This window comes from Cibotium barometz, chromosome 61, assembly GCF_041138505.1.
Source record: "Cibotium barometz isolate CiBa-2024 chromosome 61, ASM4113850v1, whole genome shotgun sequence".
Classification (NCBI taxonomy): domain Eukaryota; kingdom Viridiplantae; phylum Streptophyta; class Polypodiopsida; order Cyatheales; family Cibotiaceae; genus Cibotium; species Cibotium barometz.
Genome location: NC_141106.1, coordinates 29,178,913 through 29,239,860, shown reverse-complemented (window position 1 = coordinate 29,239,860; position 60,948 = coordinate 29,178,913). Strand labels below are relative to the sequence as shown.

The 60,948-nt window shown below is 43.8% G+C and overlaps 2 protein-coding genes across 2 annotated transcripts; both read right to left on the bottom strand.

Moving 5' to 3' along the window:
- Positions 1-207: 207 nt before the first annotated feature.
- Positions 208-50,716, bottom strand: LOC147604735 (uncharacterized). Its single transcript, XM_086794474.1, has 2 exons — positions 49,189-50,716; positions 208-639 (listed from the first exon to the last, which is right to left on the bottom strand). Exons 1-2 carry the CDS (start codon positions 50,629-50,631, stop codon positions 421-423), a joined length of 1,662 nt encoding a protein of 553 aa, XP_086650600.1. The 5' UTR covers positions 50,632-50,716; the 3' UTR covers positions 208-420.
- On the bottom strand, positions 12,510-15,157 carry LOC147604736 (uncharacterized). The gene is made up of 3 exons (XM_086794727.1): positions 13,743-15,157; positions 13,332-13,647; positions 12,510-13,201 (listed from the first exon to the last, which is right to left on the bottom strand). The coding sequence occupies exons 1-3, from the start codon at positions 15,155-15,157 to the stop codon at positions 12,776-12,778; spliced, it is 2,157 nt and encodes a 718-aa protein (XP_086650853.1). The 3' UTR covers positions 12,510-12,775.
- Positions 50,717-60,948: the final 10,232 nt, after the last annotated feature.

The following is a 60,948-nucleotide window of genomic DNA, read 5'->3' as shown; positions in this document are numbered from 1 at the left end:
CATACACACAAACATATAAATATATGTATATATACATAGAGAGAGAGAGAGAGAGAGAGAGAGAGAGAGAGAGAGAGAGTTCTAGGCTATAATACAATATTTTTAGTGCAAAAACAAAAAATCACCCACCTACCAAAACATTACGGCCCTAAAAGCATACAATACACAAGCCTTGGAAACATTCAAAGTTATCATAAATTCCAATGCTGATCAAGATAAACTATCAAGTATCTTAGAAATAAGAAATGTAATATATATTACACCAGCGTTGCTTGTTTTAAAAAAAACGTGGTGGCAATGCAGAGCCTGTAAGGCTCTTCAAACATGACCTCAACAGTCTAAGAATCACACCTTCAAACTGGTTATTCTTAATGTACAAAGCATTGCTATGGATATCACATCAGAGGTACAGACACATCACTAGCCAACACTTCCTTCTAGCTTCAAGCTCATCAACTGGTTGACCTCCGCTGCAAACTCCAGAGGAAGCTCATTGAAAACTTCTCTACAAAATCCACCAATGATGGCTGCAACAGCCTTCTCCTGATCGATACCTCTCTGTTGGAAATAAAAAAGTTGATCTTCACCAATTTTGGAAGTGCTTGCTTCATGCTCAATCCGAGCAGAGGGATCCTTTACCTGTCATGCAAAAATCATGTGGGAAAAGATATTTAGTACTGTGGGAGTGATGCATTGAACACAATCTCTTTTACAAGGACCATTTTTTGCACATTATTACCAACAATGCCTATCATAGTCTCTCAAATATGCGCTGCCCCAAACTCTCAGCCTTAAAAGCACAGATTCCGTTACATGTATTACTGTGAAGTGGCAGCCATCTTTTGGTTAGGAAATGTACTACTACTGTAACGTGCGGAAGCTCTGGGAGTCTTCTTTCAGCCCTAAACACTCTTGGAACCCATCTGATGCAAAAATGCAGATATAGAGAGAGTGTATAGAGAGAGAGATGTGCTGGAAATTCAGTATATTCATATGGTACAAAAAGGTACTTCTACTACAGCCATAGGCTGCCTTGTACAAAAGGTAGTGAACACCCAAAATCCTGTCCTAGACTAGGACCCTAATGATCCACTCCATTAAGGAATGAATGCCTAAAACCATGAGCACACTTGGCTATTTATATGGTTCTTGGACACTTGGTTTACTGGCCGACTGCTGGTCGGCCAGTCATATAAATGCATTAAATGCTCTTTAACGCAGCCCGACTGGACCTCTTCACTTTGTGATGCGCCTGCAGCCCGCCCCTTGTCCTCTGGTTCAGCCGACCACACTCTGTGAGCAGCCGACAACATCCCTTTTCTTCTAACGCACTGACAGGACATGCCCTCCAGGCCTTGCTCCAAGTCCATACTGTCCACTTCTGTATCTTGTGCTCCAAACCCTGACTCTTATCTGGTTCATACTCTTTATCTGGCTGCCTCTTCTAGACCAGCACCTGAGAATGTCCATGGCATTTATCATGCACATGACAACTACTATCACCAAGGAGCAGCCACCATTTGGGTAGCCTGTTGTTGTAGCAATGGAAGAACTTTGCCCAACTGAAACCCAAGGTTGCTAGCATTCTCCAAAAGCTACGTCAGAATGGGTGATTAACAAAGGCTGATTAATGTATTACATTAAAAAACACAAAAGCAAGGCTGCAACAAAAGATTCCCGCACCCGTATATGCATTGTCAAAAAAGCAGTGGAAGACCATGGAAGACCAAGGGAACGTAAAAGTTGAGCCACCCTTGCTGGTACACTTGGTTGAGTGGCATCGTCTTTACAACAAGCACTAATGGAAGCGTGCTTTTTTGAAATACTTTGAAGCACAACACTGAAAATGAATTTTACTAGAATTACTGAAAACTTAACTCCTCTCAAAATCTAAGCCATGACTGATTTGCGTTAATGGCTTCTGTTTGGTCTGAGCTATTACTCTTCTTCACTTGATTCTCTCTCTCTCTCTCTCTCTCTCTCTCTCTCTCTCTCGTTCTTCGAACCTGTCGCCTCCCTCCCTCCCGCCGCCCTCCCTCTCTGTTAGCTCCCGCCGCCCTCCCTCCCGCCTACTGTTCGCCCTGCTCGCCGCCCTCTCTCCAGCCTCTCTCTCTCTCTCTCTTCGAACCTCTCGCCTCACTCCCTCCCACCGCCCTCCCTCTCTGTTCGCTTCCGCCGCCCTCCCTCCCGCCTACTGACCTGTCGCCTCCCTCTCTCTCTTCGAACCTGTCGCCTCCCTCCCAACTTTCTCTCTCTTCGAACCTGCTGCCCTCCCTCCCGCCTGCTGCCCTGTTCGCTGTTCGCCGCTTTCTCTCTCGTAGCCGCCCTCTCTATTCGCCGCACAGTACTGCTGGCAATATGCTGGCCCGCCTCTCTCTCCGCTAGGGTGTGCGCCCCCCTTTCCCCACCAACCAATTTGATTTGGAGCAGCTCCAATGTCAAATTTTCTCCAAAAAAAAAACGCGCTGAAGAAAAACGCGATTTCTCTCAACTCCGCCGGCGGTTTGCGCTTCTGTTTCGACTGGTTGGAGTAGCAATGGGTTAGCTAACTTGGGCTAGAAGGGTTTGGGCAATGGTTGAGTGTGCAAAGAGCTAGAGCTCCTCCACCAGTTGGGGGTACAGAGGTGAGTTAAAAAATAACTAAAAATTTGATTAATTTCTAATCATCTACTAATCCTAATTAATTAGATAATGGGCTCATAAACCTGATGGATTCTAGGCATGGCTCTGATACCATGTTGAAATTAGAGCAATGTGATGAGCTATGGTGAATCAAATACTAGAATCAACATCATTAACAAAGTGATTAGCAAATAATTAAGACGTAATTAGTGAGTAATTAACAAATAGCTTAATGTAGGCATGGATAATAAAAAACCAACAAATTCTCATTAGGCCAATGCCTCAATTTATAGAGTTTACATCCGAGCATCAAATCCCACTGATTTCTCCTTGATTCACTCCACCTCTCCCAGAATATCTCCACCTCTTTTGCTTGATTCTCTCCACCTCTCCCAGAATATCTCCACACTTCCTAAATCTTCTCATGCTACCCTTTATTCTCTCCCAATAGATTCTTCTCACCTTTTCACAGGTTCTTTCACATTTACATATCCTCTTTTACAACCTCTAACCAAGGGCTTGTTCCCGCACACACCCTATTCACTTGTATATTTCAACATGTGTAAAACTGCTCCCCATTAAATTTGGCTATTTCTTGTGCTGTACTCATGATGATGTGAAGGGAGTCTTACCTCTTGATTCAATTTCAAGATTCAAGGACAGTGTCTATCCTTTTACAACTCAATCTGGTGTTTAAGAGATGATTACAATAAATTATCAGCATAAAATCACCAGAAATTACATTAAATCAAGGGTAACCAATTTGTACGGAATGGTTGGAGTATTAAACCAACTCCGAATTGCAATCTGAAGTTATAGAGATCTGTATCAGATACCTAATGGTTAATTTGAACCCTCAATTGCTCAGGCTCCCAAGGCAGCAACATAACTCTCTCTCTCTCGCAGCTCGCTTCCTCCATGGCTTCCCCCTTGCGCAACCCGACGAAGGCGACCTTTATGGTCACAAACAAGAGGATAACAAATGTGGAAAAGGAGATGAAGGAATGGAAGGCGGAGATGAAGGGATGGTGGAAGGAGAAAGCCAACTTTCTCCAAATGGTATTCAATGAGGGTAAGCGGTGGAAAGAGGAGAAGGAGGACCTCATAGCAGAAGTCAAAGACCTTCACAGGGAAGTCAACACGCTCAAAGGCGTAATTTCAGCTCTTCAGAGGGAGCTTGCAGAGGCTAAGGCAAATGGTGGACTTGAAGAAGGTGAAATTCAGCCATCCATGATAGAAGAGCTCAAGGTTATCAAGGAACAAGTACGGGCAATTAAGGAAGAAGAGAAGCAACACGAAGCAAAGACTTTCTCATGGATGGAAGTCATCACCAAGACTCAAAAGAAGATAGATGAAGCGCAGAAGTGGATAGAGGTCGCCAAGAAGGGTAAAGGTAAGGAGATAACAACCCCTACACCTACAATCATTAACATGACTTTGGAAGAGGAACAACGAAGACGTACACGTGCTTTGCATGTGAGGATTACCAGCCTTAAAGACGGGGATAAAGTTGAAGAGGAGGTGAAAGAGCTTATGGTGTTGATGGGGATTGACAGTCCGGCACACGCTAAAGCCTGGAGAGTGGGCAAAACAAGCGGAGGCAACGGGGAAACATCAAAGGAAAGAGCTCTCATACTTCGCTTCCCCTCTATTGAGGCGAAGAAGGAGTTCTTGAAGAGGCGACCCACTTTAATGAATACAAGCATTTTTCTTAGTGACGATCTTACTCTTTCACAGCTTGCACATATGAAGGAAGTCATGCCAGAGATTAGGGCGGCAAGAGAAAAGGGAAAGATAGCATTTTATAGAGAAGGGAGGGTGGTCATCGTGGAGCGACGCTCTACATGACGGTGCGAGACCTATGGGACCAAATTAAAGCTGGCAGCCTGGAACTGCAATGGATCCCTCAGACTTGATGTAGGTGCCTTTGAGGACAGCTTTAGAGATAGAGATATAGTCTTCTACTCGGAGATTCACCAGGCCCCTGGTCAGATGATGCCACAGGTGACAGGATACAGATGGGAGACAGCTTGCAGAGTAGGGAAGAGATCGATACACAGTAGTAGAGGATCAGGGAGGGTGGCAGTTCTTTTCAGGGAGGAGCTGCAACCGCTTCTACACATCATTCGGAGAGATGATCATGCCAGATATATGTGGTTGAGACTGAGGGCCGACACAGGCAGATTCCTGTATATTGCCATATGCTATTTTTCTCCTAGTACATCGACATATGCAGCACCTAGAGGGGAGTCTCCTTTCTCTGTTCTAGATGATGATATATGGGAGTTCTCTAGGGATGGAGACATCATCCTATTAGGGGACTTTAATGCCCGGACGGGCAGCCGCCAGACAACCTTTTATGATACCTCAAAGTAGATGCTGAGAGAGCTAGACACTCTGGATATGGGATTAGACAGACGCTCACAGGATGTGGAGTGCACAGAGTATGGGAGATATTTGGTAGATATGGGGACTGCACATGGGTTGGCCATACTTAATGGCTTGCAGAGGTTTCCGTCAACAGCTGGACTTACTTGCTTTCCACATAGACATGGTGCTAGCACAGTGGATTATGTTATGGCTATGCCGAGCTTTGTTTCATGCACTGAGGACTTCACATTTGGATCTCGGCCCATTGGGGTAGTAGTGGATCATGCATTGTTGACATTGACCATCTCTTTTCACTTTACCATAGCTCAGAGGACACGAGAGGCAGATCACACTCGATATACTTTTACTTCAGAGACTGATGCTGTCTACAGAGATGGGATTTATAGACGTCTGTACACAGAGGAGCCAGGGAGACCTTTGGAGGAGCTGACCCATATACTGACAGAGACTTTACAGGATGCAGCGAGAGAGACATATCCACATACTCAGCCTGGACAGAGACAGCGTTTTGGGTGTATGCCCCAGAACAACTGGTATGATGAGGAGTGCAGAGAGACGAGAGCCCGACTGCAGCGAGAGGTTGCTTTGGGAGTCACTACTCACCGACAGTCACATATTGCCTTCCGGCGCCTTGTGCGAAGGAAGAAGCGGGCCTTCCTTGCTCAGCTAGAGCAGGAATTATACCAGCTATTCTTGAGCCAGGATTCGAGCGAGGCTTGGCGTTTGTTTCATGAGTCCTCCCTTGCTTTGGCCATCACTTCTACAGAGGTCTGGGGTAGTTATGCAACATCTCTATATACAGTTCCTAGACAGACACCTTTTTCTGACCCGCCAGCACCATGCCCACAGACATGTACTTTCTTTACCACAGAGATGGTAAGGAAGGCCATTGATAGGATGAAGACTAGGAGAGCATATGATCATGATGGATTGGTCGCTGAGCACTTTATTCATGTGAGAGACATGCTGGCAGAGCTTCTAGCAGTGATATTCAATCGTGCTATGTGCGAAGGCTTACCCGAGACTTGGAGTATGTCCACCATAGTGCCTATCTTCAAGTCAGGGGACCCTATGGAGCCAGGGAATTATCGCACTATTATGATTGGTCACACACTAGCACGATTGTATGCATCCATTCTTGAGCAGCAGTTGAGTAGATGGGCAAAGAGAGAGGGCATTCGAGCAGAGGGACAGGCAGGGTTCAGGAGAGGTTTCTCTACTCTTGACCACATCTTGACTCTGCGGGCCATTATTGAGGAGGGCAGGTCGCATGGGCGACGGATTTATTGTAGCTTTGTGGACTTCCGCAAAGCATTTGATACAGTGCCCAGAGCCAGATTGATGAGGCGATTACAGGAGATGGGGGTACCCACAGAGCTCATATGGGAGATTATGGCTTTATATAGATCAGTTGTTGCAGGACAGGTACGCACCCCAGAGGGGGTCTCTACTTTGGTTCACTCCACTATAGGAGTGAAGCAAGGTTGCCCGTTATCTCCTTCATTGTTTGGTATGTATGTGGATGAGGCTTCTGACTACATTGAGAGATTGGGGGACAGAGGAGCCCAGCTAGCAGGTACATGAATCCCACTATTGTTATATGCTGATGATATTGTGTTGATCTCTGACTCCCCTGAGGGTATGCAGCGTCATCTGGATGCTTTACATGAGTTTGCACATGATAGTGGATTGTCTGTCAACCTTGGCAAAACCAAGGTTATGGTGTTTAACACCACGCCACAGTGGGTTAGGCGATCAGCTCCCACATTTACATATGGGCAGGAGATTGTGGAGTATACAGATGCATATACATATCTTGGGGTAGTATTCCGTGGGCCAGTGTTTTCGATGAGGAGAGCAGCAGAGACTAGATTGACTAGAGCACATGCAGCCCTAGGTGGTTTGGAGAGGATGTGTTCGCAGGTCCAGTTTCAGGAACCTCGAACGAAACTTTGGCTTTTTGACACTCTAGTGACATCAGCTATGCTTTATGGAGGGCAAATATGGGGACCTTCAATGGGCCATCACAGCGCAGGCGGGTGGAGAGGTATGGAGAGGCCTTTGGCATCTATGATTGCTAGGATTATTAGAGCCAAGGCCGTGGTACCTCATGAGATTATTCGCGCAGAGCTGGCGGCTGCCCCTCTGGTGATTGAGGCTCTTACGAGATCAGTCTCCTACATACATGGCTTGTGGGATCTCCCCCGAGACAGATATGCACGCCTCGCCCTGGAGTCCTCCCGATAGTTAGCTTTACAGGGAGACACGGCTTGTTGGTATGGACAGATGACATCTTGGTTCCAGGCACATGGTTTTAGCACGGACAGACTGCCTCCCTTCCAGTATTCTCTGGATGATACCGATCCCGTCAAGTGGGAAAGACTCCGTTGGACACCCACACGCTTAATAGCACAACTTTAAAACCACAAATTTGAAATGGACAACTTAATACAACTTGAAATTGAAATGAAATGAAATGGAAAGATGGACACCAGCACTGGGGCCGGAACGGGCCGACCCCCCCCTCAATATATGATATATTTATTGGGAGTATTTAATAAATACAATGCTCCATGGGTTCCAAGAACCAGATGATGTCCATGTACATATGAAAACAGTACCAAACAAATAGGCTCGAAGTCGAAATTCGATGTAGAAGCTCGAAGCAAAACGACCACTAGCGTGGTCCAATCTCTACGGTCCTATGCTTTCAGTGGACGAGCGCCTCACTGGTGTTCCGAGACCACGCACAAACAGGGGCTCTCGTACTAACGCCTGGCTCTCCCGATCTCAGCACCTTTGGACCGAGGTTCGCCAATATAGCTTGGACTACCCCGCACCGAACGGGTGTTGGCCGTATAGGGAGTCGGGAATTCCTTATCAGATTTAAACACAAAATACTTTTACTTAAATCTAAAATTCACTACTTGTGGATGGCTGATAGAAAACCAATACCCGTGGTATTTGTGTGGAAGATGAAGCCACCGAGGAGATGTGAACTCTTCTTGTAGTCGCCGGTGGAGAAGATGAGTTACCTCTTTCAACGTAGGAAATAGTGAGGCAGCCTTAGAATATATAACACTTTGTTGAAGAAACAGTCGCCTCGTGGTGAACCACCAAGACAAGTACCACCGCAAAAGACCCCAGCCGCCTGCTGTGAGGGAAGGAGTACCCGCTAGCAAGGGAGAGGATACCTACTTGGCTGTAGCGTGGGAAGAAGATGGCTTGGAGGAGCAGCCTGTTATGAAGGGAGTGGGCACACACACAGCTGCCAGCTAGAGAAAAGGGGCAGCCTGCTAGAGTGTCACCAATTGGCCGACCATTTGGTCCATTCCTAGCTTTTGCGTCTCGTTCACTTGAGGCCAGGCCGGTGTCTCATGTGAAGAGGCCAGTATTTTGCTGACATGGACGGGAGCCAGACTGGTGCCACCCGTGTGTTAGCAGGATGGTGTCGTATGGACGGGAGCCAGATCAGTGCCACCCGTGTATGACCTGGACTGTGTTCGATCCATGGGACTGTCACGCCATGGAAGAGCCAGTATTCGTGCCGTGTTTTACCTATGGGACTGTCACACCTAGGGAAACTCGTGCCTGGAACTGTGTCTTACCTATGGGACTGTCACTCCATAGGAAGACCAGGTTTTTATGTTTTATGTCGTGCCAGTTTTGTGCCGACAGATATTTTGTACATGTTCCATGAACGGGAGATATGTCCATGTTACTATTTGCACATGCACACATATTTTGCATGTTTGAAACTGTTTTCGCATGACATGTATTCGTGTGTTTGCCTGCTTGACGTGTTACTTACTGAGCGGGGACGCCTGCCAGTGAGTCGTGAAGTCTGCCCTGTATTCTGACAAGTTTCAGTGCATGTGAACAGGTGGTAAGTATATGGTACATGTTGTTTTAATATTTTATCTCTAACCCCTTTGTTTTATAAGGTGAAGTGTTCACATTCATTTAAATGTGGGCACCACTTTGGGCACCCACTTTGGGGCCAAGGTGGGGAGCCCCATTTAAGTGAGTGTGGGGGTGGGCAAGGGCACCTACCCAAACTCCCCCACCCTCATGCATGCGTGGGTATTATCAATAGTTAACTCCACCTTAATTTATTAAAAGAAATCTCTCCCTTCTAGCGTAGAAAACCATCGCTTCTCTTTGGCGTGGATTTTCACCAACCGGCGACTCTCCCCCTGTACGCTGGCGCATGTTCTCCCCAAGGCGGCTGCTGAATTTGCTGTGCTTAGGCGGCTACTGGTTGCAGCCGGCTGCCATCACCTGAAGGTTACCTGCCACTGTGCTCCAACAGGCTGCGCTGCTTCCTCTACGCCATCTCCTACAGGCTGCTTCCCCCAGGCGGCTGCCATATTCTCTACTGTACGGCTGCAGCCAGGCGCCTGTGTACAGCAGCCAGGAGCCTGTAAACAGCAGCCAGGTGCCCTTCCTCCCACAGGCTGGCTGCAACCACTCCAGCAGGTGGCTGCCTTCTCTTTACCTCTATTGCTGGCGACTGAATCTCTGGATGCTGGCTGCGTTTCTGTACAGCCAGGCGCCCATTACATAGTTTGCCTACACAGAGTTGGCTGCCATCACATGAAGGCCACGTATTATCTCTGAATTGTTTTCCCCAGGCGGCTGTGTATCCATCACTATCAGGCTGTGCTCCAGCAGGCGGCTGTCTACAGCTATCTCTTGGTTTGTCTACTTTGATTGTGGTGGTACATAGTGACTGTGCACTCCTTCTCCAATCAGGCAAGAGCAGGCTGCTGTGTCCTTTGTGGCGGTACATCATCTCCACGGGTGTTCTACAAGGAAGACTTCGCATCACCTGAGTGGCTTCATCATCCCGCAAGTTTTGGTCTTTTATCAACCAACTACAAGTAAGTGATTTTCAGATTTGAATAAAGTATTATATGTTTAAATCTGGTAAAAGATTCGTCCCGCTCGGCCTACACCCGTTCGGTGCCGGGTTGTCCAAGCTATATGGGCGAACCTCGGTCCAAAGGTGCTGAGATCGGGAGAGCCAGGCGTTAGTACGAGAGCGCCTGTCTGTGCGTGGTCTCGGAACACCAGTGTGGTGCTCTCCGCGGAGTCCAGTGAAAGCACAGGACCGTAGCGATTGGACCACACCAGTGGTCGATCTGCTTCGAGCTTCTACATCGAAATTCAAGCTATTTGTTTGGTACTGTTTTCATATGTACATGGACATTATCTGGTTCTCAGAACCCGTGGAGCATTGTATTCATTAAATACTCCCAATAAATATATCATATATTGAGGGGGGGGTCGGCCCGTTCCGGCCCCAGTGCTGGTGTCCATCTTTCCATTTCTGTTCATTTACTTTTCAAGTTGTTTTAAAGTTGTCCATTTCATATTTGTGGTTTTAAAGTTGTGCTATTAAGCGTGTGGGTGTCCAACGGAGTCCTTCCCACTTGACGGGATCGGTTTCATAGAGAGCAAGTGCAGCCACCTTGTATGGAGAAAGGATACTTGGCTGCAGCCACCTGTGGGGAGGAGAAGCAACCGCCTGCAGAATAGGTGCTGTTGCCTGTATGGGAGTAGAAGCAGCCGCCTGCAGGAGAGGAGGCAGCGCAGCAGTGCAGCCTTTTGGAGGTGACAGTCGCCTGCTGAAGGGGCTGAGGTGCAGCCGGAGAATAGATGGTACCTGCAGTCAGCGCTGGCTGGAGGTACAGCCGCCTGTAGTAGAGCAGGCGCAGCCAGCAGCAGCGTAAACAGTCGCTAGTGGAAAAAGCATGCGCAAGGAAGATGGTCGCCGGGTGATCTTACGTAAAAGGGTGGAAGCGAATCATGCCCACGCTTGAAAGGGAAGGTTTTCTTTTATAAAAATTAAAGGTGGAGTTACACTACGCTTGCATGTGGGTGAGGAGTGTGGGTAGGTGACCATGCCCACCCCCACACTCACTTAAGTGGGGCTCCCCACCTTGGCCCCTAAGTGGGTGCCCACTTTTAAATGAATGTGAACACTTTAACCTTATAAAACAAAAGGTTAAGAATAAAATATTAAAAACAACATGTGCGACATACTTACCACCTGTTCACATGCACCAAAACTCGTCAGAATACAGAGCAGACTTCACGACTCACTGGCAGGCGTCCCCGCTCAATAAGTAACACGTCAAGCAGACAAACACAAAAATACAAGTCATGCGAAAACAGTTTCAAACATGCAAAATATGTGTGCATGTGCAAATAGTAACATGGACATATCTCCCGTTCATGGAACAAGTACAATATATCTGTCAGCACAAAACTGGCACGACATAAAAACATAAAAACCTAGTCTTCCTATGGAGTGACAGTCCCATAGGTAAGACACAGTTCCAGGCACGAGTCTCCCTATGGTGTGACAGCCCCATAGGCAAAACACGGCACGAATACTGACTCTTCCATGGCGTGACAATCCCATGGGTCGAGCACAGTCCAGGTCATACACGGGTGGCACCAGTCTGGCTCCCGTCTATACGACACCATCTTGCTAACACACGGGTGGCACCAGTCTGGCTCCAATCCATGTCAGCAAAATACTGGCCTCTTCACATGAGACACTGGCCTGGCCTCAAGTGAACGAGACACAAAATCTGGAGATGGACCAAATGGTCGGCCAATTGGTGACATCCCCCGGGCTTCTAAAGAGTTGACCTCAACTAAAAAGCCTCAAGATATGCCTGCAACAACTGCGGGTAATCAACAAAATAATCCTCATTTACCCACTTGGCATGAATAGGCAAATAATTCTTAAACTTCACAAGGTATCTCCTAGAAAGCTTTCCTGCAGGTAGCTTTCTCTCCTTGTGAAAAACAATCTGTTCTGGCTGTGGAGGATCTCCTCAAGCTCTTCAATTTCTGACGGATCTTCTGTGACAGGCTCATCAGGATCTGGCCCCACATATTTCCGAAATAGACTCACATGAAAAGCATTGTGAATCTTCCAATGACTAGGTAAAGCAAGCCTGTAGGACACTTCATTGATCTTCTGAATCACCTTGAAGGGTCCATAATAGCAAGGAGAAAGCTTAGGATATGATCCTTCTCGTCCTGGCCTCTTCCGAAGCCTAGCCTTCTCAAATTTCAGCAATACCCAATCACCTTCTTTGCATAGTTGCCACACGTTTTTTGAAACGCGTTTTTGAAACGTGTTTGAAACGTTTCAAAAACGTTTCAAACAAATTTCCAAAAGTTTTTTAAAAGTTTTTTTCAAATTTTTTTTCAGGTGTTTTTTCCAGGTTTTTTTTAGGGGGGTGTCCATAAATTTATGTTTGGTACAGTTTAATGCTAAAATCTACATTCAACTTTCATATACATGAATCATGATACATCATGAATGATGAATCCATGATTCAAATTTCATACTGAATCCTGATTCTTAATACATCATACATGATTACAATTTACATCATACAATGATCATACATGTAACATGAATCATGATACATCATACATGATACATGGCAGTCTTCAGGAATCAGGAATTAGATCATAGATGGCAAAAACCCATATAATTATTAATAGCATAACCAGTTTGAAGTTACAAGTTACAACTTACAACATACTAAGCAACATACTAAGCACTAGTGAATAGTGTCAAATGATAAATCTGAAATCTGAAATACAGATGTCTGTACCGAAAGACCAAATACAAAAACTCTGAAAAAACAAATGGTCTCCAATGTCTGGAGTCTGGACTCTCAACTCTAGACTCAAGTGTCAAGAGTCAAGAGTCACTAGTAGTAACTAGTAACTACTCAGCATCATCCTCCTCTGAGGAATGTGAGTCTGTGTCGTAAGAAGATGAAGCCTCAGCCTCAGCCTCAGCACTCGTAGATGCATGATCTGCTGATGTCGGTGCCCGTGATCGTGTCATAGTAGCTGGTGCCATCATCTCCTCGTATAGCATGGCATAGATGTCGCGCTCCTCAGCAGGGATCTCTGGTACGTCCTTCACTTTCTCTATGTCGATCTTGTCGACATTCACTTGGCGCGGCTCAATGGGATTGCCTTGCTGCTCAATTAAACGGAGGTTGCAATGACAATACACCAACCGTTCTAATTGAGCAGTGGACAATTTGTTCCTCTTCTTTGTATGGAAGAGGGCCCATGTGCTCCAGTTTCTCTCACATGGACCAGAGCTGCAATCCTGTGAGAGGACTCGTAATGCAAGGCGTTTCTGTCAAAAGATAACAGAAAACTTTATAAATAATAAGAAGAAACAACTTATATAAGTTGTAAGTACTAAGTTGTTACTTCAAAGTGCAAACTTATTACATGTAAGTTGTAACTTGTCAGTGGGCACTTACCAGAACTGGAGTACCGATGCCATATTTCTCCCACCAAGAGACTGGCTGAAGCTGAGTCTCTCTCAAAACTGCAGTGGCTCTCCCAAAGGCATGACTCCCATTCCGAAATACTAGGAGCTCATCCTCTAACTTCCTGAGGAGCTGAACATCACCTCCAGTCCAGGTCTGGATGTAAGACTGCCATCCCTCTTCTAGCTCCTCATTGTTGAACTGCTCCTCATTCCGCCATAGTGGGTGTAGTATATGGGCAACCGCATGGATTGGCCTATGAAACCAATCCCATCTACGGTTCCACACCTCCCTGATGTCCTGGATCCTGTTCAACGACACTTGGAAGCATGGAATTAATATCAATGTATAATGTGGCCACTGGCAACTAAAAGAACAACAATGACATACAATGATACATACCTCTCAGCTGATAGTATAGTGCATCGATCTAGGGCCTCTCCAATGCGGTCCATGAACTCATATAAGAGTCCAAGGGTGCTGCCCTCCATGTCCGTAATGCGAAGCACACTATATATAGGCTGAGTGGCCGTGACAAGTGCAAGGGCCTCAGCCCACCAAGTGTCTCGCATTACCGCGCGCACAAATGCTACTGCCTTGGGATGCTCTCTATCATCCCATGCCATCCACTCCTGAGAGACAACAGTGCGGAGTAAACCTGTACGGACCCGCACAAGCCTCTCAACCACAATGAGCATGTAAGCAAACCTGGTGTTTGAGGGCTTCAACAACTCCAAATCACTGTGTGCACGAAACATAGCTAAAACCTTTGGCCTCTTGGTGACAAACTTCACCATGCTCCGAGAAGTACTAAAGAGGTCGGCAATCCACCCAATTTTGGCCACATCCTCTATCAAGAGGTCCAAGCTGTGTGATGCACATGGAGTCCACACTATCTTTGGAAACTCATCCTCTAACATCCTGCCCATAGATACACAATTTGACCCATTATCTGTAACTACCTGCACTATGTTCTCTGGGCCAATCTCTAGCACTGCCTCACGCAAATGTCTCCATATGAATGCTCCAGTAACAACTGTACCTGGAACCGAGGCATCAATGGCACGCAAAAACATTGTGCCCTTACAACAGGACACCAAAATGTTATATACATTTCTCTTTCTCATGTCTGTCCAGCCATCACAAAGCAATGTGCATCCATATTTCTGCCAGGTTGCCTTCAAAGGCTCCATCTCAAGCTCCACTGCCTTCTTCTCCTTCCTTAAGTGGGTTTTGCGAAGGGACTCATAAGATGGACCCTCCCACTCATACCCAATGCGGCTGATAGCTTTAATGGCCTTCTTCCAACGAGGAGTACGCACGACGTGAAATGACAAAGCGCATTGTATAAACAACTTTGTCAATTCACGTGTGGCCTCCTTGACAGCTTGCTTTTGTATGCCTGCTTTAATGCCTGCCCTCTTTAGAGAAGGCACGGTGGGCAATGAAGATCTGTGGGCTACAGGAATGGAGCTAGACCCACCTGCTTGACTCTGCAAATCATCCTCTGTCCTAGCTCTTTTGGACACATCACCTACAGAATCTGTATCCTGTACATCATCATCAATAGGCTGAATTCCCTTTGCTGCTTCATGTTCTCTCTTCCATTGCTGAAGAGACGCTACAACCTCTCTTGGTACTTGACTGCAAGGGCCAATGCCTTCCCCTCTTACTCCTGTAAAATGGGCCTTTACCCTAATAATAGACCCACCTGACACTTTGGCACAAAAATTGCATTTCCACCTTTCTGTGCCTGAACCCCCATATCTGCTCACAGGAGTTACGTGGTTCCACATGGCATCCTTAGCCCGAGGCATGATGAATGAATGAAGAAATTTGGGCAACCTGGCAAGAAATGCCCAAATTTCAAATCTGAAATTTGGTCCAAAATCAGAAAAAATCAGCATTTAGGGTTATTAAAAACCTGAGAAGCAGGGTGCGTAGGGGCCGGAGGAGTAGGCTTGGTGCGTAGGCAAGGTGTGCATGCACCAATGTAGGCAACCTGGCAAAAAATGCCCAAATTTCAAATCTGAAATTTGGTCCAAAATCAGAAAAAATCAGGATTTAGGGTTAGTACAAACCTGTTACCTACGGTGCGTAGGGGCCGGGGGAGAAGGACTGGTGCGTAGGTAGGGGTGCAAGCAAACCTGGAAGACTTCAAAGGCTGGAAACGTCTCTTTCAAGCGTCACTTTCAAAACTGAAATGCCAGGAGATACTGCATCGTACGTTTTCTATCATAAAAAAAAACTGGCCCAGCAAAAAAACGCGTTTCAAACGTTTGAAACGTTTGCACGTTTCAAACGAGTAGCCTAAAGTTTGAAACGCGTTTTTTTGCAACTATGCTTCTTTGACTTCCATGTCCCTTCTGTGCTTGTCAGCAACCATTTTATGCTTATCCTGAGATCTTGCAATGGCTGTCCGCACCTGACCAAAGGCAACATCCAAGTCACGAACATATTCATCAGCTGCAAATATCTCATCCTTTGTTCGAAGGATGGGTGGCAATACCACTTTGCCATGGATAATCTCAAACGGAGCCTTTCCCGTGGAAGCATGGATCGTATTGTTGTAGGCAAACTCAACAAGTGGAAGATACTTCTCCCATGCACTCTTTTGATCTGCCACATAACACTTCAATAAATCCAATACGGCTGAATTTGCAGCTTCACTTTGGCCATCCGTTTGGGGATGATAAGCTGATGAAAACTCAAGCTTAGTACCCATGTTATCAAATAAAGCCCTCCAAAAGAGGCTTGTAGTCCTGGAATCTCTATCCCCAACAATGGATTTAGGCATACCATGATGCTTGAAAATATTAGCAAGAAAAAGCTTTACCATATGATCAGCTTTGATGGTTTTCTTGACGGGCAAGAAATGAGCTTGCTTGCTAAACCTGTCCACAATAGTCCAAATAGCATCATTCCCATGCTGGGATCTAGGCAAGTCCATAATAAAATCCATAGTAATGCTTTCCCAAGGTTGCGAAAGAATAGGCAATGGCTGAAGCAAACCTGGAGGTTTTTGCCTGTCAAATTTCACCTTTTGGCAAGTAATACATGCACGCACATAAGTCTCAATGTCTTTACGCATGCTCGGCCAAAAGAAATAACTCTGAATCATGCGAGTAGTAGGCATAATACCTCTATGACCAGCATAAGGTGGAGCGTGACATTCGTCCATAACCTTTGGACACAAATCCTTTACCACACATAGACAATTATCCTTCATGAGATAACCCTCATTGATAGCATAAGAGGCATGTGAATGACCAACCATCAAATCAATCCATATATGGCAAAAATCAGCATCCAAATGGTACAAATCTCTCATAGCAGATAAATCTCCATGAGAGGCCACTGAGACTGCAGCAACATAAGACCTCCTAGATAGTGCATCGGCCACCACATTTTTCTTTCCTGGAGTATGCACAATCTGAAAATGAAACATAGAAAGAAAGTTTGCCATTCTCATCTGCTTCTCTGAAAGCTTGGTTTGAGATAGAAAGTATCTCAAGCTTTGATGATCTGTCTTGACTACAAATTCAGCCCCAAGAAGGTAATGTTTCCAAATCTTTAAGGCGTGAATTACAGCCAAGAGCTCTTTCTCATAGATATCCATATGAAGCTCAGCATCATGCAAACGACGGCTCTCGTATGCAACTGCATGCCTCACATTACCAATCCCAAGTTGTTTCTTTGAGATCCCACAATCCCCTCCGCACACCGGATTCCCAGTAGCTGGCACAGCGAAAGCAACTCCCTCATGCGCACGGCAGGGTTTCCCACTCGGGGCCTCGCCCTTGAATGTCTGGGCACAAGACTAAGCTGGTGGTCATTCCGAAAACCGAAACCGAGAAAATTTCCCATGCTCGAAAAACAGGGACGATTCCACCATTTTTATTTTCTTAACAAATTTTTCTAACGAAGTCAAGATACTGAACTAACCTTCATTTGAATAAACCAGATAGAAGGGAAACTATTACAGACTTAACTTGAAGGGATCAATGCTTTCTTCGTAATTGAATCAGGCACAACCGTTGATCTATTCATTAGAGAAGTCTTCAGGCTTTTATTTAACTACTTGAGTTCTAAACGTATTCCTATTAATCAATTTTATTATTAAAACTCTACTGATCTAGCCTAACCCCATCCGGCCCATGGGTTAGCCACCGCCCAACCACTGATTGATAGAACCAGACAAGTACTCACCCACCCATAATTGAATGCCTTTCTCAACTTTTGCATTAGAATACAGATACGCACACACTCCTCTTTAAACTTATAAAACAATCCATTGACAAACAATTATTGATTACAGATGTCATAACTCAAAATTTCCATTCAATCCTTGTTTCTCACAAAAGAAACAATATCACTCTGGACTCTCCGTTGAGACCACCTGGTCAAGCATCCTGTTCCTTCGAAGTCCATTTGAAAGCAGTTTTCTTCTTCGTGAGATCATGTAGAGGAGTGGCAATCATAGCAAAATGCCTTATGAAACGCCTGTAGTACGAACATAATCCCAGAAAACTACGTACTTGATGTACGTTTTGCAATTCGGGCCAATTCCGAATGGTCTCCATCTTTGCAGGATCCATTGTAACTCCATCTTTGGATAGAATATGACCTAGATAATGAATCTCTGAAAGGAAAAACTCACTTTTCTTGGCATTGACGAAAAGTTTATACTTCCGCAACTCTTCGAACACTGTGACCAAATGAGTTCTGTGTTCCTGTTCATTCTTGGAGAAAACCAAGATATCATCAAAGAAGACTCCTGTAAACTTGCGATGGGGTCGGAATATCCTATCCATCATACGATTAAAAGTAGCAGGAGCATTGGTTAGACCAAAAGGCATTACCAAGAATTCATATAATCCGAAGGCTATCCTGAATACAGTCTTATGGACATCTTGTGGCACCACGCGTATCTGGTGATAACCACTCTTCAAATCAAGTCTGCTAAAGCAAGCTGAGCCATCAAGCTTATCCAAGATATCATCAATACGTGGAATTGGGAATCTGTTCCTGATGGTAAGCTTGTTCAAAGCTCTATAGTCCACACACATACGGAATGATCCGTCCTTCTTTTGAACAAGAAGCACAGGAGAGCAGTAAGGTGAGGAACTGGACTGAACCAAACCTTTCTCTAACAGCTCGTTTACCTGCTTCATGATTTCTTCTTGTTGTGCAGCACTCACTCGGTATGCGGGTTTGTTAGGTGGAGAACTACCTGGCACAAGATCTATGCGATGATCTTCGCGCCTTTGGGGAGGTAATTCACCTGGCAACGAGTCAGCAAAACAGTCGTTGAATGCATTAAGAAAATTCAGCCTATCATTAATGATTAGACATAGCATCCACATTTTGATGATTTGGCACAAGACTATCACGCACAAAAACCAAGTACGCTGAAAGACTCTTTTTCATTGCTTTATTAATTTGGATGTGTGATACAAGTGGAATGGAATCCCCTTCTTTGCCAGCATGCGACCTTTATGCATAAAAGAAATCATATTAGACTTGTAGTCTTTGCGGGGCTCAAGCCTATGGTGCCACGGCTTGCCCAACAATACATCACATCCATTCAGTGGAGCAACTAAGAAATGCTCATTATCAAGGTAGCCCTGGATATGGATGCACAACTTCCCTATCAAAGGGGTAACCTGCACCTCTTTTCCAATAAATGCAACTTCGGCTTCAATCTGAGGTCCCATGTTTTCAACCTCAATACCCAATGCAACTGCCATTTGCATAGAGATGAAGTTGTCAGTTGCACAGTCATCAAACATGAATAGTGCGGGCTGATCCTTGATTTGCTCCCAAGCCTTGCAAACCATACGCTCTTTTGCGTCATGACCTGTATTTCCTTGCACATCAGGAACTGCATGTACATTAGCTTTGGGGTGCTTGTCCTCGTGCTTTGGTTTGCGATCTGGGCATTGTCGAAACATGTGGCCTTTGCTACCACAAGAAAAGCATTTTCCATCCTTGGCATATTACTCTCTTTGCTCCGGGGTTAAGCCGAATTTGTTCTTCCTTGGGCCCTGTTCTTTAGATGTGTTATTTTCAGCTTTACCACCCTTGTAGGGCTCCCGAAAGTTCTTTTTAGGTGGCTGTCCACCCTTTTGCTGATTTGGGACAGCCTTGTCCTTCCCCTTTGAACCTCCTTGATCCTGTTTAATCTTGAGCACCAATTGCTCCGTAGCAAGAGCAGAAGCTGTGAGCTGTTGCAACGTATGTTTTGGGTGCAATTCAATGCCCGATCAATATGCTGATTGCAGTCCAGAACGAAATTTCCTCTTTCTTTCATCCTCAGTGATTTGCATAAAGGGAGTCACTTCCAGCAACACTGATGGGAGAAGGAAGAATTAGGGTTAGGTCATGTGGGAGACATACACAGAGAAGCAAGGGAGAGAGAGAGAGAGAGTTGTGGGGACAAGTCAACTAATGAGGCATGAGTGTGTGACTCCCCTATCACACATGTATATTGCACTAGTACACATAGTGCACTTAGTACATTAAAAGTACTAAGTGTACTATGTACTATAACTTATGGGCTTGTACACACTAAGGGTGGGCATAACGCCTTTACCCCAACAACCTCCCACTTAAAGGCAAAGTGCCCTTAAGTAAAGGAAAAGAAAAAATCAGCATGTACATGATAATATACAAGGCCATATCAAGGCTGAAAATGGCCTCATCCAATGCCCATCAAGTGTCTGCAATGAGCAAACCGCTCCGGAGGCAAACTCTTCGTCAACAGATCAGCCGGGTTGTCATCCGTATGAATCTTAACAAGCTGCATTTGCTTGTTCTCTATCACCTCTCTGATGAAGTGATACTTCACATCCACATGCTTCGTCTTTGCATGAAAGACAGGGTTCTTTGCCAACTGGATGGCACTCTGACTGTCACAATGCAATAATGGAATATCCCCTGTATAACCCAAATCAACCACTAACCGAGATAGCCATAATGCCTCCTTGCAAGCCTCTGTGGCTGCAATATACTCGGCCTCTGTAGTAGATAAGGCTGTGCACTTCTGCATCCTGGATATCCATGACACAGCACCTCCTGTGAATGTAAATACATAACCGGTAGTAGACTTCCGGTTATCTGGATGATCGGCATAATCCGAATCCGTGTAACCATGCACTAATGCATCCTGTTTGCCAAAGCAAATGCACAAATCCTGTGTGCCCTTCAGGTATCTCATGACACCTTTCACTGCTTCCCAATGCTTCTTGCCAGGGTTGGCCATGTATCTAGAAACCACTCCCACTGCAAATGCAATGTCCGGCCTAGTAGCAACCATGGCATACATGAGACTGCCACAAGCTGAAGCATACGGAACCTTGGCCATATCAGCCCTGTCTCTATCCGACTGTGGGCTGTCCATAGCACTGAGTTTCACATATGGAGGCAAAGGAGTACTAGTCTTCTTCCCCCCGTCCATATTGAACCTCTGCAAGACTTTGCCAATGTATTCCTTCTCAGACAAATACAACACATGCTGATTTCTGTCCCGAAGTATCCGCATACCCAAGATGTGATTTGCATCACCCAAATCCTTCATATCAAAGGTTTCATGCAGCCTCTTCTTCAAAGCATCCATCTCTTTACGAGATTTCCCGGCAATCAACATATCATCAACATACAAGATGAGGATCAATAGACTGCCATCCAAAGCTTTCTTGGTGTACAAGCAGTGATCTATGTCACTTCTCCTGAATTTTTGTGATTTCATGAATGTATCAAATTTATGATACCATTCCCTTGGTGCCTGTTTGAGCCCATAAAGACTCTTTTTCAGCTTGCATACAAGCTTCTCCTTTCCACTTACTGCATAACCCTCTGGTTGCTGCATATATATCTCCTCATGGAGATCACCGTGAAGAAAAGCAGTCTTCACATCCATCTGAATCAAGTCCAGATCATCATGCGCAACCAAAGCCAACACAGCTCTAAGTGTGGTCATTTTGACCACTGGAGAGAAGATCTCCTCAAAGTCCACACCATATTCCTGCTTGAAGCCCTTAGCCACTAACCTGGCTTTGTATCTTGGCTTTGCATCATGTGTAACTTTGAGCCTGTATACCCACTTGCATGGCAAAACCTTCTTGCCTGTAGGCAAATGCATTAATTTCCATGTTCCATTTTTGTGCAGAGAATCCATCTCTGACTTCATGGCACGCTCCCATAGAGCCTTGTCTGCCCTCTGTAAAGCCTCCTTATAACATGAGGGCTCCCCACAGTCAGTGAGCATCAAGTAGTCAACCCCTGGAACAAACCTGTCAGGGGCTCTGGAGGGTCTAGTGGACCTCCGTACCCAATGACCATCATTTGCAGGTTGCTGTCCAGCCTGCATATCACCCATTGGTGGCTCCTGTTCCATGCCATAAGGCTGAAAAATCATGCCCGGTATCTCCTCTAACTGTGGTATATCCATAGGGATATCTTCTGCCATCTCTGGCTGTCCATTTGGACCATTTTCAGCACCATTTAAGGGCTGGTTTTCCTGCTGTAATGGCTGATTTACAGCCCTTTGTTGTTGTCCATGATGTCCATCATCATCAAAGATGACTCTGCCAGGCTCCTGTTGCCTTGCAGGCTCCTTATACATGCATGTTTCATCAAAAATGACATCATTGCTGCGTATGATCTTTCTATTCATGGGATCCCAAAGTCTATACCCCATTTCACCTCTGTCACCATATCCTAGGAATATGCATTTGTGAGACTTAGGATCAAGTTTGGTGCGCATTTCCCTGCGTATGTGCACGTACGCAACGCAACCAAACACTCTCAAGTGCTTGTATGACGGAGGCTTCCCTGTCCATACTTCTTCTGGCACTTTCCCACCAAGCCTCGTGTTAGGTGACCTGTTTATAAGGTGAACGGCTGTCATAACAGTTTCAGCCCAAAAACCATGAGGTAATGCAGCATGTGACAACATAGAACGGACCTTCTCCTGAATGGTCATGTTCATCCTCTCTGCTGTCCCGTTTTGTGGAGGATCATAAGGAGTAGAGAGCTCCCTCTTGATGCCTTTAGCATCACAAAAGTCCTGAAACTGTTTGGACATATACTCTCCACCATTGTCGGAACGCAAAGCCTTCAGTGTTTTACCAGTTTGATTCTCAACAAGAGCAACAAACTTCTGAAACACTGAGAATGTATCACTCTTCAAACGAAGAGCATAAACCCACACCTTGCGTGTGGCATCATCAATAAAAGACACAAAGTATTTTGCCCCTCCCAAAGAAAGCTGAGGCATCTCACATACATCTGTATGCACAAGCTCTAACTGAGCATCTTTCTGTCCAAGAGCTTTCTTGTGGGGGCACTGTAGTTGCCTACCATATATACAATGCTCACAAAACTGAAAACTTGAAAACTTTAGAGAAGGCAAGTAACCCAAACGAGACAATTGCTCCATTCCCTTGACACTCATGTGTCCCAACCGGCTATGCCACATAGAGATTTCCGGCAGCTCGGTTGCATTTACATTAGCATGGTGACAAACACCTGCATGCATGAAATAAAGAGTGTCCACCTTAGAGCCTCTGGCAACAACCAGTGAGCCCTTACTAATCTTCCACTTTCCACTACCAAATGTGGTAACATAATCAGCATCATCAAGCTGTCCAGTAGAAAGCAGATTCTTCTTGATCTCAGGCACATGCCTGACATCATGGAGCATAAGCTGTGAGCCATCTGAAAACACAAGCCTCACATCACCTCTGCCAAGAATCTTGCATGCATGGTTATCACCCAAATAAACCACTCCTTCATTGCCAGCAATATACCTGACAAACAAGTCTCTGCAACCTGTGACATGAAAGGAGGCACCTGAATCAATGATCCATGAGTGCATACCATGACCACCTGTAAGAAGTGAATGGGCATCAAGTGAAGACGTAAATAGGACCTCATCCTCACTGCCACCTGCATGTGACACATTGATTTCTTCAATCTTGACTCCACTTTTGCCCTTTGGCTTTACATCTTTGGCTTCATCCTTCTCTTTGTCTTTGCCTTTTCCCTTTTCCTTTTGATCATTTTTCCATTTGTAGCATTGCTTTTTAATGTGTCCCTTCTTGCCACAATAATGGCATTCCAAATCCTTTTTGGAGCGAGACTTGCTCCTTCCCCTTTCTTGGCTTTTCCCCCTTTGCTGGGATCTCCCACGTGCATTCATTGCATTGGACTTTCCAACAGAGTTGTTTTTCCTGTTCATCTCTTCTTGAAGAAGAGCACCCTCAACATCTGCATATGACAGCATAGCATGCGAATTGCTAGTGGCTGTCCTGAATGTGTCCCAACTCTCTGGCAAAGTGCATAACAAAAAAGTGGCTTTGAACTCATCGTCCATTGCCAACTTTTGATTAATGACCTGGCTGACAATACCATTAAACTCATTTAGATGGGCTGTCATAGACGCCCCTTCCTTCATCTGAAGACCTATGAGTTTCTTCAACCAATACACTTTGCTTGAGGCACTTTGTTGGGCATACAAGTCTTGCAATCTCTGCCACATTCCCCAAGCTGTCTTCTCTTCACGAATGCTGAAAAGTAATGAGTCTGACACAGACAACATGATAGTAGATCTTGCCAGCTCATCCATATCTTCCCACTCTTCAGCAGTAAGAGAAGCGGGCATTACACCCCTTTCTTTGATAGGCTTGTGCTGCTTTTTCTGAAGCAACACATTGTAGCACTGGATTTGCCAAATATCATAATTATGCGAGCCTTCAAGCTTCTTGATGTGAAGCAATGAAGAGCTCTCACCTGTGGTTGCCATAGAAATATGCAACCTATCAATGCCTGACTCCCTGCAAAATGTGCAAACACTGCACCAAAAGCACACAAAGTGCTCACAGTTTTTCTCCCAAGCTTTATCTCCCACTGCGGAAGCAAGAATGCAACTTTTCTCCCACTTTATGTGATGAAATCAACAAAATCTGGTTGCTGCAGATTTTGGAAAGCACCTTAAATGTGCTCTGTTGCCCTTCTAAAGTGCTGTACAGCAATACCAAGTGCTCACAAATGATGTACCAAACCTGTACCGGCAAGTACAGCAGCTGAAATTGAACCTTTTGGTCACTCAAAACAGTGTACAGCCATGCCAAAACTTGCACAAAGCTGTGCCAAATCTGTACCAACAGGTACAATAGCAATAAATGCTCTCCTGGCTGTCCAAATGAGTGAAAATCAGACTTTTACAGTCCCGTACACTGCATACAACAGTCCCGAACAGAAATTGGGCAAAAGCCCCTTGACTGCAAGCTGATTTTTGAGGATTCAAGGCATAAATGTCTTGCCTGCTGCTTTGCCAAGCTCAACAAGCATACGAACTTGAAAAGCCCCTTGATTTAAGATCAATTTCTGATCATACATGGTACATTGACGCACATGAAGGCATCCAGAGTGTTCACGATGCTTCCCCCTGGCCACATATACATCAAATACATGAAAGCCCCTTGATTTACAGGCACATTGAGTGCTTGTAAGGCATCAACACATTATCCACAGCATCAAATGCGATTGCCTGCATGCAAATCAACCAAATCGGCACAAAAGCCCCTTGGTTTGCACTGCAATTTGCTGCAATTTTGCCCAAATGTGCGATTTTTCACATCATACAGCATGTATGAGTGCTTAATTGCACAATTACATCAAAAGCCCCAAATTTTGACATCCAATTTCCTGCAAATTGAACCTGATTGTGACCAATGTCACCCAATTTTGCCAATTTTGCTCAAAAATTGAGCAATTCGGCGCCTGTATCTGCTCAATTAATGATTGCACCTGCTCAATTGAAAATCCTAAAAAAAATTGAGGCAAATACCTTGATTTTCTGATTTTTCTCCAATTTCCAGGCTGAATTTTAGTTGTTGCAGGAGAAAAGGGGGGGGCGATTTTTTGGTGCTGCTCTGCAGAAATTTGATGCTTTGGAATTGAGTAATGAATGTATCAGCCTCATAGCTATAGTTGCGGCCGTTTCTGGAGATCACGTCTGCAGGCGCTCCTGGCTCCACAAAACGATGGTAGTCCCCGGGAAGGGCAAACACAGGCCTTGAAGAGGTGAAGGGGCTGAAGGAGCTCGGAGAGAACTGCTGCAAACGCTCCTTGTTAACAGGCGTGGAAACGCCCCTTCTCGCAGGCATAGACTTGCTCGATAGCAAGTGCAAAGTCGCGAGTGTCCACGTGTTGTATTGACGCCGCCTCTTCGCTTATGTTTCGCCTAGCGCCAGCCGACGACTTGCAGTCGACGGCTCTATCCGCCTTGTGGCCAGCGTTACACGGCGCCACAGGGAAGCGATGCACGTGTCCTTCTTAGGCTCCGGAACGAGCTGCAGCTACCGACTGAAACGGAGCCTGTCACGCACGGCACTTGACTCTTTCTGCTGCCCACGAAAAGCTCCACGTAACCAGTTGATGCAAGAGAGCCTCTCTGATCATCGACTGTGAGAGTTCAAATGGGAGTTAACGTAATAGAAATGACAGCAACAGCACCAACAGCAAGAAACCTTAGATATGGATCTCTCCTTTGCTCTGATACCAGTTGATGGGAGAAGGAAGAATTAGGGTTAGGTCATGTGGGAGACATACACAAAGAAGCAAGGGAGAGAGAGAGAGAGAGAGTTGTGGGGATAAGTCAACTAATGAGGCATGAGTGTGTGACTCCCCTATCACACATGTATATTGCACTAGTACACATAGTGCACTTAGTACATTAAAAGTACTAAGTGTACTATGTACTATAACTTATGGGCTTGTACACACTAAGGGTGGGCATAACACCTTTACCCCAACAAACACTTTCCAAAACTTGTTAACATACTGTTGCACGCTTTCATTGTCTCTTTGCTCCAACCTGTCCCACTTTTGAGTGAGAGTTTGCTCCGCATTTGGTGGCAAGAACTGAGCATAAAATCTGTCTTTAAATTCCTTCCAAGTGGAGATGGGATCATTGGTGATCTTTTCAGTGATCCACCAATGAGCAGCAGTCCCTTTCAAAAACATGCTAGCATGGCGCACTTTAGACTTTTCTGTAAAGTCCTCATCGCTAAAAGCAATGTCGAACTGTGCCACAAATGCTAACATCTCAGAAGCATCATGTTCACCATGAAAAGCATCAAATTGAACAGATTTGTCACCTGCTTTGAATTCCTTGAGCTTCCTGGCATGAGGCTCATGGTCTCCTCTTTTTCTTTTCCCCTTATCCAATGGGGTAAGCCTATCTGCATGGGCTCCATGGGCCGTCATAGAAGTTTCATGGGGCACGATGGCATGTGCTCCACGAACTCGAAACTCAGATGCATGTGACTTACTTGCATATGGCAATGTCTCTCCATGAGACAACTCAGAAGGTAAAATTTTTCTGGAAGCAGACCTGTCACCATGAGATACATGTCTTGCATGCATGTGACTTTCATGCCCTCCATGAGCACTGGCATACATATATCTGTCAGGCTTTGTGCCTTGTGGAGAAGATGCATGTCGAGAGGTGACTGTCACCTCTTTCTTTTGCATAAAAGATTTCAGCCTTTGGGATGCGGGATCTCCATGCTTCAAACGAGGTGGATTTCTGAATTTCAGCTCTCCGTCATCCCCCTCTTTGATATCACCTTTGCGGAGGAGGTAGGCAAGAGCCAACTCCCTTGGTTTCTTGCCCACTTCCCGTGCCATTGATTCAAAAGTTACATCTACCATAGCATCAGCCTTCCTGGCTTCAATAGCACTTTGTAGATGGGGATCTTCATGTAAAAACTTTAACTCTTGCTCTTGAGCCTGCAAAAGTTTTCTCATATGTTCCATTTCAGCCCTCATAGCATCAGGCTCTTGTTCAAGCATAACTGTCTTTCCTGGAGACAGTTGACCCTTTGATTCACTATCAATAACCCTTTCAAGGGGCTTGTGTCTACCTTGTAGGGCATCAAACCCACGAGAGGCACTAGATGGACCCCTCGAATTTGGCACTTCCAAAGGGTTGCCTTGGCTGTCCATTGTGTTTTAAGTTTGCTAAAAGCGGGATGTCCAGTACACAGGTTCGTTTCCCCACTAGAAAGAGGGAAACAACCGTGCTCTGATACCAATGAAACCGATCCCGTCAAGTGGGAAAGACTCCGTTGGACACCCACACGCTTAATAGCACAACTTTAAAACCACAAATTTGAAATGGACAACTTAATACAACTTGAAATTGAAATGAAATGAAATGGAAAGATGGACACCAGCACTGGGGCCGGAACGGGCCGACCCCCTCCTCAATATATGATATATTTATTGGGAGTATTTAATAAATACAATGCTCCATGGGTTCCAAGAACCAGATGATATCCATGTACATATGAAAACAGTACCAAACAAATAGGCTCGAAGTCAAAATTCAATGTAGAAGCTTGAAGCAGAACGACCACTAGCGTGGTCCAATCTCTACGGTCCTGTGCTTTCACTGGACTCCGCGGAGAGCGCCTCACTGGTGTTCCGAGACCACGCACAAACAGGCGCTCTCGTACTAACGCCTGGCTCTCCCGATCTCAGCACCTTTGGACCGACGTTCGCCAATATAGCTTGGACTACCCGGCACCGAACGGGTGTTGGCCGTATAGGGAGTCGGGAATCCCTTATCAGATTTAAACACAAAATACTTTTACTTAAATCTAAAATTCACTACTTGTGGATGGCTGATAGAAAACCAATACCCGTGGTATTTGTGTGGAAGATGAAGCCACCCAGGAGATGTGAAGTCTTCTTGTAGTCGTCGGTGGAGAAGATGAGCAACCTCTTTCAAAGTAGGAAATAGTGAGGCAGCCTTAGAATATATAACACTTTGTTGAAGAAACAGTCGCCTCGTGGTGAACCACCAAGACAAGTACCACCGCAAAAGACCCCAGCCGCCTGCTGTGAGGGAAGGAGTACCCGCTAGCAAGGGAGAGGATACCTACTTGGCTGTAGCGTGGGAAGAAGATGGCTTGGAGGAGCAGCCTGTTATGAAGGGAGTGGGCACACACACAGCTGCCAGCTAGAGAAAAGGGGCAGCCTGCTAGAGAGCAAGTGCAGCCACCTTGTATGGAGAAAGGATACTTGGCTGCAGCCGCCTGTGGGGAGGAGAAGCAACCGCCTGCAGAATAGGTGCTGTTGCCTGTATGGGAGTAGAAGCAGCCGCCTGCAGGAGAGGAGGCAGCGCAACAGTGCAGCCTTTTGGAGGTGACAGTCGCCTGCTGAAGGGGCTGAGGTGCAGCCGGAGAATAGATGGTGCCTGCAGTCAGCGCTGGCTGGAGGTACAGCCGCCTGTAGTAGAGCAGGCGCAGCCAGCAGCAGCGTAAACAGTCGCTAGTGGAAAAAGCATGCGCAAGGAAGATGGTCGCCGGGTGATCTTACGTAAAAGGGTGGAAGCGAATCATGCCCACGCTTGAAAGGGAAGGTTTTCTTTTATAAAAATTAAAGGTGGAGTTACACTACGCTTGCATGAGATTCCCCCGGTCGGGGTTGAGCACAATCTTGGCAAACACTTAAGCTATTAACATAATTAAACAATTTTAAATGGCGCAACACAATAGAGTAAGAAACTGAATTTTATTTTTGCACACTGCACTAGGGCCGGAAAGGGCCGACCCCCCTTGTAATAGAATTTATTATCAAGGAAAACTGTTACAAGCCTCACGGGCATTCACATGCCAAACTGTTCAAGTGCATCCATGATCATGAAAACAGCATTGCAAACAAATTTGTCGTAGACGATGGAATCCATAGCTTCACTTGAGAGTAGCTTCGTTCCTTGATTCCTTGAAGCTTGTCAAACGCAGCTATGCTCCACTGGCATCCATACACATACACATGTGTGTGCCAGGACCGAGACATAGGAGACCATATTGACAAAGCATTCGAATCTCAAATTTAAAAATTGCTTGCAAAATGCTCTTACCAAGTATTGGACGATCAATGTCGAGCTCCACCTCCGTGTGGACGAACTACAGCTTGAATGTGACCGTTTTCCACTTCCGGCTGAAATTAGGGTTTCTGATTTTTAGGGTTTTAAGCAGGTTATATGAGTCCAAAATTGGGCATTTTGGGCTCTTTAGATGCCTATGAGTAAGGGGCACAGCTTGGTATGGTTTCCTCCAAAATTAGGGTTTCTGAAATTAGGGTTTCTGCAGAATTAGGGTTTCTGAAAATTAGGGTTTCAGCAGAATTTGGGGGCGGTAGAATGGTTAGGAGACTCCATATTCATTTAGAAGAGAGAGATAGAGTGAAAAGGTGAGCAACTGGAGGCTTAACTGTGAAAGGAAGAATCTTCAAGCTTTCCATTGGAGCTGGGAGCAAGAGGGAATGAAAATCAGCACTCTCACCAAGCAAAAAGTTAGAGAGAATAACAAAAATAGGCTCTCTTGAAGGGGGGCGCCTATTTCTAGAGAGAGAGTGTAGAGAGAGGTAATTTTCAAAATGAGTAATAGCATGGTGGCAGGTCCTCATACTGCCACCCAGTCTATAACCATCCCTTTTCCACACAAATTTAGTGGGAAGGGTGCCTGGACACTCGCCTAGCCGACCGGAAGGAAATTCTAGTCTATTCTTACTTATAGTTTGTCCGCCCGAGCTTTAATGAAGTGTGGACGCCCAATCTCACTTATAACTTGGGCGGACACACTTATTCAAGTGTGGACCTGCAAAACAAAGAATACATTGCTTTAACTCATAAAAAAAGTAAAGTGGTGTACTTACCACCTGTCTACAGCCCACAAACGAGGTCAGAATACAGTTTCACTCGCACGGTTCACAAGAGGGCGTCCCCTACATGTGAACTACACAAACAAATCTTGCATGCAATCAAATAGTTCATGCAAAGATAGGATTTTTAACTTGCAAACATGTTATGCAAGGATGCATTGAACAGTCTCCCTATTCATTTAGCTTGTAGTCCGTGGTACCACACTCTGGATTTGGGCGCAGATACACAATCCCAACCCATATATCCAGCCTATTGGCTCTCGGTGTAGACATAAGTCCCCAACCATAAGATGCCAGTCCATCCTACAGAACTCGTCCATAGGCCTGAAGCGCAGAGAATGCCCAAATAGTGACATCCTCCCCTGCTTCTAAACAGTTGACCGCAACTGAAATGCTTCCAAATATGCTTGAAGGAGCTGCGGATACTCCTGGAAGTATGTTTCATCCATCCATTTTGCATCCATAGGAGAATAGTTCTTGAATTTCACAAGGTAGCGCCTCTGGAGTTTGCCACCTGCAAACTTTCGCTCCTTATGAAACACAATTTGCTCTGGCTGCAATACCTCTTCCAGCTCTTCCACCTCTGGTGGATCTTCCATAACCGGTTCCAAAGGTTCCGGTCCCACATATTTGCGCAAGAGGCTCACATGGAATGCATTATGAATCTTCCAATGATCCGGTAAAGCAAGTCGAAAAGCCACATCATTGATCTTCTTGATCACCTTGAAGGGTCCATAATACCTGGTAGAGAGTTTTGGGCATGCTCTCTCCTTGCCAGACCTCTTCCTGAGTCTAGCTTTCTCAAATTTTAGCAATACCAAGTCATTCTCTTTAATGTCCAATTGCCTTCTATGCTTGTCGGCAGCTTTCTTATGCTTTGCTTGAGAGCGTGCAATGGCTGTCCGAACTTGTGAAAAGGCAATATCAAGGTCCCTGACAAAGTCATCAGCAGCAAATATCTCATCTTTTGTGCGTAAGATAGGTGGCAATACCACTTTGCCATAAATGATCTCAAATGGGGCCTTGCCTGTAGAAGCATGTACCGTATTATTGTATGCAAATTCTACAAGCGGTAGATACTTTTCCCAAGAAGATTTCTGATCTGTCACATAGCATTTAAGCAAATCCAACACAGCTGAATTTGCAGCTTCACTTTGTCCATCCGTTTGAGGATGATAAGCTGAAGAAAAATTCAGCTTTGTGCCCATGTTATCAAAAAGAGCTCTCCAAAAGAGGCTTGTTGTTCGGGGATCCCTGTCTCCCACAATTGATTTGGGCATACCATGGTGTTTAAATACCTGTGACACAAAAATTTTGACCATATGTTCTGGTTTTATGGTCTTTTTGACAGGTAGAAAATGTGCTTGTTTACTAAACCTGTCCACAATTGTCCATATTGCATCATTGCCATTTGGGGTGCGGGGCAAATCCATAATAAAATCCATTGCAATGCTTTCCCATGGCTGGTCCGGAATAGGCAAAGGCTGAAGCAAACCAGGAGTCTTTTGCCTATCAAATTTTACCTTTTGGCAGGTGACACATGCACGTACATAGGCTTCTATGTCTTTCCTCATACCTGGCCAAAAGAAGTATCTCTCAATCATTTGAGTAGTAGGGAGTATCCCTCTATGCCCTGCATAAGGTGGTGCATGACATTCATCCAAAACTTTTTTGTCTCATGTTTGAAACCACACATAAGCAGTTATCCTTCATGATATAACCATCTTTGACCACATAAGAAGCATGTGTATGACCAGTCATTAAATCAGCCCATAAATCTGAAAAATCAGCATCCAAATGGTACATTTCTCGCATAGTAGAGAAGTCTTGATGAGAAGCAACCGAAATTGCAGCCACATATGGTTTTCTGGACAATGCATCTGCTACCACATTTTTCTTGCCAGGAGTATGCAAAATCTGAAAATGAAACATTGAGAGAAAATTGGCCATTCTCATTTGTTTCTCAGAGAGTTTAGTTTGCGTAAGAAAGTACCGCAAACTTTGGTGATCAGTTTTGACAACAAATTCAGCTCCCAATAAGTAATGTTTCCATACTGTGAGAGCATGAATGACGGCCAATAATTCCTTCTGATAAACATCAAGAGTAAGTTCAGCATTTTGCAATCTCCTGCTTTCAAATGCAATGGCATGTCCTTCTTGATTTAAGACGGCTCCAATGCAATTGCCACAAGCATCACATTCTACCACAAATGGCTTTTGCAAGTCTGGAATGATTAAGACTGGCCCTGTGATAATGGCATTTTTGAGCTTATTGAAAGCATTAATCTCAACCTCTGTCCATTTAAACATAGGACGTTTCTTGGTGAGTTCATGCAATGGCGAAGCAATCATTGCAAAGTGAAAGATAAATCTCCTGTAATATGAACATAGACCAAGAAAGCTTCGGACTTCATGAATAGATTTAAGTTCTGGCCAATCTTTGATGGTTTGGATCTTTGCAGGATCCATTCGTACACCATCCTTTGATACTATGTGTCCCAAGTAGTGAATCTCTGAAAGGAAAAATTCACTCTTTTTGGCGTTGATCATAAGCTTATGCTGCCTTAGTTCTTCAAAGACCACTCTTAAGTGCTTTTTGTGATCCTCCTCATTCTTGGAGAATACAAGAATGTCATCAAAGAACACACCTGTAAAAGTTCTATGATTTCTGAAAATTCGGTCCATCATGCGATTGAAAGTAGCCGGGGCATTTGTAAGACCGAATGGCATAACCAAATACTCATAGAGACCAAAAGAAGTGCGAAATGCTGTCTTATGTACATCCTGTGGCATCACTCGCACTTGATGATAGCCGCTTTTAAGATCAATGCGACTAAAACAAGATGATCCATCCAGCTTGTCCAAGATATCATCAATCCTCGGTATGGGAAACCGATTCTTGATGGTAATCTTATTTAATGCCCTGTAATCCACACACATACGGAATGAACCGTCTTTCTTTTGTACAAGAAGAACGGGTGAACAAAATGGCGAAGAACTAGGCCGCACCAAGCCTTTCTCAAGTAGTTCACCCACTTGTTTCATAATCTCTTCTTGTTGGCAAGCACTAACACGATATGCTGGCCTATTTGGAGGTGAATTCCCTGGAACTAATTCAATGCGGTGATCTTCTGGCCGTGAAGGAGGCATTACATTAGGTAAAGAGTCAGCAAAACAATCCCCGAATTCACTTAAAAATTTCAGCCTCTCTTTAGTAAGAGTGTCCACATGTACATTACTGTGTTCCACATTATCACGTACAAAAACCAAGTACGAAGAAACACTCTTTTTCATTGCTTTATTGATTTGTATATGAGATACAACGGGGATAGTATCACCCGACACACCTGCATCTAAATGATGCTCTCTACCTTTATACATAAAAGTGATTTTGTTGGTCTTGTAATTCTTGGTAGGCTCAAGGCGTGCATGCCAAGGTTTTCCCAGTAATACATCACATCCACTAAGAGGGGCAACGAGAAAGTTCTCGTGGTCGAGGTATCCTTGGATATGCATTCGCAGCTTTCCAATAAGGGGTGTAACCTTCACATCTTTTTCCAGAAAAGCTGAACATGCATGAATTTCGGGTCCCATGTCACCTACTTCAATCCCCAAGGCAGCAGCCATATCAGTGGAGATGAAGTTGTCAGTGGAGCAGTCATCAAACATGAATAAAGCTGGCTGGTCTTTTAGTTGTCCCCATGCTTTGCATACCATTCTATGCATGTTTGCATGTCCCGTGTTGCCCTGTACATCATATACCATGTTGACATGCACTTTAGGCTCTTCTGGCTTCTTATTCTTGTTAGGGCATTGTGGAGAGATGTGATCTTTACTACCGCATTTAAAGCATTTGCCTTCACGAATGTATTGTACCCTTTGTTGAGGAGTCAAGCCATAAACACCCTTTTTCTGCCACAGTTTCTTTTCTTTTGCATTTTCAGCTCTTTGAGGGGGCTTTACATCCTTCAAATCTGAATTTTCAGCTTTGTGCATGGCTTTGAAATCTCTTCTAAAGGGCTGTCCACCCTTTTGCACATTAAAACCAACTTTCTCCTTACCCTTGCCCAAGCTTTGGTCAATTCTAGATTGCACCCATTTGACATTAAGCTCTTCGGAAGCCAAGACCGAGTTTATGAGTTGACGAAGAGTTTGGTTTGGATAGATTTGTAGTCCTCTTTGGAAGATGGGTTGCAATCCTGACTCAAATTTCCTCTTCTTTTCTTCTTCAGTAACGGTCATGAAGGGTAACACTTCCATTAATACCTCCCAAAATTTGGAGACGTAAGAGGTAATGGATTGCCCTTCTTTTTGCTCCAACCTGTCCCACTTCCTGCATATATCTTGAGTAAAATTTGGAGGCAAAAATTGATCATAAAACTTTTGTTTGAATTCAGCCCATGTAGAAATGGTGTTGCCGGAAAGCTTCTCGGCCAACCACCAATGAGCAGCAGTGCCTTTCATGTACATGCCCACATGTCTGAGTTTTGATGATTCTGAAAATTCTCCCTCATGAAAAGCAATTTCAAATTGGGAGATAAAAGATAGAGCTTTGGTAGAATCATATTCTCCATGAAAATACTCAAACTTAACTGTTTTGTCACCTGCAGTAAACTCTTTAGTCTTCTTCTTCTTATGTTGATGCGTCTCCTCTTCATCTCTCTCGATTGGTTGCTTATTTGCTTCATTAGTAGGAACATATCGCTCAATTCCATCATGAGGAGGGGCTGATTTATGAGTCGGTTCCTTGAGAAGACTTCCATGAGCTTTAATAGATGACCTGTGGGGAGGAGAAACATGTGCGGTAGAGGCATGATGAGAGGTAGCAGACGCCTCTTCTCTTTCCTGTCGCACAATAGATTTAAGCTTTGATGTTTCAGCTGCATGTTGATTCATAAGAGGAGGCTTTTTAAACCTAAGCCCTCCTTCCTTTCGAGTAACTACATCACCTTGTCCCATGAGGTAAGAGACAGCCATATCTCTTGGTTGAACCCCCAATTCCATGGCAACATTTTCCAATGCATCATTCACAAAAGGAGAATGCTTTGACACACGAGATACATGCCTTGACTGTGAGTCTTCATGCATATCCTTGAGTTGTTTTTGCATCATACATAATTGCCTTTTGAGGTCTGCAATTTCAGCCTGCATAGCGTCATGTGCATCACTCTGTATAGCCTTCTCCTTACCTCGGGATGGCTGTCCCATATATACATGAGTTGCATTTCCTTCCCTTCTAACATAAGATGGCTGTCCGGCATGTGCAATACCATCATGTGACCCAAGAAAAACATTTTCAGCAGTGTATTGTTCATGCATTTGAGTATCATCATGCACATTGTCTCCTCTTGGCTTCACATATGTACTCTTCCTTGGATTTACATCCCGTGAAGTACCTGTTTGGCTCGCCATAATGCTTAAGAATGCTAACAGCTAGTGTAAGCTAGATTAGGACCGTCTTCCACACAGAAAGGAGGAAGATCCTAGGCTCTGATACCAATGAGATTCCCCCGGTCGGGGTTGAGCACAATCTTGGCAAACACTTAAGCTATTAACATAATTAAACAATTTTAAATGGCGCAACACAATAGAGTAAGAAACTGAATTTTATTTTTGCACACTGCACTAGGGCCGGAAAGGGCCGACCCCCCTTGTAATAGAATTTATTATCAAGGAAAACTGTTACAAGCCTCACGGGCATTCACATGCCAAACTGTTCAAGTGCATCCATGATCATGAAAACAGCATTGCAAACAAATTTGTCGTAGACGATGGAATCCATAGCTTCACTTGAGAGTAGCTTCGTTCCTTGATTCCTTGAAGCTTGTCAAACGCAGCTATGCTCCACTGGCATCCATACACATACACATGTGTGTGCCAGGACCGAGACATAGGAGACCATATTGACAAAGCATTCGAATCTCAAATTTAAAAATTGCTTGCAAAATGCTCTTACCAAGTATTGGACGATCAATGTCGAGCTCCACCTCCGTGTGGACGAACTACAGCTTGAATGTGACCGTTTTCCACTTCCGGCTGAAATTAGGGTTTCTGATTTTTAGGGTTTTAAGCAGGTTATATGAGTCCAAAATTGGGCATTTTGGGCTCTTTAGATGCCTATGAGTAAGGGGCACAGCTTGGTATGGTTTCCTCCAAAATTAGGGTTTCTGAAATTAGGGTTTCTGCAGAATTAGGGTTTCTGAAAATTAGGGTTTCAGCAGAATTTGGGGGCGGTAGAATGGTTAGGAGACTCCATATTCATTTAGAAGAGAGAGATAGAGTGAAAAGGTGAGCAACTGGAGGCTTAACTGTGAAAGGAAGAATCTTCAAGCTTTCCATTGGAGCTGGGAGCAAGAGGGAATGAAAATCAGCACTCTCACCAAGCAAAAAGTTAGAGAGAATAACAAAAATAGGCTCTCTTGAAGGGGGGCGCCTATTTCTAGAGAGAGAGTGTAGAGAGAGGTAATTTTCAAAATGAGTAATAGCATGGTGGCAGGTCCTCATACTGCCACCCAGTCTATAACCATCCCTTTTCCACACAAATTTAGTGGGAAGGGTGCCTGGACACTCGCCTAGCCGACCGGAAGGAAATTCTAGTCTATTCTTACTTATAGTTTGTCCGCCCGAGCTTTAATGAAGTGTGGACGCCCAATCTCACTTATAACTTGGGCGGACACACTTATTAAAGTGTGGACCTGCAAAACAAAGAATACATTGCTTTAACTCATAAAAAAAGTAAAGTGGTGTACTTACCACCTGTCTACAGCCCACAAACGAGGTCAGAATACAGTTTCACTCGCACGGTTCACAAGAGGGCGTCCCCTACATGTGAACTACACAAACAAATCTTGCATGCAATCAAATAGTTCATGCAAAGATAGGATTTTTAACTTGCAAACATGTTATGCAAGGATGCATTGAACAGTCTCCCTATTCATTTAGCTTGTAGTCCGTGGTACCACACTCTGGATTTGGGCGCAGATACACAATCCCAACCCATATATCCAGCCTATTGGCTCTCGGTGTAGACATAAGTCCCCAACCATAAGATGCCAGTCCATCCTACAGAACTCGTCCATAGGCCTGAAGCGCAGAGAATGCCCAAATAGTGACATTGCATGTGGGTGAGGAGTGTGGGTAGGTGACCATGCCCACCCCCACACTCACTTAAGTGGGGCTCCCCACCTTGGCCCCTAAGTGGGTGCCCACTTTTAAATGAATGTGAACACTTTAACCTTATAAAACAAAAGGTTAAGAATAAAATATTAAAAACAACATGTGCGACATACTTACCACCTGTTCACATGCACCAAAACTCGTCAGAATACAGAGCAGACTTCACGACTCACTGGCAGGCGTCCCTGCTCAGTAAGTAACACGTCAAGCAGGCAAACACAAAAATACAAGTCATGCGAAAACAATTTCAAACATGCAAAATATGTGTGCATGTGCAAATAGTAACATGGACATATCTCCCGTTCATGGAACAAGTACAATATATCTGTCGACACAAAACTGGCATGACATAAAAACATAAAAACCTGGTCTTCCTATGGAGTGACAGTCCCATAGGTAAGACACAGTTCCAGGCACGAGTCTCCTTATGGTGTGACAGTCCCATACGTAAAACACGGCACGAATACTGGCTCTTCCATGGCGTGACAATCCCATGGGTCGAGCACAGTCCAGGTCATACACGGGTGGCACCAGTCTTGGTCCCGTCCATACGACACCATCGTGCTAACACACGGGTGGCGCCAGTCTGGCTCCCGTGCATGTCAGCAAAATACTGGCCTCTTCACATGAGACACTAGCCTGCCTCAAGTGAACGAGACACAAAATCTGGAGATGGACCAAATGGTCGGCCAATTGGTGACACTGGAGGCGCCCTCTCTCACTCTCACACGGACAGAGATTACCAGACTCATCTGTCAGGATTTAGTTCAGCTGGACATTAGGAGGACATGGATATAGCCGACTGAGGAGCTGGGCACGAAGATGGCTTTCTACAAAGAGCATTTTCTTCAGCTCACAACAGATGGTTTTGTGATCAGACCCAGTTACATGGATGTACACTTGTCTCATGCAGTACGATGTGCTATTGGTCAGATTCGCACATCCTCACACCAGCTTGAGATTGAGATTGGCCGATATAGAGGTATACCAACTGAGGCCAGGATATGCCGAGTATGCCATGGGGAGCCAGAGACAGAGCTGCATTATATATGCCATTGTACTGCATACTATGAGATACGTGGTCGTTTCCACTATTTATTCAGAGAGGGTTTTGGACCACTTTCCATGGGGTACAGGACCAGAGGTGTTTAGGATTGTTCTTGCTTGAGCTGCGGAGATACAGAGATAGCCTGCTTAGGCGCACACAGAGCCAGACTCAGAGGCACATTACAGACTTCTTTAGTCCAGCCATCACTGCGCCACAGCAACAACAGGACATGGATACCACCCACACCAGCGGTACACTGATTGATCGTGCGATTGAGCTTGGGTGGTCCAGACGCCCACAACTACGGAGGTTGCAGCGGCGGATTCGGATTATTTTTGCGAGACATGCGGGACACCCAGTCAGGGTGCTGACCACAGAGGATATTGAAGAGATCCGCCAGCGTCCGATGCGGCACATATTATGAGATGGAGGCACCTCCATATTGCACCCCCCCGTCCCACATGATATTGTATCCCCTCACTGTACTCCACTCACCTCCATAGCGTACCCCCCCCCCCCCCCTCACTATATTCACACCCTATAAGGGTTTCTGTTTACCTTCCAGTTCCAGTTTCATTTTCTAGGTGCCAGTAGTATCATCTTTATTTTTCATTTTCTGGTTTTTTATCCAAACATTCTATCAGATCCACCATGATGTAACTTTTTGGCCTCATAGGTCATTATGGCCTTTTGAAGACGTTAATATTTCATTTCATTTCATTTCTCCCGGAGCTGGCTCCCAAAGGCTTGTATAATATGTAAAGAATGGGGAGAAAGATTTAGGATGTTGATTGTGAGGATTATGTTGTTAATCCTGCATATTGTGTACTAATTACTACTTAAGTAATTAACTTAGAACAAGAACCTTCAGGAGAACACTTGAGACAAGATTGAATTGACTTGTTGTTATTAAACTGAGTACAATAGGTCTCTTATATAGGAGATGAAGAGACACATTTGAAGAGGCATGTCCTTTGATGAAAGGACATGACCTTAGACGAAAGGGTACAACTTTTAGGCTAAGGGATGTGTCCAGTCGATGTAGAGGCACAACCATTCACTAAGGGATACAACCATTCGTCGAAGAGATGTGGCTATTCGATGAAGAGGTACATCCTTTGACGAAGAGTCGCAACCAGTCGAGGGTAGGGGTTCCCTTTGGCTGGTAACTCTTTGTATCTGCAACAGTAATCAGCAATGAAGAGAGAATCTGATATATAAACACGTCACAATCGTGACATTCCCTCCCATTTAAAATAAAATCCAGGGGTAGTTGTTGAGACTCTGGAAGAAGGGAAATGATTGAATTGCTTCTGCATCCAAAGCTCTAACTGCTAGATCCCATGTCATGGCATTATTGTTGACCATAACAATCTTGCACATACCAAACTGAATATTAACTGCATCTGCAACTTGTCTCATCTTTACTGAAAGCATGAGAATCATATCTGGAACTCTTTTGTTAACATCATTGGTAACTTCGAGCTTTGTCCAAGAAAAGATTGAATCTTCATCTGCCTTTAGAGAAACCATAAGCAAACTGTCTTGAATCTCCAATATCAAGGATTGTGTCACCAAACTTTGCATTTGGTTAGTGACCATCATTTGGAAATCTGAAAGGGAGTCCATTGGCTTGTCTGGAACACGGATGTCTTCAAGGGTTGTCGTAGATGAAGAAGAGGTATTGTTTAAAGGCTCTTTCATCTGCATTGTGCAAAGATAGTGCATCGAGACTAGGACAAGTATTGTCCAAAGAGGCAGTGACTGAAGTCATACTGCAAGAGTCTGTATGAGAATTATTCTTTGTACCATTCAAGGTAAGAACTGGAGCCTTCAGACTTGAAGAATCTTCATTCACCATTGCAACTGCATCGGTTATTGTGTAAGAGACAAAGACTTCATTCTGCAGGAGCGGTGACAAGGCTTTTGTTTTTGCCTGGACCACAGCCAAAGAAGTTGTGTGCATTTGGGACGCCACACATGAACCAGAACCTCTTGAATCGTCAGCTTTATCAGCGGGTATTAAGGCTTCCAGAGTAGGAGGAGCATGGCATGGCTCGCAAGGGGGAACTTGTCCAGCGTTGCGGCATTCACGACCGAGTACTCGACTAGGGTCGCAAATATGTGCCACTATGTGAGCCCACTTCGAAGAGATTGATGACTCTTCAAGGGGAGATCTTCTGAAAGCTTCATATTGCTGCTTTGGCTTCTGCTGATAGTGATTCAAAGATGGATCTTTCTCATAACTGTTGTAATGTTGAGAATGTTTGCAACGAGCATGCAGAGGCTCGAACGAAGTTATTTCATGTCTGGTGGTCTCCACAGAACTGTGCTGAGGACAAGAAACCTGTTGTGGGAGTTGTACGCCGAGAAGTTGCTTGTCGGGAGCTTGAGGAGGCTTTGGCTCACCATGGATCAAGTGTGACGAAAAAGTAGTCAGAGAAGGCTTCAAGAGTAGTTGAAATGCCTTCATTTCATGCCCGAGAAGGAAAATCGGTGAAGAAAATGAGGATTTGAGGCCACTTTCAACACTTTATGCTTGTTGTAATTTCTGGACAGCAACAAAATTCTGCACTGCAGGGTTTGGTGGAAGCCTTACATGCCAAGAAAGTCATTGCCAAGACAAGAGGGGCATACATGAAGAGGGCTGCATCCGGGGGGTTGGGGGTGCCGGTTCACATTAGCGTACGCCCGTTGGTTTTTTTTTTTTTTTTAAGATTGTGCTGATCGCTGGCCGTGGGGTACTCCTTTGTTTTTTTTTTTTTAATAATCGCTGGCCGGCGGCTTGGGCTTCCTTGCGCTGGCGGGTTTCCTTGCGTGCGCTAGCGCTAGTTGCCGTTGGGTGGCTGCTTTACGTGGCTGGTGGAAGCCACGTATATTAAAAGGCTTAATGTAAGCCTTAAGTTATAAGGCTTTTGGTTTCGTTTTTTTTTTTTTTTTTTTGAAACGTCACGTTTTCTTTTGAAAACGTGAAGAGGCAGGATCGAAAGGTGGCGACCCTGCGTGGATAGAAATGCAGCCCGAAAAGACGCGATGAGGGCCTCCAGTAGAATACAGGCATACTACAAGCACTTTGATGTGAGTTTCTGCTTCTCTGCTTCTCTGCTTCCCATCGTTTTTTTTTTGATAGAAAATTAGGAAAATGCTTAATCAAGCAAAATTGGCAAAATTGGGTAGAATTAAATGGGGCATTCTCTCTTGCTCTTCCATTCAACACTTGCTACACCCAATTTTAGGGTTTGGACGGGCTGATTTTAGGGTTAGGGTTTGGACTGATTTTAGGGTTTGGGTTTGGGCATCTCACAGGGCGGAAAAAAGTTTGCTGCTTGTTTACATTACTGCGAGCAAGGATTCACGCCAAGTCCACCATCGCTCTGCTTCTTCCATACAACACCGAGAGGAGAGTAGAGCGGAGAGGGTGAGAGGCTCACAACCGTAGGCCCGGGAAAAAAATTTTGCTCTGATACCACTGTGAGGATTATGTTGTTAATCCTGCATATTGTGTACTAATTACTACTTAAGTAATTAACTTAGAACAAGAACCTTCAGGAGAACACTTGAGACAAGATTGAATTGACTTGTTGTTATTAAACTGAGTACAATAGGTCTCTTATATAGGAGATGAAGAGACACATTTGAAGAGGCATGTCCTTTGATGAAAGGACATGACCTTAGACGAAAGGGTACAACTTTTAGGCTAAGGGATGTGTCCAGTCGATGTAGAGGCACAACCATTCACTAAGGGATACAACCATTCGTCGAAGAGATGTGGCTATTCGATGAAGAGGTACATCCTTTGACGAAGAGTCGCAACCAGTCGAGGGTAGGGGTTCCCTTTGGCTGGTAACTCTTTGTATCTGCAACAGTAATCAGCAATGAAGAGAGAATCTGATATATAAACACGTCACAATCGTGACATTGATTATGTCCTGCAATTAAGACACAAACTGAAACATGCTCAAAGGGGAGTGGGAAGATATTCAACTAACTACGTATATATTAACTGCATGAAAGAATAATTTAAAGTGATTGCTCGGATCTGGTCTATTGAGTGCTGTGTGTTAAGCTACTAATGCATGCTATTGACTGCTCTTGCTGCTCCAATGCTCTACACGGCTCAAAAACCTGCTGTGTTGGAGCGCTGCTAACTCCTTGATTGAGACTTGCCCTTGCTTTTCCAATACTGAATGCTGGCATCTCATCCAAACCCTGCTATTTAGAGGTAAAATTATTGCAGGCTAAGTCCATTCAGCCAGCCTTTTGCAAGCCCAAAAATGATATCATAAAACTCAATGCTTTCATATTCCCCCTTGGCCACGCTGGTTTCTGAATGCTTAAGCAGCCCAAAATTCGTCCAAAATTGTCCCAAACATGTCCCTGAAATGCCAGCTTATGTCCACATGCCACCAAATTAATTGATACATGTTACATCCCCTCCTGTTGAACGTGGAGCACTAGGGAACATAATTCAGCTTTGCTCTATCTCCACCTAAATCATCCACTCCCCGTTTGTGTCCTCCTTTCAAATTCTGTTGGTTGCATGTGAAACAAGGTACGGTACGGTACGCATTCAAGTATGGATTGAGATTTTGAGGTACGTTAAATACATAAGGTTCGTAAAAATATAAAAAATATACTATATAGTGTACATATATATACAAAAAAATGAATGAAAAAACAATTCATTTCTGAACATTCAACAACACAATTACCAAAATGAAAGCTCCATCTGTCACCATGTTTCCTTCGCTATCATACTCTCAACTCTAGCTTTGCGCAATGGCGGTGACCACAGCGGTTGGCACCGCATCATCATCATCTCTCGCTGCAATGTCTATATCAATAAAAGAGATGTGTCTATGTTCGCACTTTGCATAAGTCAGCTAAAATTGGCAATGACGGCCAACCTAGGGTTTTTTGGCCCAAAATGTTTTTGAAAACTGCCACGTACTTGCCAATGAGGTGATAACTCAAGTGGTGAAGGTGTTTGCCTAGCATTTGTATATGGATAATCCAGCATCTCCCGTGGGGAGAGTAAGACCCTCAAAGCTTGTACGTGATATTATTCTCCTTGGGTAATAAAATACTCCGAGGGGGGGGGGGGGTCAGCCCATTCCGGCCTCTATGTGGTAGCACATGTGCAAGCTCCATTTTCAACATTTGTGGATGTTTTGTCAGCTTTTATGTTTTATGCAAAGTGATGATGGATATGTATTAAGGTTGTGGCCATGTTTAAATGTTTTAAAATGGAAAGAAGGAATCAATCTTTTGATTCCAAGCCCTGGGAGCCTGCCTAAGACCATACAAGGCCTTCGCAACTTGTAAACCATCCCCTTTGATCCTGGAACCTCAAAGCCTGGAGGCTGCTCAACATACACCTCCCCCTACAAGTCACCATTAAGGAACGCAGGTTTAACATCCATCTCCCGCATGATACGAGACATCAAAGCATAGTTTACCTGTAAGAGCTCTCCTTAATGACTTTTGTCTTGTGGTCCACTCGGAGGGAAGCCCCGTAACACCTGACTCCCGAAGGGTATCGAACAACTCCCTGGGTACTCGAACAGAACGCGGAGCTTCTTGCTGCTGTGGGGGCTCATCTCCAGCCTCGAGCTCAACTGACTGAGGTTGTCCAACTGGAACAATCAACTGGGAATCATCATCAAACTCATCTAGGTCTCTAAGAAGTGGCGGCTCATCAACAGTGAAAGCTGGAACATAAAATGTATCCTTTGGAAAGAGAGTTATATCCCACAAAGACAAGATTCTGGGACTTCGAGTCAAACTTCTCCCTCTGCTTCTTTGGAATGTGAACATAGGCATCACTCCCAAACACACAGAAATGGGAGACATCTGGTTTCCTGCCAAAATACGCCAAAATACGCCTCAAAGGGAGTCATCTTTGGTAATGAAGTCGTCGGAGATCGGTTGAGGATATGGATAGCCGTAGCCATAGCCTCTCCCCAAAGTGGACGAGGAAGATCACGATGCTCCAACATCGTCCTCGCCATCTCTACCACAGTCCGGTTCTTTCGCTCAACTACTCCATTCTCTGAAGGCGAACCTATATTGGGCAACTCCCACTTGATGCCATGTTCCGCACAAACGGATTGAAAGAAAACTCTCCTCCTTTGTCAGCCTGAAGAGTCTTTATCTACAAGCCAGACTCTTTCTCCACATCACATGCCACTCCTTGAACCAAGCAAAAGCTTGGTCCTTCTGGGAAAGGAAATAAACCCATGTGAATCTACTACAATCATCAACAAGCAGCATAAAATACAAAGAACCTCCCAAGGATGGAGTCTGTATAGATCCACACAAGTCAGTGTGTACCAACTCCAAAGGTTTCGAAGCCCACCTGGAAGCCTGCTTCGGAAAAGAATCCCTGTGCTGCTTATCACGAATTCAAGAACTACAGCATCCCTGCCTGCTGCCAACATCTGGCAAGCCAACCACCGTTTGGTCCCGAAAAGCCCGCCACAGCGCACATCCACATTCAAGTGGCCAAACCGAAAGTGCCACAAGTCACCGATCTGAGTGCCTGTCACAGAGGAGAGTGCTGAGAGTCTGCAGATACCGTTCTCCACTCCGCCTTCCCATACAACCTGACATGTTTCTCTGTCCTGTAGAGCAATAGAATGCTCCTCAAACTCCACCCAGAAGCCAATCTTGCAAACCTCATGCACTGACAATACGCGGCAATCAAGGCCTTAGAGACATAACCCTTGGGTAAGTTGATGACGTGGGTTTGCCCCCTTTTTAATTTAAAAAAAAATCAGCAAGCAAGCGTGCGCTTCGAAACGGCAATCGGCTGAGGAGTTTCCACGAAGAGGTGCGACTGCTCATAGGAGGGGTGCCTGTCCATAAAAGGGTGCTGGCTGAAAGGTAAGCCTCCTGATTGAAGGCTTTTTTGTTTTGTCTTGCCTTTATTCAAGAGTGTCCTGCATATGGCTAGCCCAAACTTAATCAACAAAAATTGGGAGTTGGGAGCTGAATTTGATTGGGCATTCTCTCCTATTTTTCCATACAACTCTTACTATCCCTAATTCTAAGGTTAATTAGCTGATTTATGATTTTTTATTTTTAGGGTTAGGATTAGGGTTTTTTGGATGTGGACATCCTACAGGTTGGAGCTTGTTTGCTCTGATACCACTGTGAGGACTTCCTAGTTTATTAAGATATAATTAAAATTGAATACAAGAACTAAAGGTAATTAAAGAGCAAAAAGCTGAGTTGTTTGCATTGAGACACAAACCTTGTCAAATAGGGCCCGAAGAGGTACAAATGAAGAGGCACATCCCTGACGAAAGGGTGTGACTTTTGAATGAATAGTTATGTCTTTTGGACGTAGAGGTGTGTCCTTTAATCAATAGATGTGTCCCTTTGAAGAGACGTGTCCTTTGATGATGACCCATGTGACAAGGTGTAACCCTTCCCCACTGGTGTCCTTTCAATGATTAAGAGTAATTAAGGGTAATTAAGTCACAATCGTGACAGTTTTAAACTCTATACTCCCTAGATGGAGTCCTCAGATAAGGCATCTTCCATAGTACATACATCCAGCTTTCCTTTCCCTTTGCCTGCATCCTTTGGCACTGCATCACCACCACACATTTCCCCTTTGTTCTTCTAAGCATTTACATGAGGCATCTTGCCTTTATCATGCATAAACGTGGCTTGTGGGGTTCCATGCATAGGCTTTGGGCTGGAGTCACCATGACTCTTCCTGTATTTGCATGTCTCCACGAGGTCCACCAAAAAGAGATCTAGGCAAAAGTACCACCCGTGGTGCTGGTAAATGCATAGATAGAGTGGGATTGTCCTCTTGTACATGAGTATGAGCTGTCCAGGCAGCCCCACTTCCTTGCTTATCTTGAAGAGGTTTTATAAATACAAGGTTGGCCAAAACCACTTCGCCTTTCCTTATGAGGTGGAAAAGGGCTAAATCTTTGGGATTTACCTACAATCGAGTTGCAAAATCCACAAATAGAGAAGACTCTTGCTCTAAGTGAGAAGCGTCAAGACTCAAGAACATGTTCACCTTTTTCAACCCGTCTAGCTTCTGATTCAACTTTGCTCTTCTCAAGCTTTTCTTCTTCCATGCGAAGCCGGGCTCGAAGTTCCTCCACTTCCTTCTCTTTTAGTCTGAGAGCTTCTCCAGGATCAAAATCCAATTGAGTGTCTCCCATGAGAATTACTCACAAGAGAGGGTGAACGGTCATCCATCTTCAATTAGCAACCTTAATGTGGAGTTATCCCTTAAAACTGGATTAGTATTCCACCAAGGTATGAGCAAATAAACCGTGTTCTGATACCAATGAAACCAAGGTGGGTAGGACAATCCAAATTTCTAAGAATATTAAGCTTCACATTAAAGACACTAAGTACAAACAACCACACCCACCCACACTCACTTAATGAGTATAAAAGACTTAGAGAAGTTGACAACACAATGGGTCTAGAACGCCCCCTCCCCCATAGATAAACCTTTATTACAAGGAGTATTTGCACATACATGTAGAGGGTGCTCTTGCATCGGATTTCCAAGTATTACAGATGAAAACAATAAAAACAAGTTCCTCCACCCAAGCCTAAGGCAAGGGGTGTTTCCAGCTTCACACCAACCTTGTGCCCAATCTCACATAGTATACTATGTGGACCTCACAAGCACTCCCAGTCTCACACAATACCAGATGCTCCTCGAGAACCAGGCTCATCTAGTCTTTACACATAAATGGAAACATATACGTGCAAAAGCTCTTTCCAACACATACCTTCTTTTTGGATACTTCTCTTGTATCAAAAGTAAATTATTCGATGAAGAGGCTTCAGCAGTTTCTACATATGAATCTTATGAAGGGTTCACCATCTATTTGTGTGTGTGAGAGAGAGAAATTGATGATGTCAATCAGCTGTCTTTCCCTGTTTGTAGCATGTTAGTGTTGATGAAAGGGATGCCCTGCTGTCCCGCTCTTTATACAGCCAGTATGCAATCCAGCACAGTAAACTGCCTTGTAAAAAGAAGTAAATGGTGTGACCAGCTGTTTTCTCTCCTCTAGGGTGCAGCTCTGTATGAAACAAAAGATGATAGCATGATAGGAGCCTGCCACTAGTTCAATCCTGAAAAAAGGGAAGAAGAGATGCTTGTGATTCTGTCCAGCCAGGAAGCCATAACGATATCCTTCATTCAGCCTGAGTGAGAGAGAAAGAGCAATAGCTTTGGAACACTTCACTTCACTGGCTGCAGGAGAGAGAGAATGAACTCTGTTCGTTTCAATGGGCTGACTGCTGTAGAGAGAGAAAGGCAACTTCTTGCTTTAGCCGGCTGCAGGAGAGAGAGAGAGAGAGAGAGAGAGATAAGTAGTCCTGCTTTGCTTCAGTCGACTGATTCCCACAGAAGAAGAGGGTGTATCGTATTTTGCTTCTGTTCGCCTACTACCTTTCCCAACACCTCCCCATCGGTGTGCGAAAAGGTCAAAACAGTGCCTGGTTCTTCGCTAGCCAGCCTCTCTTTCCCACGTCAGCTATCATACTATAAAGATAAAAGGCTACAAATGTTTTCTACGTGGCCTTGATTTTAATGTGCTCAAAAATTCCCATGTAAATGATGTGGGGTTTTTTTCTAAATATTGGAATTTTTTTCTTTAAGTATAGTTAATGGGTTTGGTGCCCATTGGGGTGTTCACACCTATTTTTAATGTGGGTGTGAACACTCCACCTTATAAAAACATAACTAAGCCTTATACATGGTTTTAAATCTTTCGACGGCCAGTTTTGGTGCCTGCAAAAAGCCAATCGCAAATCAACAAGCAAAGGCATCCACACAGCTAGTAGTTCTGGGCATCCCAGACGTTACGAGACGAGACATAAGCAAGCATGCAGGACACGAAAATAAGTCATGCATCTAGAAAATATTTTATCTTCGCACATACATAAAATGAAGTGCATATGCAAATATTTTATCTTCACACATACATAAAATGAAGTGCATATGCAAATATTTTATCTTCACACATACATAAAATGAAGTGCATATGCAAATATACATTGGAAACCCCCCGTTCTCAAGCCATGTATCACACTCAGGGGTCTAGTAATACTAGATGACCCCGAGCTCCAGTGTTCCCAATCACACACGTCACACCTCCAGGCCTACTAGTCACACTAGCACTGCCAGGCGTGCTACTGATCATATCAACAAAGCTCTCATCCCTCTAGAAATATCAGTCCATCTCATAGGACTACTAATCATATCAACAAAGCCCAAACACTCGGCATCCCGAGAGTGATTCACCAGTCAAACTGGTGTCTAAATGCATAGAAAAATCCGGAGAGAATCTATCTTTGCATTTATTTGAGGATACCTTGTTATCCACGGAGCCAAATGGTCACAGCCAGCCAACCCCTTCCCCTTCAGACTGCAAGTACCTATGGGAGCAGTAGAACTCCAAAAAAGAGCAAGATCGCTCATCCAATCTGCCTACTTTCCACCCACCATCATTAGAGTTTTGAAAGCGAAGGATGGGGGAATAGATGTGTAAGGACACTACGATACATTCAATTACCTAGAGAGGGGGGGGGGGGGGGGGGAAGAGACCCTTAAAAAGGAACACTTCGTAATTTTCCCTCCTCTTTTTCCTCTATTTATTGATGTTCCATTATCATGTGATCAATCAATGATGGGCGGCTTCACAACAAGCAGACCCTACACTCAAACTGCAGATTCTGAGCTCTAGCCGCATCTTAAGGCCACCTGATATGGTGATGTGGCCAAGCAAAGCTCACCTATGTTGCTCTCACTTACCATTCTCCTATGCATTCATTCATGAAACAAATGAACAAAATTCATTCAAAACAGTGAGTAGAAATCGCAAGGCTAAATACCTGGATGTATGGGTAAGTGTTGGCTGCTGCTTGATCTCCTATAAGCATCGAGTCACACTGTGAAAAGTTACGTGCATTACGTGCCGTTGGCTGAACTTGAACAAGTCCTCTGTAACAATTCATCGAATGGCCAGCTGATATGCCTTTGGAAACAATCCTACTCCGAGAATTCTTCCCTACATGTATCATCTTCGTGCCCGTATCTGCCTGCTGCCGGTTATTTGTCACCGCCACAGAGTAGAACTCTCCCTTTGAATTGTCACCTTTCAAAACCACACTAGGATACTTCCATGTGATGGCAGATCCTGTCTCAACCTGTGTCCATGATATCTTGGAGTTGTTGCCATCGCACAGGCCCCTTTTGGTCACAAAGTTATAAATCCCACCTCTACCTTCTTCATCACCAGCATACCAGTTCTGCACAGTTGAGTACTTGATTTCAGCACCCTCGGCACAGTAGAGTTCAACAACGGCAGCATGGAGCTGGTTCTTATCATATGAAGGTGCAGTGCAGCCTTCAAGGTAGCTGATAAAGCTTCTCTCATCTGCCACAATGAGGGTGCGCTCAAATTGGCCCGTCTCCAGGGCATTAATTCTGAAGTAGGTCGAGATTTCCATTGGCGAAACAGTGTCTTTAGGGATGTAACAAAAGGAGCCATCACTGAAGACAGCCGAGTTCAAGGCAGCGTAGAAATTGTCGGCGACTGGGACAACTCTGCCAAGGTACTGCTTGACAAGGTTAGGGTACTCCTTAACAGCTTCTGAGATGGAGCAGAAGATGACACCTGCAGCTTCTAGGGTTTTCCTGTGTGTTGTGGCAATGGAGACGCTGTCAAAGACGGCATCCACGGCAACATTGGTCAGGCGCTTCTGCTCTGTGAGGGGGATACCTAATTTCTGGAAAGTTTCAAGGAGGGCAGGGTCTACCTCATCCAAGCTTTTCTTCTTCTCCTTCTGTTTGGGTTCGGAGTAATAGCAGTAATCTTGAAAGTCGATGGAGGGGTACTGGTTATCGGACCACTGGGGCTCCTTCATCTTGAGCCATTGTTTGTATGCGTTGAGGCGAAACTCAAGAAGCCATGGGGGCTCGTCTTTCTTTGCAGAGATCAGCCTGATGGTGTCCTCAGACAAACCCTTGGGTATGGAGACAGATTCTATGTCAGAGACAAACCCCCACTTGTAGTCCCTCTTCAGAAACTGCTGAATCGCATCAGACGATGAACCTGATGATGATTCAGGCCTCTCCAATAGCGCAGAATCGGCGCCATCGCCAGGCGGAGGGGCCTGTGCAACAATAGAGAGATGCCTCGGCTGTCGATCGAAGAAAGCAAGCTTCGCCGGCGCAAACGAAGGGGAGGATTTAAAGCGAAATGCAGAGGAGGACGACGATGAGGCGAACGCTGGTGATGCAGAGAAAGACAGAGTGCAAGAGCTTGAAGTCATGGCTATGGCTATGGTCAGAGAGGAGACGAGACCAGACGTGATGGTGATGCAGACTAGGGCGGTTTAGCATTTTTATTGGCACACCTAGTGTGTAAATTGTAATCTTAGGTACAAATAAAAATCTCGCATTACCAAAAAAAAAATTGTAATCTTAGTTTTTCTTTTTTTTCCCCTTTTTTATTGGACTTGAAATGAGAGGAAATTGCATATTTACATCCAGCTTGTGTATCACACACACACCACTTCCGACTCAAGTGTCAAGGGGCAAGAGGTCGAGTGGTACTAGGCTTGAGCCTCGCTAGCCGTAATCTTATATATATATATACCTAGATGAATCCAGGAACATGCCCAAATTCACCTTATAAGAAAGTGCAATTTATGATCTCATAGTAGTCATCCACAAGACAATAAACCATCAACTCCATCATGCATAGTATGGACTAGATACTACGAGATCCCCACTGTTGTTTTGTTGGAGCAGCAAGTTGATTTGAGAGCTTTGTAATTTGTGGATTTTCATTAATGAGTAAGAAAAGTGCATATATAAACACACACACACACTTAATATATACGAGTAACCTCACACATCTTCGACGAATTGGAGCCTACCCCTCCTTGAACCTCCAAACTCTTGCCATGTAGCAGCCTCGTGAAGCTCTTCCTTTATGTAATACAGAAAAGAGAAGCAACTTCGTGAAACTCTTCCTTTATATAATATATAGAGAAGAGATAGAGATATAGAGATGTATGTATTTATATATATATATATGTATATATATATAGCCACACTTTCATGTGGGTGTAGATACTTCTCTTCAAAAATTAACAAAACTCAAGGATTGTCCTTTTTCTTGAAAGAATATTTTTATCTTGTAAACTTAGTACATAAATTTGTGAGTAAGATTGTGTGATTAGATTCATAGTATGTTGTACTTAAAATCCCTAATAGATCTTGCAAAGTGCTAAAAGAATGTAGCCAAGCACATAGGAGTTGAGTTGTGTGGAATTCTCTCAATGCATCTACACTAACCTTAAGTAAAACACACAAATATGAAAACACAAGAGAATGAGAGATAGTGAAGGATGTGAGACTTCCCTGATCATCGCTCCAAGCTTGAGAAAGGTCGACGTAGTAGAGACCTACAATATCACAAACACGTGAGTAGATTATCGATGTGCCTTCAATAACTTCAAGATACCACTGCCAAGGTGTTGTTATGGCTCACCCTAACCCTCCTTGAAACATATCTAACAAGAGATTACATGGTGAACCCCAACTATCGTGAGAATCTTTCCAATGGCCTCCAAGCTATACAACTCCTTGAGAAGCAATTCCACCGTGTCTCCCACGAGCGTTGTCACACCGCCACGTTGCACTACGTGTACTCGTCCCTCCTCTCACCTCACATCATTCACACACACTCACTAGCATGCTTAGGAGAGAGAGAGATTAGCAAGAGGATTAGCAAGAGCAAGACTCTATTGCACAATGGGAGAGTATCCTTGTATTACGAGAGATATTCACTTATGTACATGACCATAAGTGTTCAGACCCACTTAAACTGTGGCCGACCAAGCACTTTAGGCTCATAAGAGGCCTAATGCTTTTACAATGACCACTCTCATTATATATCCATGAAGTACATCACTTGAGACTTCATCCTAACTTTCTCCGCACGCTCTTGAAGCGGGAATCGCCATAGATATTCCATCACACCATTACGGGCGCTCGTCCAAGTTATAGATTTGGACACGATTGCTTCATATCTTGAATGTATGACTTCGGTGTATCTACCTTGACTCGTTGATGTAATATAATGGTAGTAGCTCTTATTAACCCTAGAAATGGGTTAACATGTGTATTAATGAGGCCAAAACAATGACTAATATCTTAAGTTGAGTTTGGCATTTGCTTCCTTTTCTCGTGTGGTATCCATTGCAACCTTGTGTGAATGCCCTATTATTTCAAGTATCTATTCACCAATTTTATTTTGGGTATCTATATTCATAAATTGTGGGCTAACGCCCCCAATTTATTAATCTTTGCGAAGGTTGTCTCCTACCCGGTCCCCCTCCTCCTCCTCACACTCCTCCTCCTATCACTCCTCTCTTGCTCGTTGCTTCGCTCGTTGTTAGAGAGGTCGATGCTTGCAAGTGTTAGAGAGGTCGATGCTAGAGAGGTCGATGCTTGCAAGTGTTAGATGGGAGGAGGTGTCTTAATTGGTCAAATTGACTATCGTAGCTACTTGGTGCTCCCATCCATCACATGCCACCATTGTTGGCTATTGTCTTGCTAGTCTTGGCAATTCTCAGTGCCCGCCATGGTCACCATTTAGAAAGAGGCTTCCGTTTCATGTTCGTCACAACATTGATACCGTTTATAACCACACTATCATCATTTAACTAATGGCACAAGATATTATCTATAATTTAAGATTTATGTTGTTATGTGGAAGTGATTCTATGTTTGTTAATGTCAAAGGGCACTAAGAGCACCAAGGAAAAGCACTTGAGAACAGTGCAATGCAAAAATTGTCATGGGAGTGAGATTTTTGAAATATTTTATTATTCAATTTTCGTAAAAAGAAAGCTTGGAGAGCAAGCTTAGGGGTAAAATAGCCATGTAATCTATTCTTTAGAATAAAACACTATAAAAATACTCAAGCGGATGCTTTTAGCACATTCTTGGGGGGGGGCAATTGGGACCTAATCTGGTGTTCTCTCGCATCTGTATTGTAGGGTTGAAAACGAAAGAATTGGACATCTCAATCCCTAGCTCTCTAGCTCACGATGAACAAGTTCTTCAAGGAAATAAAGGGACTAGAAAAAAGATAGCTTCCCCATCTAGCGTGAAGAGCAAGGCTACGAAGAGTGCCAAGCAATACATTGCTAGAATGATAAGCAAAGGAAAGGAGGTTGTTTTTATACAAAGCGGGTCAGAGGATTTAGATACGGCTTCATTTACCTCGAGAGGAACTATTTCCAAAAGAGAAAAAAACTTTAATTGTAGCTCCAAAAAAGACACACAACCCTCCAAGAAAACTCTTGGAACACCCCAATCCAATTGTTGAAAAGGAGCAAATCAAATTGACACAACCTTTGGTCAAACCATTGCAAGAAGAAATTGAACCCTTACTGGAACAAGTGACTGAGTATGAGCCACTACCATAAGAGACTGAGGATATCCATGATCCAAAGCCTATACAAGAAGTGAATCAACCTTTAACATCAGAATGGATTGGATAAGAGGCCCTTGATTTACCAACTAAGGACCCCTTGAACCCACCCAAAGCTCTTCTGGATGTAAGGGTTGAGGATATAGAAGAGGAATCGGACAAACTACCTATTAGACAAGCCATACTCTTTTCTCGAGTGATATGATAAAGTGAACTCGAAAATCCACATATTGAGAACCATCCACTAAATCAAAGATCCATGACATTTCTTTATGCAATTGCCAAATCTAGCCCATCTCCTCTAGTGAGTTCGAATATAGACCTCGTGATATTGGAGAGTTGACATCATTCTTATCTTCGTGCAAGTAAAAGTTTTAATAGGACCACTCCTACAAGGAAATGTCCATCTGTGGAAGGATTTGAAAAATTGGATGGAGAATAAATTGCAAGCCAAAGTGGATGAGCGAGATGATGGGACAAGCTCAGCATCGCAAAAGTACCAATGAACAAATTGGGCCAATACTTTGAGAGTGATGACCTAAATGCAGTTTTACCATGTGCAAAGTAAAACAAGAAACAACAATCCTAGATGTTGGCGCTAGTGTTAGCATTGTCACTAAGAAATGTTGAGAGTCTTGGGGAAAACCACCCCTCGAGCATATAAACCTAATAATGAAACTTGCAAATGGGAACACTTCCAAACCCATGGGAATCTCTCATAATGTTAAAATCAAAACCTCGGGAATGGGCTTCAAAAACACATTTGTAGTCATGAATTTTGAAAGATTAGGATTGTATAACATGATTCTTGGATGTCCTTACATGTGACAAGCATGATTAGTACATGATTAGAACACCAATCAGATCAATTTACGTAAGGGTGATCGCACAATCAAAGTGGATTTGAAGATATGGAAGACACATCCCCTTGCACAAAATATTCTTTCAGATGAGTTAGACACAACAACCTTGTGATGGACTATATTCACATATACCACAAGGTTTCACACATAGGTACCATCACTCTTAGAGGAACAACACAGAAAAGGCAATAGCATTGACAAATACCTTGATTAGAGAAGCACTACATTCTCCATTAATAACCTCTAAATTCTCAGTCTATCTCAAGGATAAACTAAAGGATGTTTGTGATTATTCCAAGAGAGATATAAGTGGTCTTGAACTATCAGCTACTATCACATGTAATGTCTTAGAGCTCCCTACTTGTGCCCTCACACTAGTCACAGCCCAGAAGTACCCAGATCGAATGACTTGTATTCCCCTAAGCATGCTTTGTAAATTGATCGAAGGAGGAATACAAAACTGGGTAGGCTATTTCACTATGGAGTTTTAGAAGTGTTGCTAGCAACACAAGAAAGGTAAATCGTGTCTACATGCTATCACTAAAATTCTATATCATGCAGTGGGACAGGAATTGACACCATATAAACCTCTACATCAACATCCAACTCCTTTCTTCCATGATCACATAGGTTGTACAACTCTACTTGACGTGGGAAGCCATTTTTGACTCCATCGTCCATAACCTCTACATCAACCACCACTTCTAGACCCAGTGCCTAGCCATGTACATTATCACCCTCACCATTAATCATCAACCTTCTGAGGTGTTCTCCACCACGAATGTTGTTGTTGCTAGAGTGCCATCTTCATTAAGCCCACCATTCATCATAGCCAATGCTGGAGCATCATGTGATCAGCCCCATGGTTGATAATAAGATTGCTTTCACTTTTGCTTTGTCATGCTTCTTCATCCAAAGGTAGTCACCCTCGTATGACACCTCCATCCTTGCTACCAGTACACCATGAATGTTGCTGTTGTTGAGGCGCCATCTTCATCGAGCCAACCATTCGTAGAAGCAAATGTTGGAGCATCCACGCCTTACCCATGATCAGCCCTATGGTTGATAATATGTCTACTTTTACTTTTGTTTTGTCATTCTTTAACCAAAGGTAGTCACCCTTGCAAGACAAATCCATCCAAAACCTTGCCCTAGCACACCAAAAACCTGTGAAGCACGTGAAAATTGGATCAAACTACTCACTCATGTTGCTTCCACATCTTATAAACTTCTAGAGGAACAATGCAAAGATTCTTCCAACAAGTTATGACCTTCAAGCAAAATTTCAAGACGAATTAAAGATTTCAAAGATCCCTCTAGTTATTACAACACTTAAAGGAAAGGTGACTCTTAAAAAAAAACTCACACTACTACAACAACAAGAGAAGTTATATGCTCAAAAGGAAAGGCTAGAATCGGAAAACACGTTACTGCAGGAAAAGGTGGAAAAAGCAAAGCTTGATTCTACACAGGCGATGCAGTGTGCATAAAGTTCTTATAGAGCAAGCAGAGGAAATTTTTCAGATGTTCCAAGATTAGGATACATCACAATCCACACCTCCAGATTATAGAATAGAGTGCAAATGGAGATACTTGCTAATACCACTTCATAATTGGATTCATTGCCTATGGAAACTTTTACACCATCACTTACACTAAGTCTCTTATCTAAAACACTAACACTCTTTGCACTAGGCTTTCATGTCTCACTTGTCGACCCACTACCTTCAAATCATTTCTCTTCATTTCTTACACACATTGACTCACAATCATATTCTTCAATTGTTGCTAACCTATTTTTCTCTTTGTCCATCTCATTTTGTTGTCCACTGGTTCATGCCTTTATGCCCCATTGCTCACAACCTCTTCGAATGGTGTGCGTTACTCCAACATTCACAAAACTTCTCATGTTAAGAAGGCTTTATAGAAATGACTACAATTGACCACTGCAACTGAAGGGCTACCATTATCTCCCAACACTATGGTACGGCTTATTGTGAGTTAGCATGGCAAAAAGTAAATGACACTAGTGCATATCTCATCAGTGTGCAAAGCATTGTATATCTCCTCGTGGGTATCATTTTACTTTATAACAGAGTACACCAGCATATTAGTAGTTTTGCCATGGCCTTACATGGCAAAACTACTATAGAGGACCTACATGTTGCCTATCTTGTTGAGCTCTCAAACAATATCTCCACTTCACTTTAGGAATTTAGGCGACTCAAAACCCTTATCCATATCTACAAATAAATCTCCCACCAACACTTTACCTCCGGCTAACTTGTCTATTTCACCACCTTCTTCTCCACCTAATGGTGTCCGAAAATCCATAGACATTAATGATCCACAAATCACTTGTGTTTAGTCACCATCTCTACAGGTTGTGATGGAGCAAGAACTTATGGATGTAGGTACCATAGAAGATCAAGATATACCAGTGGTTGAGCTTCAAACATTCATAGAGTCAGAGATCAGAGAGATGCTTTTAAGCAAGAATTAAAACTTGAATTAAAACTCCAAGGTAATCATCTCTCAAAAATCCTCACAAATGATGATACTATACCCTTGGAAGCTTTAGCAACAAAGAAGGTTAGAAAAATGTTCACAACTTGGAAAGCCAACCACCTAAGCCGATCACCTATCTCATGTAAGAGGAGGCTTTCAGCCACTTAACTCTACATTGTAGGTCATCTCACTGATCAGAGTATGGGGCTTCAACCAGTTTGGAGAGTTCCCTTTTTAAAGGATCTAGAGTATTGGAAAATTTATTGCCAATCTTCAATGGATTGGTCCCCTCTACATCCCAACCATTCGTCGACGATGTCCTTAGAAAGTGTACCTACAAATGAAGGATGAAGGTATAGCTAATACATATAATTTTTCATACTTTTTGGCCATGTTCATGATACAAATCATGAAAGATTTCATCAACAAGTTTGAAGGCAAAGTCCCATACCCTACAGTGCTTGCCACTTATTGTGTCAATTCTTTGATTTTCTCATCCTCACCCTTAACATGATACCACATCATTTTTGGTTGAACAAGGAAGGGCTCTTCTTTGACAACGACAAAGGCTGGTCATTTTATTAAAAAAACTGGGCTTACAAGGTAAAGATATATGGTTTCATGGTCACATATTGGTTACCTTTAAGACATGGAAGAAATAGGATTTTGGCATCACAACCCTTGGATGACCAAAACTGGCAACTTCCTCACTTGTCAAGTTTTATGAACAACTTCCTCACTTGTCAAGTTTTATGAACAACTTCAGGTCATACAACATTGCTCACTAGTGACCTAAGGATGGGATCACCTTCCAGAAGGGGGTATGTTAACCATCCAGTGGTTATTAACATGGGGTCTAAGGTTTTTTCTTAATACATTTTTTACTCTTTTTAGCCTTAATTCCAGTCATAAATTCAATATAATGTATTGGTTGCCTTCTTCGAATAATAATCGGGCACTTGTTTAACAGCTACTTTGTAATTTTTCCCATCTTTTATTGATTGTAAGCATAGGTAAATCTATAAGGCTACTTGCTATGTGCTTCATTATCCAAAGAGGAGAGTTACTGAGTGTAGAGCTCAAACCTTTGTTTTATGCAATTGAGGGCGGACACACCAAGGGGGGAGAAAGAGGGAACAATGAGGGGGAGAGAGAGAGAGAGAGAGAGAGAGAGAGAGAGAGAGAGAGAGAGAGAGAAGAAGAAGAAGAAGAAGAAGAAGAAGATGATGATGATGATGAAGAAGAAGATGATAGATGATAGATGTAGAGAGAGAGGGAGGGGGGAGAGAGAGAGAGAGAGAGAGAGAGAGAGAGAGAGGATAGAGGAGAGAGAGAGAGAGAGAGAGAGAGAGAGGGAGAGAGGAGAGGGAGAGGGAGAGAGGATAGAGGAGAGAGAGAGAGAGAGAGAGAGAGAGAGAGATAGTGAGGCCCCTACTCCCTCTGGTCCATGACCATGCGGGTTGGCTCCACTTGGGTCCTCGAATTCTGTTAACTGAGCCCAAGGGGGTAATCACATAGCATAAGAACCTATATGGTATAAAATTCACTCAAATAGCATTGATTTCATTCATTCTTGACATATGAGAGAATACAACAAGTAAGGAAAATTAAATGATGATGCAAGTATGCTATAACTTATATAATATCCTTATGTAAGGTTCATTCAAGAGCTTTATCATCATGTAGCTTGCAAAAAAATAAAGCACTAGACTCATCTAGCCCACCCATTTGTAGGCCAATATGTTAGCCACCATGCTCCCCTTTTCTCCTTTTCTCCTTTTTACTTTACAACGCTTAGACTATGGGGTTGACCGAGCTAGGGAGCATCATCACTAGGGGGTTACTTTGCACTCACCAGCAAGTTTGAAAACACCCCAAGGTCATTAATCCTGACCTCACTCAAGCCAAACTGAAGGACCTAAGTCAGGGCTCGTCGACGAGCTCGCCATTCTCCATGACGAGTGCGAACTCTCTCGTCGCCACCCTCGTCCACATTATCAACTAGCTCTGAATTCAATCTTTCTTTATCAGCTTTTATTTTATCTCTTTATTATAACCATTGCACAAAGACATTATTGCTACACTTTGGAAGCCACTTAACTATTTTTATATTCTTTCTATGATAAGTAAATTCCCATAGTAATTTGCATACTCTTTCTTATTTCCCTTAACACACCAACGCTTTGCTTTTAAAAGAGTAAATATGACACTTAAATAATATTCTTAATTATTATCACTTACAAATTAGTTGTAAACATGAATAATAAGACTTAGATTAAGAAAATAGAATCCTTTTTACTCAAACACTCCAATTCTCATTATCCATGAAGAAATGAATCTCCTTTTAATCTCTTACACTCTTACAAAACCATGAAGAAACGAATCTCCTTTTAATCTCTTACACTCTTACAAAACCATGAAGAAATGAATCCCTACACTCTTACAAAACATGAATGATAAGACTTAGATTAAGAAAATACAATCCTTTTTCCTTTTCCTTAAACACTCCAATTCTCTTTATTCATGAAGAAATGAATCTCCTTTTAATCTCCTACACTCTTACAAAACCCTTGATTCTCTTATAGTAGAAGAAAGGAAAACCATAGCTTGTGCTATGCCCAATTATGCACAATTTTAATTCATCCTCTCTCATTCCCATATTACAATAACAAATAACATTTCACTACTTAAAGAGAGATAAAACCCTAACCCTGATTCACCATTAAAATCTTCATTTAACACATCACAATAAAAATTTCTCTACTCTATTGAGAGATTAGGGAAGATAGATTATCTTTAATTTTCTTAAAAAGAATAAAAGAGATGCCTAAACTAATTAAAAATTTAGAAAATTTAAAGAGAGGGAGACTTCCTGTGGGGGACAAATTCTCACAAATGGCCTAACTCTAGCAGGAAATTGGTTAAAGTATAGCCTAATCACATAATTTTACCTCTTTAATTTTACTAATCATTAAGCCTAATTTCTAATCCCATAATTATTTTGTGAGAAAGAGCTCTCTAATTACTAAATTATTTTGTGAGAAAGAGCTCGCTAATTACTAAATTGAGAGAGAGAGAGAGAGAGAGAGAGAGGGATTAACGTCTGCAAAAGGCCAAAATTGGCCTATGAGACAAACAAGTAAGTAGTACAATGATGTTCCTCCAGTCATCAAGAGGAAAATGTGGAGTGAGAATAAAATGTACAAGTATGTATGACAACACGACCATAGGGGACTCAATGGTGGTGTACAAACGAGAGGGTGTGGATGGAGTACTAGGGCTACTAATGCATCTCTATATGCTGAAGGGGTGATACAAGTATGATATTATCCTCGTGGTCCCTGCATCTACATCGTCTAGTGCCTGTAGGATGAGGGGATCTGTGAAGTCGAATGATTCACACTATCGATTCTATGTGCGTGCATTGAAGTCCCCCATCAGGAGAACCTCCCCCATGGTCGAATAGTGTTGGATATCTGCGGATAGAGTGGCGTATGGAGACTCACTAGGAAGGGCCCCTCTCTCCTCTCCTCCTCCAATCTGGTCCTCCATGTGACGTGTTGAATCTCGACCCCTTCGGCGGGAAGTAGCATATTGCCAAGTAAATTGTTCTCACCTCTGAGAGCTGTAGGCTAATCCACATGTAGCGTGCCTCTGGGTCTCTCGACACCACCCTGATACGCTGGTGTAGTGCTCGTCTGAATAGTATAGCGATCCCACCTGAGCCTCTGGAAGTGCCCTATCGCATCCCTTGTCTATATACGCTGACT

What these genes read in the sequence shown, in the direction of transcription:
- LOC147604736 (XM_086794727.1), bottom strand. Translation starts at nt 15,157, where the DNA reads ATGCCTCGGGCTAAGGATGCCATGTGGAACCACGTAACTCCTGTGAGC. An exon ending in ACTATACTATCAGCTGAGAG is followed by an intron (nt 13,648 to 13,742) that starts GTATGTATCATT and finishes GTCGTTGAACAG; the next exon opens with GATCCAGGACATCAGGGAGG. An exon ending in GCATCGGTACTCCAGTTCTG is followed by an intron (nt 13,202 to 13,331) that starts GTAAGTGCCCAC and finishes ATCTTTTGACAG; the next exon opens with AAACGCCTTGCATTACGAGT.
- LOC147604735 (XM_086794474.1), bottom strand. Translation starts at nt 50,631, where the DNA reads ATGACTTCAAGCTCTTGCACTCTGTCTTTCTCTGCATCACCAGCGTTC. An exon ending in ACACTTACCCATACATCCAG is followed by an intron (nt 640 to 49,188) that starts GTATTTAGCCTT and finishes TTTGCATGACAG; the next exon opens with GTAAAGGATCCCTCTGCTCG.